The sequence below is a fragment of the Scyliorhinus torazame genome, chromosome 20 (assembly GCF_047496885.1).
Source record: "Scyliorhinus torazame isolate Kashiwa2021f chromosome 20, sScyTor2.1, whole genome shotgun sequence".
In the NCBI taxonomy this organism is placed as follows: Eukaryota; Metazoa; Chordata; class Chondrichthyes; order Carcharhiniformes; family Scyliorhinidae; genus Scyliorhinus; species Scyliorhinus torazame.
The window spans coordinates 35,030,986-35,103,074 of record NC_092726.1 but is presented as its reverse complement, the minus strand read 5'-3'; the positions used below and the strand labels follow the sequence as shown (position 1 = coordinate 35,103,074).

The following is a 72,089-nucleotide window of genomic DNA, read 5'->3' as shown; positions in this document are numbered from 1 at the left end:
TGTGCTCACCCTAACCTGAAGGTATGCCTCAGCAACTGTCCCTCGCTTCTGAAGTGAAAACAGGCAGAAGAGCAGAGATGTTGGTTGGCTGTTGCGAGGGAAATTTGCATATGCCCATGTGCTCAACGTAACCTGAAGATGTACCTGAGCAAGAGACCCTAGCTGTTCGAGTAACGACAAGCATCCAGCACAGGCCAGCCGAGCGGAGCTGCTGATTGGCTGTTGCGGGGGAAATTTGCATACGTCCGTGTGCTCAACCTAACTTGAAGGTGTATCTGAGTAAGAGACCCTAGATGTTCAAGTGAAGACAAGCAACCAGCAGTGGGCAGTAGAGCGGAGCTGTCGATTGGCTGTTGCCGGGGAAATTTCCATGCGTCCGTGTGCTCACCCGAACTTGAAGGTGTATCTGAGCAAGAGTCACTAGCTGTTCAAGTGAAGACAAGCATCCAGCAGAGGCCAGTCGAGCGGAGCTGCTCATTGGCTGTTGCGGGGGAAATTTGTATACGTCCGTGTGCACACCCTAACTCGAAAGTGTACCTGAGCAAGAGACACTAGCTGCTCAAGTGAAGATCAACGGCCAGCAGAGGGTGGAAGAGCGGAGCTGTTGATTTTCTGTTGCGGGAAAAATTTGCATACGTCCTTGTCATCGCCATAATTTGAAGGTGTACCTGAGCAAGAGACCCTCGCTGTTCAAGGGTAGACAAGCATCTCTGCAGAGGGAAGTCGAGCAGCGCTGCTGATTGGCTGTTGCGGTGAAAATTTGCATACGTCCGTGTGCGCACCCTAACTTGAAGGTGTACCTGAGCAAAAGACCCTAGCTGTTCAAGTGTAAAACAGCATCCAGCAGAGAGCAGTAGAGCGGACCTGTTGATTGGCTGTTGCTGGGGAAATTTGCATACGTCCGTGTGCTCACCCTAACCTGAAGGTATACCTGAGCAATAGGCCCTAGCTATTCAAGTGAAGACCAGCAGAGGGCAGAAGAGCGGAGCTGTCATTTGCCTGTTGTGGGCGGAATTTGCAAACGTCCGTGTGCTCAATCTAACTTGAAGGTGTACCTGAGCAAGTCGATTGGCTGTTGCCGGGGAAATTTCCATGCGTCCGTGTGCTCATCCGAACTTGAAGGTGTATCTGAGCAAGAGTCACTAGCTGTTCAAGTGAAGACAAGCAGAGGGCAGAAGAGCGGAGCTGTTATTTGCCTGTTGCGGGCGGAATTTGCAAACGCCCGTGTGCTTGCTGTAACTTGAAGTTGTACCTGAGCAAGAGTCAGTCGCTGTACAAGTGAAGGCAAGCATCCATTAGAGGGCCGTAGAGCGGAGCTGTTGAGTGGCTGTTGCGGGGGAAGTTTGCATACGTCCGTACGCTCACTCTAACTTGAAGGTGTACCTGAGCAAGAAAGCCTAGCTGTACAAGTCAAGCCAACCATCCAGCAGACGGCAGTAGAGGGGAGGTGCTAATTGGCTGTTGAGGGGGAAATTTCCATACGTTCGTGTGCTCACCCCAAATTGATGCTGTACCTGAATAAGAGACACAAGCTGTTCAAGTGAAGACACGCATCCAACAGAGGGCTGTTGAGCGGAGCTTCTGATTGGCTGTTGCGGGGGAAATTTGGATACGTCCCTGTGCTCACCCTAACTCCAATGTGTACCTGAGCAAGAGACCCTAGCTGTTCAAGTGAAGACCAGCATCCAGCAGTCGTCTGAAGAACAGAGCTGTTGATTGGCTGTTGTCGGCGGAATTTGCATACGACCGCTCTTCCTAACGTGAAGGTGTTCCTGAGCAAGGAACCCTAGCTGTACAAGTCAAGACAACCATCCAGCAGAGGGCAGTAGAGGGGATGTGCTAATTGGCTCTTGCGGGGGAAATTTGCATACGTCCGTGTGCTCACCCTAACCTGAAGGTATGCCTCAGCAAGTGTCCCTAGCTTCTGAAGTGAAAACGAGCAGAGGGCAGAATAGCGGAGATGTTGGTTGGCTGTTGCGAGGGAAATTTGCATAGGTCCGTGTGCTCACCCTAACTTGAAGGTGTATCTGAGCAAGAGTCCCTAGATGGTCAAGTGAAGACAAGCATCCAGCAGTGGGCAGTAGACCGGAGCTGTCGATTGACTGTTGCCGGCGAAATCTCCATACGTCCGTGTGCTCACCATAACTTGAAGGTGTATCTGAGTAAGAGACACTAGCTGTTCAAGTGAACGCAAGCATCCAGCAGAGGCCAGTAGAGCGGAGCTGCTGATTGGCTGTTGCGGGGGAAATTTGGATACGTCCGTGTGCTCACCCTAACTCGAAAGTGTACCTGAGCAAGGGACCCTCGCTGCTCAAGTGAAGATCAACGTCCAGCAGAGAGCAGTAGAGCGGAGCTGTTGATTGGCTGTTGCGGGAAAAAATTTCATACATCCGTGTCATCGCCATAATTTGAAGGTGTATCTGAGCACGAGACCCTTGCTGTTCAAGTGAAGACCAGCATCCATCAGAGGGTCGAAGAGCGGAGCTGTTGATTGGCTGTTGCCGGAAAAATTTGCATACGTTCGTGTCATCGCCATATTTTGAAGGAGTACCTGAGCAAGAGATCCTAGCTGTTCAAGTGAAGACCAGCATCCATCAGAGGGTAGAAGAGCGGAGCTGTTGATTGGCTGTTGCGGGGGAAATTTGCAGTCGTCTGTGTGCTCACTCTGACGTAATGGTGTACCTGAGTTACAGACCCTCGCTATTCAAGTGAAGATAAGCATCTCCGCAGAGGGAAGTTGAGCAGCGCTGCTGATTGGGTGTTGCGGTGGAAATTTGCATACGTCCGTGTGCTCACCCTAACTTGAAGGTGTACCTGAGAGAAAAACCCTAGCTGTTCAAGTGTAGAACAGCATCCAGCAGTAGAGCGGACCTGTTGATTGGCTGTTGCGGGGGGTATTTTAATACGCTCCGTGTGCTCACCCTAACTTGAAGGTGTACCTGAGCAAGAGACCTCAACTGTTCAAGTGAAGACAAGCATCCAGCAGAGGGCAGTAGAGCGGAGCAGTTGATTGGCTGTTGCTGGGGAAATTTGCATACGCCCGGATGCTCATCCTAACCGGAAGGTATACCTGAGCAATAGACCCTAGCTATTCAAGTGAAGACCAGCAGAAGGCAGAAGAGCGGGGCTGTTATTTGGCTGTTGCGGGCGGAATCTGCAAACGTCCGTGTGCTCACTGTAACTTGAAGTTGTTCCTGAGCAAGAGTCCCTCGCTGTACAAGTGAAGACAAGCATCCATTAGAGGGCCGTAGAGTGGAGCTGTTGAGTGGCTGTTGCGGGGGAAATTTGCATACGTCCGTACGCTCACTGTAACTTGAAGGTGTACCTGAGCAACGGACTTTAGGGTATCAAATGAAGACCAGCATCCAGCAGAGGGCAGTAGAGCAGAGCTGTTGATTGGCTGTTGCGGGGGAAATTTGCATACGTCCGTGTGCTCTTCCAAACTTGAAGGAGTACATGAGCAAGAGAGCCTAGCTGTTCCAGTGAAGACAACGATCCAGCAGAGGGCAGTCTAGCGGAGGTGCGAATTGGCTGTTGCGGGGAAATTTGCATGCGTTCGTGTGCTCATCCCAAATTGAAGGTGTACCTGAGGAAGAGACACTAGCTGTTCAAGTGAAGACACGCATCCAACTGAGGGCAGAAGAGCTGAGCTGCTGATTGGCTCTTGCGCGGGAAATTTGGATACATCCCTGTTCTCACCCTAACTCGAAAGTGTATCTGAACAAGAGACCCTCGCTGTTCAAGGAAGACCAACATCCAGCAGAGAGCAGTAGCGAGGAGCTGTTGACTGGCTGTTGCGGGGGACATTTGCATACGTCCGTGTGCTCACCTTAACTTGAAGGTCGTTTGTGGAGAAGCTGTTGTCAAATGTCACTTAAACCCGAAACACTTCTTCAGTGTTTCCGTCCCTGCCCCCTCTTCCAACCAAAAAAATAACAACCCCTGTAAAGATCATGAAGAATGCTCGAGGGCAGCTAGAAGTCGAAAGAAGTTGAACTGTAACGTCTGCAGGTGAGGGACTGGCTGGTGACTGGTAAATAGTATTTATTTTATTTTTCCTCAGGTGTATCGTGCAGAGCTTGCAGAGTAAGTGCTTGCTGAGAAGTGGAGTGAATAACAGGTAAGCTCTTTCTTTCGTTTTCTTTTTTTATCTAGAGGGGATGGCAGGGAAGGTAGTGCAATGTTCCTCCTGCAGAATGTTTGAGGTGAGGGATGCCGTCATTGTCCCTTCTGATTTCATCTGTGGGAAGTGCACCCATCTCCAGCTCCTCAGAAGTCGCTTTATGGAACTGGAGCTGGACCTGTATGAACTTCGGATCATTCGGGAGGCAGAGGTGGTCATTGATAGAAGCTTCAGGGATGTAGTTACTCCGAAGAATAAAGATAGATGGGTGACCGTGAAAGGGGCTGGGAGGAAGCAGTAAGTACAGGATACCCTGTGGTCGTTCTCCTTAGTTACAAGTATACCGCTTTGGATACTGTTGGGGGGGGGGGGGGGAGGGGACTTATCAAGGGTAAGCCATGGGGTACAGGTCTCTGGCACAGAGTCTGTCCCTATTGCTCAGAAGGGAAGGGGGAGAGGAGTAGAGAATTAGTCATTCGAGACTCCATAGTTAGGGGGATAGGTAGGAGATTCTCTGGGAACGAGAGAGACTCGCGGTTGGTGTGTTGCCTCCCAGGTGCCAGGGTGCGTGATGTTTGGGATTGTGTTTTCGGGATCCTTAGGGGAGAGGGGGAGCAGCCCAAAGTCGTGGTCCACATAGGTCGGAAAAGGGATAGGGATGCAAGGCAAGAATTCAGGGAGCTTGGGTGGACGCTTAGATCTAGGACAAACAGAGTTATTACCTCCAGGTCGTTACCCGTGCCACGTGCTAGCGAGACGAGGAATAGGGAGAGAGAGGAGTTGAACACGTGGCTACAGGGATGGTGCAGGAGGGAGGGTTTCTGGATAACTGGGGCTCATTCTGGGGTCGTTGGGACCTCTACACCGGGATGGTCTGCACCTGGACCAGAGGGGTATCAATATCCTGGGGGGTGGGGGGGAGGGAATTGGCTAATGCTCTTCGGCTGGGTTTAAACTAGTTCTGCAGGGGCTTGGGAACCTGAATTGTAGCTCCAGTTTACAGGAGATTGAGAGTAGTGAGATCATGAGTAAGGTTTCAAAGTTATAGGAGTGTACCGGTAGGCAGGAAAGTGGTTTAAAGTGTGTCTTCTTCAATGCCAGGAGCATCCGCAATAAGGTGGGTGAACTTGCGGCATGGATTGGCATCTGGTACTTCGATGTTGTGGCCATTTCGGAGACATGGATGGAGCAAGGATAGGAATAGTTGTTGCAGGTACCGGGGTTTAGATATTTCAGTATACTCAGGGAAGGTGGTAAAAGAGCGGGACGGTGGCATTATTAGTCAAGGACAGTATTACGGTGGCAGGAAGGACGTTTGATGAGGACTCGTCTACTGAGGTAGTGTGAGTCGACTTTAGATACAGGAAAGGATAAGTCACCCTGTTAGGGCTTTTCTATAGGCCTCCGAAAAGTTCCAGAGGTGTAGAGGAAAGGATTGCAAAGATCATTCTGGATCGGTGCGAACGCAACAAGGTAGTTTTCATGGGGGACTTTAACTTTCCAAATATTGACTGGAGACGTCATAGTTCGAGTACTTTAGATGGGTCTGTTTTTGTGCAATGTGTGCAGGAGGGTTCCCTGATATAGTATCTCGATAAGCCAACGAGAGGCAAGGCCATATTGGATTTGGTACTGGGTAATAAACCAGGAAAGGTGTTGGTTTCGGAGGTAAGTGAGCACTTCGGTGATAGTAACCATTACGTTAGTAATTCCATTACGGTTACTTTTAGAACATAGAACATAGAACAATACAGCGCAGTACAGGCCCTTCGGCCCATGATGTTGCACCGCAACAAAAGCCATCTAACCTACACTATGCCATTATCATCCATATGTATATCCAATAAACTTTTAAATGCCCTCAATGTTGGCGAGTTCACTACTGTAGCAGGTAGGGCATTCCACGGCCTCACTACTCTTTGCGTAAAGAACTTACCTCTGACCTCTGTCCTATATCTATTACCCCTCAGTTTAAAGTTATGTCCCCTCGTGCCAGCCATTTCCATCCGCGGGAGAAGGCTCTCACCGTCCACCCTATCCAACCCCCTGATCATTTTGTATGCCTCTATTAAGTCTCCTCTTAACCTTCTTCTCTCCAACGAAAACAACCTCAAGTCCATCAGCCTTTCCTCATAAGATTTTCCCTCCATACCAGGCAGCATCCTGGTAAATCTCCTCTGCACCCGCTCCAAAGCTTCCACGTCCTTCCTATAATGCGGTGACCAGAACTGTACGCAATACTCCAATAACTTTTGTCATGGAAAGGGATAGATATATGCCGCAGGGCAAGAGTTATATCTGGGGGAATGGCAATTATGATGCGATGAGGCAATACATAGGATGCACCGGATCGAGAGGAAAATTGCAGGGGATGGACACCATGGAAATGTGGAGCTTATTGGCTTTGATCTTTAAGACATCTTTGTCTACAGGAATAACGCCAGAAGACTGGAGGATAGCAATTGTTGTCCCCTTATTCAAGAAGGGCAGTAGAGACAACCCCGGTAACTATGATCCAGTGAGCCTTTCTTCTATTGTGGGCAAAATCTTGGAAAGGTTTATAAGAGATAGGATGTATAATCACTTGGAAAGTAACAATTTGATTAGAGATAGTCAACACGGCTTTGTGAAGGGTAGGCCGTATATCACGAACCTTATTGAGTCCTTTGAGAAGGTGACCAAACAGGTGGATGAGGGTAAAGCAGTTGATGAGGTGTATATGGATTCAGTAAAGCGTCTGATAAGGTTCCCCACGGTAGGCTACTTCAGAAAATACGGAGGCATGGGATTCAGGGTGAGTTAGCAGTTTGGATCAGAAATTGGCTAGCTGGAAGAAGGTGGTGGTTGATGGGAAATGTTCAGACTGGAGTCCAGTTACTAGCGGTGTACCAAAAGGATCTGTTTTTGGGCCACTGCTGTTTGTCATTTTTATAAATGACCTGGAGGAGGGCGTAGGAGGATGGCTGAGTAAATTTGCAGATGACACTAAAGTCGGTGGAGTTGTGGACAGTGCGGAAGGATGTTACAAGTTACAGAGGGGCATAGGTAAGCTGCACTGCTGGGCTGAGAGGTGGCAAATTGAGAATAATGCAGAAAAATGTGAGGTGATTCATTTTGGAAGGAATAACAGGAAGACAGAGAACTGGACTAATGGCAGTGTGGATGAGAAGAGAGATCTCGGTGTCCAGGTACATAGATCCCTGAAAGTTGCCACCCAGTTTTAGAGGGTTGTTAAGACGGCGTACGGTGTGTTAGCTTGTATTAGCAGAGGGATAGAGTTTCGGAGCCATGAGGTCATGTTGCAGCTGTACAAAACGCTGGTGCATTTGCAGTATTGCGTGCAATTCTGGTCGCCGCATTACAAGAAGGATGTGGAGGCATTGGAAAGGGTGCAGAGGGGATTTACCAGAATGTTGCCTGGTTATGGATGGAAGATCTTGTGAGGAAAGGCTGAGGGACGTGAGGTTGTTTTCGTTTGAGAGAAGAAGTTATGAGGTGTTAATTGAGGCATACAAAATGATCAGAGGATTGGAAAGGGTGGAGAGTGAAGCCTTTTTCCGTGAATGGTGATGTCTAGCACGAGGGGACATAGCTTTAAATTGACGGGACATAGATATAAGTGAGATGTCAGAGGTGGGTTCTTTCCTCAGAGAGCAGTAAGGACGTGGAATGCCCTGCTTGCAACAGTAGTGGACTCGCCAAAACTAAGGGCATTCAAATGGTAATTGGATAGACATATGGACGATAAGGTGTAGATGGGCTTTCGAGTGGTTTCACAGGTCGGCGCAACATCGAGGGCCGAAAGGCGTATACTGCGCTGTAATGTTCTATGATCTATGACAGAAACACACATACACTACCCAATATTCACAGAAAAATTGAAACTCGAACATACAACTCAAGGCACACAGTCGCACACACACATGCAAGCGCACAGATATACAGAAACACACACTCACTGACATTCAGAAACGCAAACACGCAACGATACGCTCAAACACACAGAGACAGACAAAAAATGCACAGACGTGCACAGGCACAGTGAAACAAATGCACACACTCGCTGGCACGCAGTGACACGTGAAAGAGAATACAAGACTCACCGACAACACACAGAGACAAAAATACACCCACCCACATACAACGTCAAATAGAAACAGAAATACACATACTCACAACACACTGAGATATGAATAAACACAATGGCCGACGCACAGAGATATGAAACACACATACACACTCAGACGCTCACAGAAATACAAAAGCATACGCACAGAGACAAAGGTACAAACACTCATCGAGATACATGAACTCAAACACACAGGTTTAAGACAGAAAATACACAAATACACACAGGGACAGGCACAGAGGCACATAAACAAAAATATGCAAATACTTATACACAGAAACCAAAACACCACACTCAAAGGAACACACAGACACAAATGCATATATTCGCAATGAGCCTCAATCACAGAGACACGGAGACACATGCACGCAAACTAGTATGCACGAAACATAATTACGCATATAAATACAAAAACACACTCTTACAGACACGCAGAGACAGGGATACACACAGCCACAGTGGGAGACACAGAAACAGAGACAAAAACGTTCAAAACACAGAAAAACACAAATACACACGCACACAGACAAACAGAAACTAAAGTTCACGCACTCACCGACACAGGGTCATATGAATACAAAGGCATTATCCTAGATACACAGAGTTGGAAGTACATAATTGTTCACAGAAATATAGAGATACAAATGCAAACACTCACAGACACACCTAGATATAGCAGTGCACACACACCTTAGACGCACGCACTGATACTCAGGAACACAAATACACACTCACAGGCACAGAAAAAATGAAACACTCATGGACACACAGAGGTACAGAAGTACAAATACACACACTGTCAGACAAACTCTCATAGCCACAGATCAACATAAATGCACTCACGCAAAGTCACAGAACACAGTACACACACTGATAGGCACACAGTGATACAGAAACACAATTTTACACAATTGGACACTGAGTGCATAATCACACACTCTCAGACTCAGACACAGCTGCACACACTCAGAGACACACAGGATCACAGAAACATGGATAGATACTCATAAAACTGTACGGAAGGGGAAGCTTACCTTCCGGGAGCAGAGAGGAGTGGGCCTGCGCGGTACACTGCTGAAGGTAAGCCAGCTGCTTGTCTATTCGTGTATTTCAAAATTGAAAACAAAAACGGTAAAGTGACGTCACAGGAAACTGTGACGTGATTGGCTGAAAGGCAGACTGGGCTAAGTTTGTATATTTATGGAGTTACTAGTTTAAATTTGATTTAAATTAATATTTTAATGTTGATTTGAATTACAATTTTTAAAATTTGACTTAGATTACTATTTTTAAGTTGATTTCAATTACTATTTTTTTGTTTTTAAATCTCACTTAAATAAATATTTTGGTTTGATTTAAATTACTATCTTTAAATGATTTAAATATCTTTTTTTCATAGATTATCATCGAATTTACAGTGCAGAAGGAGGCCATTCGGCCCACCGAATCTTCACCGGCTCTTGAAACGCGCACCCTACCCAAGGTCAACACCTCCAACCTATCCTCATAACCCAGGAACCCCACCCAACACGAAGGACAAATTTGGACACTAAGGGCAATTTATTAGGGCCAATTCACCTAACCTGCACATCTTTGGAATGTGGGAGGAAACCGAAGCACCCGGAGGAAACCCATGCACACACGGGTAGGATGTGCAGACATCCGCACAGACAGTGATCCAAACCGGAATCGAACCTGGGACCCTGGAGCTGTGAAGCAATTGTGCTATCCACAATGCTACCGTGCTGTTCCTAAATTTTTAATTTTAATTAAATAACCTTTACATTTTCAATTAAATAACTATTTAATTTGTTGGCACCTCAAGCAAGATAAACACTCTGGGACAAAGCTAATTAAATAGTTTACATTACATTTGATATAATACGACACATAAACATATTTCTGAACTTAAACTTCAAAAGTTTAAATTAAAGGAATAAAAAATGGCAGGACAGCTCCAAAGCGTGGTCTGCTCCTCTTGCCCCATGTGGCAGGCTGGGGACAGTCCCAGTCCCCAGGGTCAGCATGTGTGCAGGAAGTGTCTCCAGTTACAGTTCCTGGAAGCTCGAGTTTCCGAGCTGGAGCGGCGGCTGGAGGCACTGTGGAGCATCCGCGAGCCAGAGAGCATCGCGGATAACACGGATAGAAAGGTGGTCACACCGCAGGCTCTGACTCCGCGGGCAGGGAGGGAATGTGTGGCCACCAGACAGAGCAGGAGAGCGAGGCAGGTAGTGCAGGAATCACCTGTGGTCATTCCACTGCAGAACAGATATGCCGCTTTGGGTATTGTTGAAGGGAATGGTCTCTCAGGGGAAAACAGCAACAGCCAAACTTGTGGCACCACGGTTGATCCTTCTGCAGAGGGAGCGGTGATAAGTGTGACATTGTAATAGTTATAAGGGATTCAATTGTAAGGAAAATATACAGGCGTGTCTGTGACCGCAAACGAGACTCCAGAATGATATGTTGCCTCCCTGGTGCTAGGGTCAAGGAGGTCTCGGAGCGGGTACAAGACATTCTGCAGGGGGAGGGTGAACAGCCAGTGGTCGTGGTACACATCATTCCAAACCGATAGGGCGGTTGGGGAGTCTTTACACTCATGTGGTAGGGGGATGGGAACCGCTGCAGGAAGTCGGAAGGTATTAAAACAGGGACAGAAACAAAATGCAGTAAGGGGTAAAGTGTAAGGCAGAGAAGCCATAGTAAAAAATCAAAACAGGCGACAGTACAATGTACAGTGACTGAGGGGAGGTCAGTGAATTGGCCCAGTAATACCAAAAGGAATAAAATGGGAAGTAAAAAGATGAATTAAATGCGACGTCGCAGGTTATTACATGAAGATATGAGTTCAACGACAAGGAAAATTGGGAGAAACGATAAGAGGAAAATTAACTTAGGAGAGGTTACTGATCAAGGTGTTAAGATACAAGACAGAGGTATCAAAGTCAACAAGAGTGTACTTCATCTGAATGTTCGTAGTATTCGGGATAATGTAAATGAGTTGATGGCACTAATCATTGTGAATGACAATGATTTCGCGGCCATTACTGAAACATGGTTAAAGGATGGTCACGGCTGGGAGTTAAATATCCAAGGGTATCAAACTATTCGGAAGGATAGAGGGGTTGGTAAGGGAGGTGGTGTAGCTCTGTGTTTTAAGGATGACATCCGGGCAATAGTGAGGGATGACATCGGTGCTATGGTGGATAAGGTTGAATCCATTTGGGTACAAATCAGGAATAGTTAGGCGAAAAGGTCATTGAAAGGAGTAGTCTATAGGCCACCAAATAGTAACATTATGGTGGGGCAGGCAATAAACAAATAAATAACTGATGCATGTAGAAATGGAACAGCAGATATCATGGGGGGTTTTAATCTACATGTCGATTAGTTTAACCAGGTCGGTCAAGGCGACCTTGAGGAGGTGTTTATAGAATGTATCCGCGATAGTTTCCTAGAACAGTATATAATGGAACCTACGAGGGAACACACGTTCCTAGATCTCGTCCTATGTAATGAAACAGGGTTGATGACTGATCTTTTGTGGACTCAGCTCCACTTTCCGGCACGAACACCATAAACGTTAATCCCTTTATTCTTCAAAAAAACTATCTATCTTTATCTTATAAACATTTCATTAAGGAGCCTCAACTGCTTCACTGGGCAAAGCATTCCATTGATTCACAACCCTTTGGGTGAAGAAATCCCCACTAAACTCAGTCCTAAATCGACTGCCCCTTATTTGGAGGCTATTTCTCCTACTTCTGCTTTCACCCGCCAGCGGAAACACCCTGTCCGCATCTATCCTACCTATTCCCTTCATAATTGTATATGTTTCTGTAAGATCCCCCTCATCCTTCTAAATTCTAACGAGTACAGTCCCAGTCTACTCAACCTTTCCTCGTTATCCAACACCTTCAGCTCTGGGATTAACCTGATGAATCTCCTCTGCTAACCCTCCAGGTTTCCCAGGTAAGGTGACCAAAACTGAACACAATACTCCAGGTGTGGCATCATTATCACCTTATACAATTCCATATAACCTCCCTAGTCTTAAATTCCATGGCTCTAGCAATGGGAGACAAAACTTTCTTTGCCTTCTTAATCACCTGTTGCACCTGTAAACGAACAGTTTGCGACCCATGAACTAGCACACACAGGTCTCTCTGCACAGCAGAATGCTTTAATATTTTATAATTTCAATAATAATTGTTTTTTCTGTTATTCCTACCAAAATGGATAACCTCACATTTGTCACCATTGTATTCCATCTGCCAGACCCTAGCCCATTCACTTAACCTATCCAAATCCCTCTGAAGACGTCCAGTATACTCTGCACTTTTTGCTTTAACTACACATCTTAGTGTCGTCTGTAAACATGACCACGTTGCCTTTGGTCCCCAACGCCAAATCACCTTTGTAAATTGTGAACAATTGTTGGCCCAACACTGATCCCTGAGGGACACCACTAGCTACTGATTGCCAACCAGATAAACACCCATTAATCCCCACTCTTTGCTTTCTATTAATCAACCAATCTTCTATCCATCCTACTACTTTACTCTTAATGCCGTGCATCTTTACCTTATGCAGCATCCTTTTGTGTGGCACCTTGTCAAAGGCTTTCTGGAAATCCAGACATACCACATCCATTGGCTCCCCGTCATCTACCGCACTGATAATGTCCTCAAAATATTCCACTGAATTCGTTAGGCATGGCCTGCCCTTTATGAACCCATGCTGCGTCTGCCCAATGGGACAATTTCCATCCAGATGCCTCGCTATTTCTTCCTTGGTGAATGATTCCAGCATCTTCCCTCCTACCGAAGTAAAGTCCGCGGGCCTCTAATAACCCGCTTTCTGCCTGCCTCCTTTTTTAACCAGTGGTGTCGCGTTTGCTAATTTCCAATCCGCCGGGACCAACCTTGAGTCTTGTGAATTTTGGTAACTTATCAGTATTTCCCTAGCCATCTCGTTGAAAACTCTGGGATGCATTCCATCAGGGCCAGGAGACTGCTCTACCTTTTGCCCCATTAGCTTGCCCATCACTACCTCCTTAGTGATAACAATCATCTCAATGTCCTCACCTGGCCTAGCCTCATTTCCATCATTCACTGGCATGTTATTTGTGTCTTCAATGTGAAGACCGACCCCCAAAGAAACTTTCAGTTCCTCAGCCATTTCCTAATTTCCCATTATTATATCTCCCTTCTCATCCTCTGAAGGACCAATATTTACCTTAGCCACTCTTTTTTGTTTTATATAGTTGCAGACACTTTTACTATCTGTTTTTATATTCTGAGTCAGTTTACTCTCATAATCTATCTTACTCTTCTTTATAGCTTTCATAGTTGGTTTCTGTTGCATCCCAATGATTTCCCAGTCCTCTAGTCTCGCACTAATCTTTGCCACTTTGTATGCTTTTTCCTTCAATTTGATGCGCTCCCTTATTTTGCTAGATATCAACGGACGATTTTCACCTTTGCTGAGCACTGTGAAAAATCGCTTGTCAGATTCTCCACTGTTCATCAACTGATTCACCAGAAAGTCTTTGCTCCCAATCTACCAGAGCTAGTTCTTCTCTCATCCCATTGTAATCTCCTTTGTTTAAGCACAAAACACTAGTGTTTGATTTTACCTTCTCACATTCCATCTGTATTTTAAATTCAACCATATTGTGATCGCTCCTTCTGAGAGGATCCCTAACTATGAGCTTTTTAATCAACCCTGTCTCATTAGACAGGACCTGACATCGGACCGCTTGTTCCCTCGTTAGTTCCATTACATACTGCTCGAGGAAACTATCGCGGATACATTCTATAAACTCCTCCGTCTGTGCTTGCTTGTGGATTTTTGTGCATATCTGATATTTGTGTGTTCTGTCCCTGTGTGTGTGGGAAGTCTGTGCGGTTCATTGTCTGTTTGATAATGTGTATAATTGTGAGAGGGAATAAGTCTATGCAAGATGGTATGCATGTCTCTCTGTGTCTGTGTCCGTGAAATGGGTGTGAGTGGTTGGATGTGTGGAATTACAAGTGTTTATGTCTGTTTGTGAGAGGGAGAGTATGTTAGTTTCTTTGTCTTTGTGTGACTGTATGTTTGTATTTGAATAAGTATGTGTACGCGTATGTGTGAGTATGTGATTGTGCATATATGCGTGTGTGTGGGTGTACATATGTGTCTGTGTGTCTTACGTGTGTGTGTACGTTTGTGCGTGTGTCTCTGTGTGAGTGCTTTTGCAATTCTACGTGAAGGTGTGCATGTATGTGCGTATTCATTGGTGTGTGTATGTCTGCATATGTGTTTGCATTTGGATATGGAGGATTTCTAGTAAAAATAATCTTTATTGTCACAAGGAGCAATATTAATATATTTGCATATGTTTGTGTGTAAATATGTGCAGGTGTGCACCTGTGTGTTAATGTACACGGTTGAGAGAAAGCGAGATTGTTTCAGGAAGATTGTCTCGAGGTGTGCTTACGTGTTTGTTATGGGGGTAGTGGCGTAATGGCATTGTTGCTGGATACACATTATCCTGCTCACTCAACTGAAAACACACGCGTCCATTGCCATGCAAACACACATACACACACACGGCAGACAAACGCAGAGGGATAAAAAACAAAAAATATGATTCCGGATTTTAGTATACTTTCCTTCAAAGCAAGCGTGCAGATTGAGGCTTTGTTCGAAACATGCATTGATCTTGTTCGTTGAATCATTGACTCATTCAGTTTGTCTGTAATTTAACAATGCCGCACTCACATATTTTCTGTACATGCGCTGGCTTTTGTAATTGCTTTTTGTCTGTTCAGAAATATTACATTTTGAGCAGCCCGTATGGATGGAAATAACATGGTCTCCACTAGTACTGCCAGAATCTAAACTGAAATTTCCTGGGACTCAGAAAAACGTTCTAATGGGATAGGGTCCAATCACCGTATGTTACAAGGCAGATTATTGCCTTTTCGGCCAAACAATTGACTACAAGCCAATCAATTAAACCAAGTCCGTCGCAACCCTCTCTCCGGTGAAGAGACGTCTGTAGTTAATGTTTAAGCCAGCGGAGACGAACAAAGTGATCTCTCCTGTAACTTCTGCCTTACTCTGCTTGACGAAAGGATTCTAGCTTCATGCCTTAAAGGCATTCGTCCATTAATTATCGATGGATCCAAAATGTAATGGCAAAATTAAAGATGATAGAAATAAGTCAATGCACATGAACTATACCTAAATATACCTTTTTGTTTGTTCGTTTACTGTGAATGTGTGTGGATGCATGTTGCATGTGCGGATGTGCATTCTGTGTGTGGTTTTGCGTGCAAGTGAATGTGTGCCTGTGAGTTTGTGTGTTCCAGTATGCATTCATGTGTGTGTGCCTGAATTTGTTTATGCATGTGTGTGTTGTGTGTGTGTTCATGCGCTTAAGTGTGTGTGCGGAGGGCAGGAAGTGGTGGTATTTGTGTGTATGTTGGTATATGTGCTTATGTTTGTACCTGTGTGACTTTGTGTGTTTAATTTTCTGTGTGTAGTTATGGCGTCATAGAGCCATAGATGATTGCAGCATGGGAACAGGCCTTTTGGGAGTACACCCTGGACCCCCATGAGAATTCACTTTCTCCATCAGCTAACCATGGGGGTCCTTATCAAATGCCTTACTGAAGTCCATGTATATGACATCGACTGTCCTTCCTTCATCAATGAACATTGTCACTTCCTCAAATAATTCTATTACGTTGGTGAGACATAACCTTCCCTGCACAAAGCCATATTGCCTATCACTGATTAGCCAATTTTCTTCCAAATGGCAATAGATCCTATCACTCAGTATTTCTCCAGCAGCTCCCCCACCACTGACGTAGGCTGGATTATCCCTGCTTCCCTTCTTAAACAAGGCGACAACATTTGCAATTATCCATTCCTCCGGTTCCTCATCCGTGTTCAAGGATGCTGCAATGATATCTGTTAAGGCCCCAGCGATTTCCTCTCTCACTTTCCTTAGTAACCTGGGATTGATCCCATCCGTACCTGGAGACTTGGCCACCTTAATGCCTTTTAGAATACCCAACACATCATCCCTCCTTATGCCACCTTGACCTAGAGTAATCAAACATCAATCCCTAATCTCAACATCCGTGATGTCACTCTCCTCGGTGAATACCGATGCAAAATACTCGTTAAGAATCTCACCCATTTTCTCTGACTCCACGCATAACTTTTCTCCTTTGTCCGTGAGTGGGACAAGCCTTTCTCTAGTTACCCCCTTGCTCCATATCTATGAATAAAAAGCTTTGGGATTTTCCTTTACCCTGTTTGCTAAAGATATTTCATGACTGACTTTTATACATTGAATGGGAGATTCCTCAAGAGTATTGAACGTCAGAGCGAACTAGGTGCACAGGTCCACAGGTCACTGAAAGGGGCAACACGGGTGGAGAAGGTAGTCAAGAAGGCATACGGCTTGATTACCTTCATTGGCCGGTACATTGAGTATAAGAATTGGCAAGTCATGTTGCAGCTGTATAGAACCTTAGTTAGGCCACACTAGGCGTATAGTGTTCAATTCTCTTCGCCACCGTACCAGAAGGAGGTGGAGGCTTTAGAGAGGGCGCAGAAGAGATTACCAGAATGTTCTCTGTTATGGTGGGCATTAGCTATGAGGAGCGGTTGAATAAACTCGGTTTGTCCCCTAAGGTCTAGGGGCAAGGTTCTAGGGGCAAGGTTCAGAGTAGGGGTCTAGGGGCAAGGTTCAGAGTAGATGTACAAGGCAAGTTTGTTACACAGAGGGTAGTGGGTGCCTGGAACTCGCTGCCGGAGGGGGTGGTGGAAGCAGGGACGATAGTGACATTTGAGGGGTATCTTGACAAATACATGAATAGGATTGTAATAGAGGGGTACTTACCCCGGAAGTGTACAATATTTTCGTTTAGTTTCGTGTAGAAGATTCTCGTTTACTCGGGCAGCATGATCGGCAAGGGTTTGGAGGTCCGAAAGGCCTGTTCCCGTGCTGTACTTTTCTTTGTTCTTTCACCCCTTTTAGCACGCTTATCATTGATATCATAGACTTTACTGTGCAGAAGGCGGCCATTCGGCCCATCGAGTCTGCACCGGCTCCTGGAAGGAGATCCCTCCCCAAGGTCAACACCTCCACCCTGTTTCCATAACCCAGTAACCCCACCCAACACTAAGGGCAATTTATCATGGCCAATCCACCTAACCTGCACATCTTTTGACTGTGGGAGGAAACCGGAGCACCCGGAGGAAACCCACGCACACACGGCGAGGATGTGCAGACTCCGCACAGACAGTGACCCAAGCCAGAATTGAACCTGGGACCCTGGAGATGTAAAGCAATTGTGCTATCCACAATGCTAACGTGCTGCCTCTTGATTCCTCGTTTCAGATTGGTCCGACATTCCCTATATTCTTCCAAACCTTCATCTGTCTTCAGTCGTCTAGACGTTATGTATGCTTCCTTTTTCCACTTAGCTAGTCTCACAATTTCACCTGTCATCCCTGGTTCCCTAAACTTGCCATTTCTGTTCCTCATTTTCACAGGGACATGTCTGTCCTGCAGTCCAATGCACGTCTCTTTAAAAGCCTCCCACATATCAAATGTGGATTCACCTTCAAACAGCTGCTCCCAATCCATATTCCCCTGCTCCTGCCGAATTTTGGTATAGATGGCCTTCCCCCAATTTAGCACTCTTCCTTTAGCACCACTCTCGTCTTTGTCCATGGATATTCTAAAACGTACTGAATTATGATCACTATTCCCAACGTAATCCCCGACTGAAACTTCAACCACTTGGCCGGGCTCATTCCACAACACCAGAGCAGTATGGCCCCTTCCCGAGTTGGACTATTTACATACTGCTCTAGACAACCCTCCTGGAAGCTAACTGCAAATTCTGCTCCATCTAGACGTCTGACACTAAGTGTATCCCAGTCAATGTTGGGAACATTAAAGTCACCTATCACCACCATCCTGTTGCTCCTATATCTTTCTATATTCTGTTTACATATTTGTACCTCTATCGCACGCTCGCTGTTGCGAGGTCTGTAGTACAGCCCCAACATTGTTACCGCACCCTTCCTGTTTCTGAGCTCTGCCCATATCGCCTCACTGCTCGAGTCCTCCATGTGCCCTCCTTCAGCACAGCTGTGATATCCGCTCTGACCAGTATTGCAACTACCCACCATTTTTACCTCTCTCTCTATCACGCCTGAAACATCGAAATCCTGGGATATTTAGTTGCCAATCATGCGCTTCTCTCAGCCAAATATCAGTAATTGCAATAACATCATACTCCCAGTTACTAATCCACGCCGTAGGTTCATCTGCCTTACCTACTACACTTCTTGCATTAAAACAAAAGCACGTCAGATCACCAGTCCCTTTGCGTTCATTATCTGCTCCCTGCCTACTCTTCCCCTTAGTCACGCTGATTTCATGATCTTGTTCCTGACAGGCTTTAGTTACTGCCTCCTTACTGTCCACTCAGCTCCTCATTTGGTTACCACCCGCCTCCCACATTAGTTTAAACCCTCCCCAACAGCGTTAGCAAAAGCACCCCAAGGATATTGGTTCCTGTCCGGCCCAGGTGTAGAACGTCCAATTTGTAGTAGTCCCACCTCCCCCAGAACGGGTCCCAATGTCCCAAAAATCTGGAACCCTCCACCCTGCAACATCTCTCAAGCCACGCATTCATCCTGCCCATTTTTTCATTTCTACTCTGACTGCCACGTGGCACTGGTAGCAATCCTAAAATTACTACCTCTGAGATCCGACTTTTTGACTTGGCTCCTAACTCCCTAAATTCTGCTGGTAGGACCTCGTCCCGTTTTTTACCTATATCATTGGTGCTTATATGCAAAACGACAACTGGCTGTTCACCCTCTCCCTTCAGCTGTTGTGCTGCCGATCTGAATCTGAGACATCCCTGACCGTGCACCATGGATGCAACATACCATTCTGAAGTCTCGTTGTCGATCACAGAACCGCCTATCTACTTACTTACCCCCCTTACAATTGAATCCCATATGACTATAGCCCTTCCACTCTTTTTCCCGCCCTTTTGTACAGCAGAGCCAGCCATGGTGCCATGAACCTGGCTACTGCTGCCTTCCCCTGGTGAGCCATCTCCCCCAACTGTATCCAAAACGGTATACATATTTTGGAGGGACTTGGCCGCAGGGAACATCTGCACTGCCTTCCTGCTTATTCTCTGCCTTATGGTCACCCATTCCCTTTCTCCCTGAGCAATCCTAATCTGTGGTGTGTGGGGTATATTATTACAAACGTTATTACTAAAACAGTATTTAAATACCTTTAACATCACGGTCGGAATGAGGACAAAGTGACTGCTGGGTATGTAGTAAAGATTAAAATTGTTTGCACAGGCCCATAATAACTGATTGCTGTTTTCGTGTGGGGCGCAGTGGTTGCTGGTTAAGTGTTTTATTTTTTACCTGTATTTACAGTGAAAGAGCGCGAGGAGAGCGGCGGGAACTCAGTGAAAGAGCGCGAGGAGAGCGGCGGAGACTCAGGGAAAGTGCGCGAGGAGATCGTGGCGGAACAGATTTAAAGAGCGCGAGGAGGGCGGCGGGGACACATTGAAAGATCGCGAGAAGAGAGGCGGGGGCACAGGATAAATGAGCGCGAGGAGAGCGGCGGGGACACAGCTGCCTGAGAAGCGGCCTTCAGATTTACGGCGGGAGCAGTGGCCAGAGGTTTGTCGGGATGGTAAGTTTTCCTCTTAAAAAACTTTAACAACTTATCTTGAAGAGTGACACCGCAGTAAAGCAGTGGCCTGATTGGCTGTTAAGGAATGTGCTCCAAATATCAGTAGCTGGGAGAAATTTAACTCTTCGTGTCTTGGTCAGTATTGTCATTGGTAAGCAAAACCTTTATTACTTTCACTTATTCATTATTTGATATTATATTTGTAATCAGTTAAGGTAAAGTGTAAAAATGGCAGGAGATTCCAGGCCCGTGTTATGCTCCTTGTGCTCAATGTGGGAGTTCAGGGACGCTGCCGATGCCCCTGACTCACTCATCCCAGCTGCAGCTCCTGTTGGAATTCATGACTCACTTTGGAAAATCCGCGATGATGAGGAGGTCCTGGATAGCATGTTCAGTGTGTTGGTCACACCGCAGATTAGGATTAGTGAGGGACTCAAGGAATGGGTGACCAAAAGGCAGAGAAAGAGCAGGAAGGCAGTACAGGTGTCCGCTGCGGACATCTCCCTCCAAAACAGGTATACCATTTTGGATACTGTTGGGGGAAATGACTCACCAGGGGTAGGCTGTAGTAACCAGGCTCATGGCACCGTGGCTGGCTCTGTTGCACAGAAGGGCGGGGAAAGACTGCCAGGGCTATAGTCATAGTGGATTCAATCGTAAGGAGAGTAGACAGGCGTTTCTGTGGTCGAAAACGAGACTCCCGAATGGTATGTTGCCTCCCATGTCCACGGGCCAGGGATGTCTCAGATCGGCTCGCGGACATACTGAAGGGGGAGGGCGAATCGCCAATTGTCATGTGCATATAGGCGCCAATGATATAGGTAAAAAACGGGATGAGGTCCTACAATCAGAAGTTAGGGAGTTAGGAGATACGTTAAAAAGTACGATCTCAAAGGTAGTAATCTCAGGATTGCTACTAGTGCCAGGAGACAGTCAGAGTAGAAATTCAAGAATAGTCAGAATGAATACGTGGCTTGAGAGATGGTGCAGGAGGGAGGGGGGGGGGTTCAGATTTTTGGGACATTGGAACCGGTTCTGGCGGCGGTGGAACCATTACAAATCGTATGATCTATACCTGGGCAGGATTGGAACCAATGTCCTAGGGGGTAATTCTGCTAACACTGTTGGGGACGTTTTAAACTAATGTGGCAGAGGGATGGGAACCAGATTAAAAAGTCAGAGGTCAGTAAAGTGGCAGCAACTAAAGCCCGTAAGGCACTAGATAATAAACTCAATGTGACTAAGAGGAAGAGTAGACAGGGAAGAGATGATGAACGCAAAAGTACAGGTGGTCTGAGGTGACTTTGGTTCAATTCGAGAAGTGCAGCAGGTAAGGCAGATGAACATGGGGCTTGGATTAGTGCCTGGGAATATGATGTTATTGGGATTACTGAGATTTGGTTGCGGGAAGGGCAAGACTGCAAACTAAATATCTCAGGGTATAGATGCTTAAGAGGGATAGAGAGGGAGGTAAAATGGGTGGAGGACTTGGATTACTGGTCAGAGATGACATCACAGCTGTGGTTAAGGAGGACACGAGCACTGAGGCAATATAGGTAGAGTTAAGAAAGAGGAAGGGTGCAGTAACATTGTTGGGACTTTACTACAGGCCTCCCAAAAGCGAGCGTGAAGTGGAGGTACAAGTATGTAGACAGATTACCGAAAAATGTAGGAGCAAAAGGGTGGTCCTGATGGGAGATTTTAACTTCCCCAACATTGAATGGGACTCATGTAGTGTTGGAGGCTTAGATGGAGCAGAATATGTAAGGAGCATCCAGGAGAGTTTTTTTCGAGCAATATGTCAATGGTCCAACTCGGGAAGGGGCCATACTGGACCTGGTATTGGGGAATGATCCCGGCCAGGTGGTTGAAGTTTCAGTCGGTGATCAGTTTGGAAATGGCGATCACAATTCCCTAAGTTTTAGAATACTCATGGACAAAGACGGGAGTGGTCCAAAATGAACAGTGCTAAATTGGGGAAGGCTGTTTAAGGGCAAATCCACATTTGAAATGTGGGAGACTTTTCAGGAAAGGCTGATTAGAGTGCAGGACAGACATGTCCCTGTGAAAATGAGGGATATAAATGGAAAGATTAGGGAACCATGGATGACGGGTGGAATTATTAAACTAGCTGAGATGAAGAAGGAAGCATACATAAGATATGCACAACTTAAAAATTATGAAGCTTTGGTGGAATATCGGAAAAGTAGGACAAATCTCAAACAGGCAACTGAGAGTGCAAAAAGGGGTCATGATATATATTTGGCTAACAGGGTTAAGGAAAATCCCAAAGTATTTTATTCGTATATAAGGAGCAAGAGGGTAACTAGAGAAAGGATGGCCCACTCAAAGACAAAAGAGTGAATTTATGCGTGGAGTCAGAGGAAATGGGTGAGATTCCCAATGAGTACTTTGCAACGGTATTCTCCAAGGAGAGGGACATGACGGATGTTGGGGCGAAGGATGGATGTTTAAATACTCTCGGTCAAGTCAGTCTAAGGAAGGGGGACGTTTTGGGCATTCTAAAAGGCATTAAGGTGGACAAGTCCCCAGGTCCGGATGGGATCAATCCCAAGTTTCTTAGTGAAACGTGGGACGAAATACCTGGGGCCTTAACATATATTGAGCACGTTTGATGTCCCGGAGGACTGGAGAATTGCTTATGTTGTCCCCTTGTTTAAGAAGGGTAGCAGGGATAATCCAGTGAATCATAGACCTGTGAGCTTGACGTCAGTAGTAGGCAAACTGTTGGAGAAGATACTGAGGGATAGGATCTATTCACATTTGGAAGAAAATAGACTTATCAGTGATTGGCAGCATGGTTTTGTGCTGGGAGGTTCATGTCTTACAAAGGTAACATAATTCTTTGAGGAAGTGACAAACTTAATTGATGATGGAAGGGCTGTAGATTTCATACACATGGAGTTCAGTAAGGCGTTTGATAAAGTTTGCCATGGCAGGTTGATGGAAAAAGTGAAGTCGCATGGGGTTTATGGTGTACTAGCTAGATGGATAAAGAACTGGCTGGGCAACAATAGACAGAGAGTAGTGGTGGAAGGGAGTGTCTCAAAATGGAGAAAAGTGACTAGTGGTGTTCCACAGGGATCCGTGCACGAACCACTATTGTTTTTGATCTCCATCAATGATCTGGACGAAGGTATAGGTGGTCTGATTAGCAAGTTGGCAGATGATACTAAGATTGGTAGAGTTGCAGATAGCGTGGAGGACTGTCAGAGAATACAGCAAAATATAGATAGATTGTAGAGTTGGGCAGAGAAATGGCAGACGGAGTTCAATCCAGGTAATTGCGAGGTGATGCGTTTTGGAAGATCTAATTCAAGAGCAGACTATACGGTCAATGGAAGAGTCCTGGGGAAAATTGATGTACAGAGAGATCTGGGAGTACGTGCCCATTGTACCCTGAAGGTGGCAACGCAGGTCGATAGAGTGGTCAAGAAGGCACAGAGCATGCTTGCCTTCATCGGACGAGGTATTGAGTACAAGAGTCGGCAGGTCATGTTACAGCTGTCTAGGACTTTGGTAAGGCCACATTTGGAATACACCGTGCAGTTCTGGTCGCCACATTACCAGAAGGATGTGGAAGCGTTAGAGAGTGTGCAGAGTCTGTTCACCAGAATGTTGCCTGTTATGGAGGGTGCTAGCTATGAAGAAAGTTTGAGTAGATTAGGATAGCTTTCGTTGGAAAGACGGAGGTTGAGGGCTTCCTGATTGAGGTCTCAAAATGAGAGGTATGGACAGGGTGGATAGCAACAAGCTTTTCCCAAGAGTGGGGGTGTCAATTACAAGGGGTCACGAATTCAATTTGAGAGGAAGGAAGGTTTAAGGGAGATGTGCGTGGAAAGTTTTTTACGCAGAGGGTGGTGGGTGCCTGGAACGCTTTGCCAGCGGAGGTGGTAGAGGCGGGCACGATAGCATCATTTAATATGCATCTAGACAGATATATGAACGGGCGGGGAACAGATGGAAGTAGATCCTTGGAAAATAGAAGACAGGTTTAGATGAATGATCTGCATCGGCGCAGGCTGGGAGGGCCGAAGAGCCTGTTCTTCTGCTGTAACTTTCTTTGTTCTTTGCTCTTTGTATCACATCAGTAAGTAGCAATACAGTAATCTTTAACTCCGATAGGCATTCCCCTCAAACGGCAACAGTAAAATGCTCACCGCTCAATGCAATGTTAAAAGCTTTTAGGACTCAGGAATGGCTGCTTGACAAAGATGTCTGGCTGCTCGATAGTACGTGCCCTTCATGTTTATTCCCAGTTTATTCCATTATTTTCCTTGAATGTTATTTTGATGTTACTTTTCTGATTCTTGGAAGAATAATTGACCTGTGAATTTCTGGCACAGCAGCCTGCAAGCAGCATGCACCGTTAATTCAAACGGAATAATTCGGAAGGTTTAAACTTTAGATAGACGAATGACAGAGACAAGTGTGTGCATTCCGTTTTATTGATTGATTGGTTGGTGGCCACTGAATTGGTCCAACAGTCTGTGCTCTACCGTATAACAGGATGTACGACCTCTTACTGTGCCCACCCCAGTCCAACGCCGGCATCTCCACAGCATGGATAAAAGGTTGTGACTGAATCTGATCCCAAATCTTTTTCAATGCTTCACGGGATGAGTTTGGTTTCAGTTTGGATTCTCCAGCAAGGAGGCAGTTAGGTAACCCTGGAGAAAATTCCAGCTAATTCTCTCCAGATCGCTACCTCATTTCTGACTCTCTCTCTCCAGCAAGCAAATGAGTTCCGTTCTCTTGAGAACGCATAGGACTGAGGAAAATCCATGAGCTGAAAGCAAAGTTAGAGTTAATATAAAGTGCCTCCCCAGAAAGCTGCCATGTGCAATCTCACTATCCTTAAAGCTATCTATGAGCACAGCTTTGTTTTCTAAACTACAGAGATCCTCAATGAATGATGCAGCAAAATAGATCATTACAGGCAGGAAACAAAGGCTTCAATCTACAAGCTTGTTGCGAAGAAAATGAACCACCATCTGTAGCAAAGAAACCTAACTTTTGAATTTCATCCTTTAGATCCCCCCCTCTCTATGTTTGTCCGTCGTGTGTGAGGGTAAAGCGTTGGGCAGTTAACGTGCGAGTCAGGGATTAGATAAAAGTTAACAATTTATATTTACTGCATTTTGTCAGGGTAGTATGTGATAAAAATGAGCAACCATTGCGTTAACACTTGCAGACATCCTGACCGTATTTGTTTGGACAGCTGGGGGCCGAAGACTTCTCTAGTACGTGCATCAGGATTATTACACTAAATCGCCTGTGTTGTGACTCTGAGGCATACTCCATCCAAACTCAGCGTGCCCTAACACTACTTCGATAACATTAGAACTCTCAAGGCAGCTTTAAAGAAACGACCTGAATCTTGTTTGAGGCATGCAGAAACACTGGCCGTATTTCGACAGGCGCTGCTCCAGCTTGCTGTGGTTCACCTTATAAACAGAGTCGAACGAACAGCTTGGAAAATAAAAACTGGTCAGCGAGATACAAACACATCTTTCTACTGAATTGCGATACTTGACGTGTTCTTACTTCTCCAAGTAAAACTTAAATGCTATTGGAACTCACTTGCTTTTCTGAAAAGTGCCTAAAAACTTCTTTCCTCCCAGTAATGACATCGCCTTACCGAGTTGAAATCAAATTCATTCCACAGGGAATCGCCTACATCCAACTAACATTCCATTATCCCAAACCATCTTACAATTTCTTTATTTCATCGGAGGCATTTGTCAGGGCTGAAAGGCTGGGAACAGACGAAGCCTACGTGGAATATAAGGAAAGTAGGAAGGAACTTAAGCAAGGAGTCAGGAGGGCTAGAAGGGGTCTCGAAAAGTCATTGGCAAATAGGGTTCAGGAAAATCCCAAGGCTTTTTACACGTACATAAAAAACAAGAGGGTAGCCAGGGAAAGGGTTGGCCCTCTGAAGGATAGGCAAGGGAATCTATGTGTGGAGCCAGAGGAAATGGGCGAGGTACTAAATGAATACTTTGCATCAGTATTCACCAAAGAGAAGAAATTGGTAGATGTTGAGTCTGGAGAAGGGTGTGTAGATAGCCTGGGTCACATTGAGATCCAAAAAGAAGAGGTGTTGGGTGTCTTAAAAAATATTACGGTAGATAAGTCCCCAGGGCCTGATGGGACCTACCCCAGAATACTGAAGGAGGCTGAAGAGGAAATTGCTGAGGCCTTGACAGAAATCTTTGGATCCTCGTTGTCTTCAGGTGATGTCCCGGAGGACTGGAGAATAGCCAATGTTGTTCCTCTGTTTAAGAAGGGTAGCAAGGATAATCCCGGGAACTACAGGCCGGTGAGCCTTACTTCAGTGGTGGGGAAATTACTGGAGAGAATTCTTCGAGACAGGATCTACTCCCATTTGGAAGCAAATGGACGTATTAGTCAGAGGCAACACGGTTTTGTGAAGGGGAGGTCGTGTCTCACTAACTTGATAGAGTTTTTCGAGGAGGTCACGAAGGTGATTGATGCAGGTAGGGCAGTGGATGTTGTCTATATGGACTTCAGTAAGGCCTTTGACAAGGTCCCTCATGGTAGACTAGTACAAAAGGTGAAGTCACACGGGATCAGGGGTGAGCTGGCAAGGTGGATACAGAACTGGCTAGGCCATAGAAGGCAGAGAGTAGCAATTGAAGGATGCTTTTCTCATTGGAGGGCTGTGACCAGTGGTGTTCCACAGGGATCAGTGCTGGGACCTTTGCTCTTTGTAGTATATATAAATGATTTGGAGGAAAATGTCACTGGTCTGATTAGTAAGTTTGCAGACGACACAAAGGTTGGTGGAATTGCGGATAGCGGTGAGGACTGCCGGAGGATACAGCAGGATTTAGATTGTTTGGAGACTTGGGCAGAGAGATGGCAGATGGAGTTTAATCCAGACAAATGTGAGGTAATGCATTTTGGAAGGTCTAATGCAGGTAGGGAATATACAGTGAATGGGAGAATCCTCAAGAGTATTGAAAGTCAAAGGGATCTAGGAGTACAGGTCCACAGGTCATTGAAAGGGGCAACACAGGTGGAGAAGGTAGTCAAGAAGGCATACGGCATGCTTGCCTTCATTGGCCGGGGCATTGAGTCTAAGAATTGGCAAGTCATGTTGCAGCTGTATAGAACCTTAGTTCGGCCACACTTGGAGTATAGTGTTCAATTCTGGTCGCCACACTACCAGAAGGCTTTAGAGAGGGTGCAGAAGAGATTTACCAGAATGTTGCCTGGTATGGAGGGCATTAGCTATGAGGAGCGGTTGAATAAACTCGGTTTGTTCTCACTAGGAACGAAGGAGGTGGAGGGGAGACCTGATAGAGGTATACAAAATTATGAGGGGCATAGACAGCGTGGATAGTCAGAGGCTTTTCCCCAGGGTAGAGGGGTCAATAACTAGGGGGCATAGGTTTAAGGTGAGAGGGGCAAGGTATAGAGTAGATGTACGAGGCAAGTTTTTTACGCAGAGGGTAGTGGGTGCCTGGAACTCGCTACCGGAGGAGGTGGTGGAAGCAGGGACGATAGTGACATTTAAGGGGCATCTTGACAAATACATGAATAGGATGGGAATAGAGGGATACGGACCCAGGAAGTATAGAAGTTTGTAGTTTAGTCGGGCAGCATTTCGGCACGGGCTTGGAGTGCCGAAGGGCCTGTTCCTGTGCTGTACATTTCTTTGTTCTTTGTTGTTCTTTGACTCCCAAGATTTAAAAAATTCTACGACCCCGGTTTCCGAACACATACCGCAGCAAATAATTGTAATATTATATAATCTGACATCCTAAACTCATCACACACACACAGAAACGGACACACATATGCTGGCACAAACAGACATATATATATATATATAAGAGCAGGTCGAGTAACACCCCTACCCTCTCATGAAAGCACAGATGTCTTCAACAACCTCACACATACAGTCAGAAACAAACAGATTTCCACACACAAACATGTGCACACAAACAACCGCAGATGCACAAATAGACACACTCACGGTCAAATACAGTCACACACAAACACATACATACAAACATATACACACATACTCACACATATGTTGTTTTTTCTGATGCAATCTATTTCTCTTTCTCACACATAACAAATACACGCACATACGCACACACATACATTCACTGGCAGGCACACATACACAAACACACATGAAAACACACAGCCATACAAACACAAACACGTACGCACAGACATACATACGCACAGACACACACACGCACACGGACAAACACATCCGCATTACTGGAAGCACCCACACACACAGACACGCACTCATATGCACACAGTTAAACATATCAACAAACGTGCATTCACACACATACATACTGGCAAATACACGCAGACAAATACAGACAGACATTTACACACTCATATATTCATGCACATGCACACAGGCACACATGCACCTACACATAAACACACACGCAAGCACATACCCACATGCATACAGATATTCACACAGGCGTACACATACACAAATATAAAACACAAACATGCACACACAGACACATTTACACATGCATCCACACACATATACACATTTAAACACCTATACATCCACATACACATGGACGCACACATACACAGTCAAACACACACTTATGCACACACATTCACACACATATACATACACACACTCATAAACAGAGAAACACATACACTGACACACACATATGTACACATACACACAAACAATTATACACACAAACGCATACATATAGACAGGCACATGCGTACACACGCAGACACTCACACACAGACATACACATGCACACACACATTCAGTCATACACACATGGACACAAACACACGCGTATACACAATGGGGATGTACACACATCCAAATAGCCACACATATGAACACACATACACTCACATATATATGCACAGAAATACACACATATGTGCATACTCACTGACACAAACAGACAAGGTCCTTCGCTCCCTAAAAATTTAAAGTTACTTTGTCGCGGGTTTTCCAGGGTATTTCCCACCGGCTCAACAGGCGAGATCCCCACCTCGTTTCAATGACACTAAGTCACGTTTTTGAGCCCAGGGGAGTTTCTCACCGGTTGAGCTCACACTTTGAATTTGTTTGCACTGAGGAGCTGACCGCAAAATCGTTCCGCCACTTTCAAAGTGCCCCGATGTATAGATGAGCTTGTGTTCCCTCCACACTCCTACCCATGCGAAATGTCACCCTCCACATATATGGACACTACCTCCACACCCCAAGTGAGGAAACCCCGCTCTGGCGTCCCTGGAGGGCCTCCTCTTCAACCCTGCATGCCCCCTTGCAGGACCCCGCCCATCATCCACCCTACCTCCAAGAGGCCGCTACGTGCCTGCGTTACACTCGTCCTATCTTCAAACACACTCCACACTAATTGTATGGGAATTGCCTGCCCCCACTCCCACGGATTTCCCCATGGCATTGGTGCGGCCGTTCACCGTCACCTTGGCACCCAGTCAGTGCTCCTGCTGGCTTTGCAGTGTCAGCCGGGCACCTTCCCAGTGCCAGGATGGCAGTGTTCAGATGCTTTTGGATATCAAATGTACTGATCTCAGGATTTCTGCCTGTATTACGTGCTAGTCACGGTAGAATAAGCGGGGTATTTCGAATGAATATGTGGCTGAAGTGATGATATGAGAGGGAGGATTTCAGGTTTCTGGGACATTGAGACATGTTCTCGGGGAGTTGGGACGCGTATAAACTGTACAGGTGGCAGCTGGACAGCATCAGGACTGATGGCCTAGCCAGAGTATTTGATGGAGTTGCTGCAGGTAGACTTAACAATGTAGGTTGGCGGATGGGAAACTATGCAAGGAACCAGTAGAAGGTGAAAGAAGGACAATAACAAAAAGTATAAAGGTAAATAATAAAAGTGAGAGACTGAGAAACGAAGGGCCACATTCCAATAGAGAGACAGCGTAACATAAAAACAATCAGCTTAGTGAAAATTCAGTGGTAATAATTGTAGTGAGGATGAAAAGATTGGATGGCCTCTACTTTTATAATAGGAGTATTACATGTAAAACGAATGGGTTAGGGCGAGGATTTACAGGTGGAACTGTGATATATTAGTCAGCATGGAGACTCGGTTGAGGGTACGGCAGGATTTTAGCTCATCATTCCTGAATATGAAATCTTTCGGCGAGACAGAGCAGGCGTTAAAGGCGGAGGAGGAATTGCATTATTAGATTAGGAGAGAGTTACTGCGTTATGAGGGATGAAATATTGCAGGCGCATCACAATAAAGCTTTGTGGCTAGAGCTAATGAAGAAAAAGGGAACACCACCTTGCTAGACGTCTATTATCACACACAGGTTGTCTGCGGAATATTGAGGAGCAAATATGTGTGCAATTGTCAAAGGTGGGTAAAATTTATAACAGTTAAATTATATGATTTCAGCTTTCCCAAAATTTACTGAGATAGTCATTATGTTTAGGGCCTCGATGTTGTGGAGTTCTTAAAATGTGTACAGGAGAACCTTTGAACTTAATTTGTAAAGGGTCCACCAAGGTTCGGTACAGTACTGGATCTAATTCTGGGGAATGAAGCCGGATAGATTAGTCGTTGACATTTTGGTGAGGGAGTGCTTTGGTGATTGTGACTATAACATGGTACAATTTAAAGTTGTGATCGCCAAATAAATGGACACGTTTTAAAAACGATTTTGAATTGAGGAAGAGCGGATTTTAGTAAAATAAAACAACATCTGGACAATGTAGACTGGGAAGAATTACTTGTGGGGATATCTACCGAAGTGCAGCGGGGGCGTTCGAAAAGTAAATAGGTAGTGTAGAGGCCCAACATAGAACACAGAACATAGAACAATACAGAGCAGTACAGGCCCTTCGGCCCACGATGTTGCACCGAAACAAAAGCCATCTAACCTACACTATGCCATTATCGTCCATATGTTTATGCAATAAACTTTTAAATGCCCTCAATGTTGGCGAGTTCACTCCTGTAGCAGGTAGGGCATTCCACGGCCTCACTACTCTTTGTGTAAAGAACCTACCTCTGACCTCTGTCCTATATCTATTACCCATCAGTTTAAAGCTATGTCCCCTCGTGCCAGCCATTTCCATCCGCGGGAGAAGGCTCTCACTGTCCACCCTATCTAACCCCCTGATCATTTTGTATGCCTCTATTAAGTCTCCTCTTAACCTTCTTCTCTCCAACGAAAGCAACCTCAAGTCCATCAGCCTTTCCTCATAAGATTTCCCCTCCATACCAGGCAACATCCTGGTAAATCTCCTCTGCACCCGCTCCAAAGCCTCCACGTCCTTCCTATACTGCGGTGACCAGAACTGTACGCAATTCTCCAAATGCGGCCGTAGCAAAGTTCTGTACAGCTGCAACATGACCTCCTGACTCCGGAACTCAATCGCTCTACCAATAAAGGCCAACACTCCATAGGCCTTCTTCACAACCCTATCAACCTGGGTGGCAACTTTCAGGGATCTATGTACATGGACGCCTAGATCCCTCTGCTCACCCACAGTTCCAAGAACTTTACCATTAGCCAAATATTCCGCATTCCTGTTATTCCTTCCAAAGTGAATCACCTCACACTTCTCTACATTAAACCCCATTTGCCACCTCTCAGCCCAGCTCTGCAGCTTATCTATATCCCTCTGTAACCTGCTACATCCTTCCACACTATCGACAACACCACCGACTTTAGTATCGTCTGCACATTTACCCACCCACCCTTCTGCGCATTCCTCTAGGTCATTGATAAAAATGACAAACAGCAACGGCCCCAGAACAGATCCTTGTGGTACTCCACTTGTAAGTGAACTCCATTCTGAACATTTTCCATCAACCGCCACCCTCTGTCTTCCTTCAGCTAGCCAATTTCTGATCTACATCTCTAAATCACCTTCAATCCCCAGCCTCCGTATTTTCTGCAATAGCCTATCGTGGGGAACCTTATCAAACGCTTTGCTGAAATCCATATACACCACATCAACTGCTCTACCCTCGTCTACCTGTTCAGTCACCTTCTCAAATAACTCGATAAGGGTTGTGAGGCATGACCTCCCCTTCACAAAGCCATGCTGACTATCCCTGATCATATTATTCCTGTCTAGATGATTATGAATCTTGTCTCTTATAATCCCCTCCAAGACTTTACCCACTACAGACGTGAGGCTCACCGGTCTATAGTTGCCGGGGTTGTCTCTGCTCCCCTTTTTGAAGAAAGGGACCACATTTGCTATCCTTCAGTCCTCTGGCACTATTCCTGTAGCCAATGATGACATAAAAATCAAAGCCAAAGGTCCAACAATCTCTTCGCTGGCCTCCCAGAGAATCCTAGGATAAATCCCATCAGGACCCGGGGACTTATCTATTTTCAGCCTGTCCAGAATTTCCAACACCTTTCCCCTACGTACCTCAATGCCATCTATTCTATTAGCCTGGGTCTCAGCATTCTCCTCCACAACATTATCTTTTTCCTGAGTGAAAACTGACGAAAAATATTCATTTACTATCTCGCCTATCTCTTCAGACTCCACACACATCTTCCCATCCCTGTTCTTGACTTGTCCTACTCTTTCCCTAGCCATTCGCTTGTTCCTGACATGTCTATAGAAAGCTTTTGGGTTTTCCTTGATCCTACCTGCCAAATACTTCTCATGTCCCCTCCTTGCTCGTCTTAGCTCTCTCTTTAGATCCTTCCTCGCTACCTTGTAATTAACTGAAACTTCACACCTCATCTTCACATGGGCCTCCTTCTTCCTCTTAACAAGAGATTCCACTTCTTTGGTAAACCACGGTTCCCTAGCTCGACGCCTTCCTCCCTGCCTGACCGGTACATACTTATCAAGAACACGCAGTAGCTGATCCTTGAACAAGCTCCACTTATCCAGTGTGCCCAACACTTGCAGCCTACTTCTCCACCTTACCCCCCCCCCCCAAGTCACGTCTAATGGCATCATAATTGCCCTTCCCCCAGCTATAACTCTTGCCCTGCGGTGTATACTTATCCCTTTCCATCCTTAACGTAAACGTCACCGAATTGTGGTCACTGTCACCAAAGTGCTCTCCTACCTCCAAATCCAACACCTGGCCTGGCTCATTACTCAAAACCAAATCCAGCGTGGCCTCGCCTCTTGTTGGCCTGTCAACATGTTCACTCCAGGGTAAAAAAGCCCAGGGAACTATGGATGAAAAAACATTCAGGATATTCAGAAGGAAAGAGGGTCTTTTTGAAAGTACAAGGTTTGCAAATCAACTGAGACATCTGTAGAGTACAGAGAGTGCAGAATGCAGCTTTAGAAAACAATTAGTAGAACGCGGAGGGATATTGTCCAGCTCTGGCAAGTTAAAATATGGAGAATTCCACGATTTTCTGCAAGTATATCAATTGGAAGAGGATACCCAGGGAAAGAAGGTGATCAATAAAAAAAACATCAACAGGGAAATCTGTAGGTGGATCTAGAGAATATTGATAGGTTCTTGAACAAATACTTTATATATTTCTTCACCCAAGAGAATGAGGAGAATAATATGGAATTCAGGGAGAGAAACTGTTAGGTTCTTCAGCAAATTGCTAGAGGGAGTGGTACTGTGTCGGAGGTGTTGGCTGGCTTGAAAGTGGACACATATCAAGGGCCAGGTGAATTGCGTCCGAGGATGCTGTGGGAAGCGAGAGATGAGGCAGCAGAGGTTCAGAACCCGATTTTTGATTTCCCTTCTGGTCCGGGTGGAGATGTCAGAGGATTGAGGAACAGCTAATGTGGTCCCACTATCTACACAATTTTGTACAGATAAGCAAGGTATCTACAGGCCAGTGAGTCTCATGTCAGTGGAAGGGAAACTAGTGGAGAGAATTCTGAAGGAGAGAATCTGTCTACATTTGGAGAGGCAAGGTTTAATCAGGGATAGTCAGTATGGATTTGTCAGAGGGAGGTCATGCCTGACAAACTTGATTGATTGTTTGGAACACGTGACCTGCTGCGTAGACGAAGGTAGTCCAGCTATAATAACAATCTGTTGATGTAACAAGTAGGTTTACACTAACACTGCAATGCAGTTACTGTGAAAATCCCCTCTTCGCCACATTCCTACGCCTGTTCGTGTAAACTTCGGGACAATTCAGGATGTCCAAATTACCTCTCAGCGTGTCTTTCAGGACTTGTGGGAGGAAACCTGAGCACCCGGAGGAACCCTACGCAGACAAAGGGAGAACGAGTAGACTACACACAGAAAGTGACTCAATTCTGAAATCGAACCCGGGTCCCTGGCGTTGTGAGGTAACAGTGCTAATATTGTGCTACCGTGCCGTCCCGTTATGCAATTTACATACATTTCAGCAACGTCTTTGACAAGGTCCCACATGGGAGAGTTAGAACGAAGGCAAATGCAAATGGGATAAAGAGTCACTTTACAAGTTGGATTCAAAATTGGCTTACCTTCTTAGCTTACGGAGACAGAGGGCGATGGCAGGAGTATGTTTTGATTGGAAGCCAGCATCCACTAGCGTACTATAGACAGTTGTGCTCTGTCCCCTATTGTTTGTAATTTACGTAAACGCCAAAGATAACTATTTGGGAGACAGGATCAGTCAGTTTGAGGATGACACAAAGATTGGTCGGGAGGTAGAGGTAACTGTGAGATTGAATGTCTTCAGTAACAAAAATATTAGGATTAATGGATAAAATGAACAGACAAGTGGCAGTTAGGATTTAACCCAAGACAAAAACACCTGTCTGAGCACTTGGCACGTCAACATTGAAGACTATGGCCGAGTGCTGGTAAATGGAATACGTGAGGAAGGTCTCGTCTTTCTCACGGATTGATGCTGATTCTATGGTCTGAAGGGTTTCTCCTGCACTGTGTGATCCTGTGAGTGTGAGTAGTAAAGGATGCACGTGTGAATTCCTTTTGGTTACAGGTGCGGGGTGTGGGAGTGGAGGTGGGGAGGGGGGTGGAATGCCTTTGCGTTTGACATGAATCTCCTTGAGATTAAAATGAATACAAATCAGGGTTAGTCGGGTTCTCTCACGTAGTGGGCGAGTAGATGATCCTAGAAATATAAAGGGCCAGCAGAATGTGAAAATGTTTGGCCCAGCGGAATTCTGGTTTTTGGCTGTGCAAATATACTCCCAGCATAGCAGGTTCCGCAACAGGCATATCATGGACTGATAATCGCCTGACACAGTCACTCTCTCTTACCCTCTCCCCTTTTCTCTGTTAAACACACAGGCGCACGCACACACGCGCACACATACATTCTGACGCAGACACTCACTCTCAGTCTTCATTTCTCTCGCTCACAATCAAAGGTTAACACACACAAACACAGATGCACAGAGATACACAATTTCTGAGACTACCGCTCTTCTTCTCAAGCTCTCTCTTTCTTTCTCCCTCCCACACACACACATACACAAACACACACATTTTCTAACACAGGCACTGCCTCCCTGTCAATATTTCTGTCTCGCTTACAAACACACACACACACATACTTTCTAACACGGGCACTGCCTGTCTGTCAATGTGTGCCTCTCTCTTTCAAACACACATACATATACGCACAGATATTTTCCAACATAGGCACTGCCTCGCTGTCAATATTTCTCTCGCCCTGGCAAACACACACCGAGCCTTCTTGACAGTCACCCTGTAATCCGCTCACTCTCAATCTTTCCCTCTCACACATGCACAGATACACACACGTTCACACAGAAACGCATGCACACACACGTACACAAAGACAAACAGACAGTTAGGCACACATGCCCAGAGGCACATACAAACACGCACATAGGCAGAATGTTTCTTACACTGACACACGCGCCCCTTCAATCACTCTGTGTCACTCACAACGCGAGCTATTCCACACTCTTCCTCACTTCTGTGAATGTGCCTGCCTGAATGCTGATTTGAGTGTGAGTGAGTGCGCGAATGAGTGTGGATATGTAAATGAGTGAGAGACGGTTGGGTTGTGATTGTCTATGTGAATTCGGCTGTCTCTGTGTGCGTGTGCTTGTGTGTGAGGAAAAAGATTATGTGTGAGAAAACGAGCGGGGTGGGTGGGCGGGGATGGAGGTTGGCATAGAGTGTGTGATTGTATTCAGGGAGAGTGTTTTCTTTTGAGAATCCAATTCTTTTTTTTCCAATTCAGTACAATTTAGCGTGATGGCCAATCCACCTACCTTGTACTTATTTGGATTGGGAGGGTGAGACCTACACAGACACGGGGAGATTCTGTAAACCTCTCATGGAGAGCGGCCCGGGGCCGGAATTGAATCGAAATCCTCGGCGCTGTGTGGAAGCAATGCTAACCACTGCGCTATGTGCGAACTTCAATTTAATGTGCACGTGTATTTGTTTATATGTGTATACCTACTTATGTTTGTACATGTCTGTGTGCGTGTGTGTATCAGAGAGAGAGACTGACAGATTGTAGTCAAAAAGAGTGCATGCCTATATGTCAACGTGAGTGTGTGTATCTGCACCTGTGTGTGTATCGACTTGTGCGAAATCGTATACACATGCAAACATCTACAGGAGATTGTGCCTGTGTGTATCGGTAGTGCCGGGTGGGTGTGTGAAAGTGTTTGCGACGAGTGCTCTTGTGTGTTTGATTGAATGCTTTTAGCAGATAATGCATGTGCACTCGTGTGTCTATCTTTACGTTTGTGACTCTGTGCATGTATATTTCTAGATGCGTGTGTGTATGCGAGGATGTATGTGTTAGTCTCGATGTGCGTGTGTCTGTGGCAGCACATTCCACTCCAGCGGGACATAGGTGGATTTGAGTAGGTCAGGTAGTATTTAAAGAGAGCTAGTAGAGAATGATGATCTTGTTAGCTAGGCTAAAACAATGCAGCGGAAACAAAATGTTTCAAATTTAAACTGGTGTTGCAGGCAACTATAATCCGCATACTGGTATCAATAGAACTAACACTGAATGTTTGTCAAGAAACATAGAATATAAAACAAGATTTCAGAAAAGTCATAAAATCATATATATTGTGGGGTGTGGGGGAACGGTAAATTGATTCAATTGACCTTTCGCCATGAATGCGCAGCGACGTAATATATGGATCATAGAGATACACTAGATTAAAGCGTCTCGGATTGGATCAGAATGTAAAGTTTGGAATATGGTGCACCCAAAGCTGAATTGAGCTATTCCTTCATGTCCGATTACTCTGGAAGGAAGATCCTTTGATTGCACGTAGATTCTGTTTGAGAAACAAACTCTATCAAGCTCTGAAATTTGTATCTGCATAATTGTTCACTTCCTGGCCACTCCAATGCTTCCTTGGCCGAGTGCCTTCCTTCACACTCTCTTGATCATTAACTCAGTAAATAGCTGTGTCTGCCTACATCACTGGAAACAACGGCTGGCAGGTCAATATTCTCATTGACCTGCATTGACGGCCTCCAAGGCCAATAGAAAAAAAGTGCAGTGTAACGATCAAATTTGTGTTTTAAACCACTTTATGGTCTTAGGACGGTACAGTGTCTGAACGGCTAGCACTGGTGTCTCGCAGCACCAAGGACCCGCGTTCAATTGCAAACTTGCGTGGCTGGGCGGAGCCTGCATATTGTCCATGTGTGCGAGGGTTTCTTCCGGGCGCTCTGGTATCCTCCCACAGTCCAAGGATGCACAACTCAGCTGGATTGTCCATTATAAATTTCCCCTTCGTGTCTCAAGGTTCGATGTGACTGCCAGAATGGGGAGGAGTAGGCTTAATTAGAATGCTCGTGTGGAAGGTTGGTGCAGATTTGATGGGCTGAGGGCCTCCTTCTTCACAATAAGGATTCGATGATTCCTAACACTTCGCTTCCTACGATGACAGCAGGAGCCGCCAGAATTCAAGGCATGCGCTGAGTTGTGCAGTCTGTAATTTTAGGAAGATTCCCTATTTTCGACTCCATTCCCTGTGAAATAAAGGCGGACATTGTTTTGCAGTCCCGACTAACTGTTGAATGTGATTTATGCACGAGGACCTCTACAAAATCCCTCTGGGCTGCAGATTTCTCCATTTGAATGATATTCAGCATTTTTGTTCTTCCCATCAAAGTCTACTACTTCATATTTTCCTACGTTATATTGCATGCCAATGTTTTACCCACTCATTAACATGTCTGTATCCCTCTGTAACTCTTCCTACCATTCGCGTCACTTGTCTTTCCAGGTAATTTGGATGGAGTTTGGCAAATCAGATACGGAGTGTGGGGAATCAGAGGTATAGACAAATAGTTATGACTTAAAGAGTGGACGTAAATTCAAGACGGGGAAGATGAAATTGGATTAATATGAAAGGAAGACAGAATAAGAGAGGAAATGGTTTGGGAAACAAGGATGGAGAGGGACGCCAGAAAGAGAATCTGTGGATGTAAAATAAATGCATTTCTGGATCTTAAATAATAATTATGATTGTGGGCGGCAGATTCCGTGTAAAGGCCTGGAAAAGCAGTGTCCATTTTCCAGAAGTAAAATCGATGTTGATAGGCAAAGTTTTGAAATGAGCAACATTGTAGTCAGCATCTCCGGATTTCTGTCCTGATCCCAGAAGGTTGATACAAACCCCAGTGAGCTCGACAGTGAGGGAGCAGCTGGTATTAACACGTTGTTTGTTCAGCAACCGGTAAATAATATCATTAGGGATGTATATTTTTAGCATCACTAACCATCCACTTCAATATATATAAACCGCTGTTTTTTTTCTGTCTCAAAGTCACGATGGATAGATCTTCGCCTTCAACAGCACATCTCCCTGGCACACAGCAAATGAGTTGGTCCGCACTCTTCCAGATAGAAGCTGTATACTATTTTGTACTCGCAGCATTCGGTGTGCCTGGTAATTTACATTTCTATAATGAGCTTTTGAACTTGTTTCTGTGCTAATTTCTGAATTGACTGTATTTATGTCATTGGCCTCCAATTCTGAGTCAAGTAAGGTGTTATTCTTTTAAATGCTTCAATTGACCATTCGAATAACCATATGATCTAAAATAACAGATACTTGCAGATTGTTTCTTCATGCGTTATTATCCTTCTGATGCTGTCTTCACTATTGCGCGAAAGTGTTGATGTTGTTGTCATTCCTTTTGCTTTTACATTTTACAATTAAAGTTTCCTTCCGAATTTTTGTATTTTCCGGTTTTGCTCCAACAAGCTTCCTCCTCCCGGGCCACTTTTTGTCCACCTCCTTCCAGCTTCATTTTAGTGGTGGGCTACTCTCTTTTGATCAGTTACTTCTCATCTTTCCCTCACCGTTTATCCTGTGTTTTTTCTTCTCCCTTGCTCATTTTATAACTTGTTGTCTTGGTCTCTGGTTTTACGCTCATCAATCGTATTACCTGCTCACTCAACCCTTCATTCCTGTACCTTGTCTTCTCTTCTGATCGGTTTTATTCTCAAATTTATCTGAATTTATGCATTCGAAATTCAAACGAAACGCCATCTAGAGGTTGACACACATAGCGTTTCAGCTGCGAGACGTGGCTCCACAATGGAGGCAAACACCATGTATTGTCTATTCAGGAGATAGATACAGCAAGCCAGGGAAGTGCATTTCAGTACTGTAGCATTCAAACAATGCCAGTAGATCCTTTACATTTACTTTTGGCCAGCGATTCTACTGTTCCTTCAAAATTTCCAATAGCATGTTATATAACTGGTTTATCTTTTACTTCTTACAGTGAACCTCATAACAATCGCAATCCTGTCCTTCAAAACATGCGGTCTCTCCAAATGCAGCTCCCGTTATATTGTGGCAATGGCGGCAGCTGATTTCATGGTTATTGTCGTTAATGTAATGTTGAATCGCATTATTACAATGTATTGGCGTTACACTTCCCTGCTATACACTCCCGCCTGCAAATTCATTATGTTCCTGTCTTCCACTACCATGGACACTTCTGTTTGGTTGACGGTTTCTTTTACCTTTGATCGCCTGGTATCCATTTGCTGTCAGAAGCTTAAAATAAAATATTGCACCGAGAAAACCGCTATTGTTGTTATCACCATTGTGACCTCGCTATCCAGTTTGAAGAACATTCCCTGGCCCTTCCTGTATTATAGTCATTATACCAGAGCTAATTTGGGATGCCAGCTGTCAACGCATTTTTTTACGCTGCACATTTGGATAGCATTTTCGTGGATTCAGCAGCTGCTAACGCCAGTTGTTCCATTCTTTCTGATTTTATTCTTTAATATTGTCACCATCAAACGCATTTTAAGAGCCAATCGCGGCCGAATGAGCCTCCGGCAGCACAGCAGAGACAGGGATGAAAAGGATCCTGAGCTGATGAACCGCAGAAGATCGATTGTGTTATTATTTGCAATATCCAGTAGTTTTGTCCTACTCTGGATAACAACAGTGACATATTTCATATATTCTAAAACTGCAGGAACCTTCAAGCGCAGAATCGAATTCACCAGTTTTCCGATTTTTCAAGAGACTGGGATTATGTTGCAGCTTCTGAGCTCCTGCAGCAACACAGCTATTTACACAGTAACGCAGAGAAAGTTCAGAAACCTGCTGCTCAAGGTGATTAAATATCCGTTTTCTCTGATTTGGAAGACATTGACAGATGGTGGGATAATTATTGCGCGTAGATGGAACTCGGATTCCCATTCTCACAATTCAAGCAGAAAAAAAACATCACTTAATTTCTAGGAATCTAGTCAGCAGAAGTTCTAAATATCTAAAATGGATCTTTTTAATCCATTTGTTCTCAACTGTTAATCCAAGAAAAAAGTTACCCACCTCTGAAATTCACTCGATGAAATGAAATAGATGGGACTGGACTATCTGTTTCAGAGACTAAGTGCCTGTGCCGGGATTCAATTGATGGAATTTGGTGCCAACAAAATTGGCGCCGGTCCCGGATCAATTCATCAAGCATTAATGAGCGAGCACGTGCGCCACGTGGAACTCGAGCAATTCGCCGGGTCGGCAATGACACTCGACAGACTGAAAAGCTGCAGCCGCAGATCAGCACTCAATTCTCCCCTCACACGCATCCCAAGTACAAGATGGCTCTTCTTGTGCCGGAGCATACCCTTCTAGTTCTTGGGTCGGCTGGGATCTGAGAGTACTTCGCAGGAGCCTTCGGGGACACCCATATGAACCGTGGCACTATGTTCATAGTGGGCAGTCTGCAGTGTGAACAGCTGCATGGCTGCCTTGCAGGCTGCAGCAACGGTGTCCCATTGCCATCCAGCGCAACCTTACCGCCCGCTTCCTAGCGGCCACCGCTATTGCTCCCGGCACTGGCAGAAGGCCCACACCATCGCAACAACTTCCTGCACTATGCACCGATGTTCGATACCTTTAGAAACATAGAAAATAAATGCAGGAGAAGGCCATTCGGCCCTTCCAGTCTGCACAACCAGTCAGTATGACTATGAGTTATCATGCAATTACGTATCCCACTCCAGCTTTCTCTCTATACCCCTTAATCCATTTAGCCGCAAATATATCCGTCGAACCGGCCCCAACAGCTTTCTGTGGCAGCGAATTGCACAAGTTCACAACTCAACGAGAGACGAAGTGCTGCCTCATCTCAGACCTGAATGGCTTACCCCTTATTCATAGGCTGTGAGCCATGGTTCTGGTTGACCCCGACATCGGGAACATTCTCCCCACATCCATCCTGTCCAGTACCATTAGCATTTTATATGTTTCTATGAAATCCCCTCTCATTCTTCTAAACTCCAGTTAGTACAAGCCCAGTCGATCCAGTCTTTCTTCATATGTCAGTCTTGCCATCCCTGGAATTAGTCTGGTGAACTGTGGCTGGATACCGTCACGAGAAAGAATGTCCTTCCTCAAAGTAGGAGACAGAAACTGCACACAATACTCAAGGTGTGGTCTCAGCAAGGCCCTGCATAACTGCAGCAAGATATTCCTACTCCTATAATCAATTCCTCTCGCTGTGGAGGCCAGCATGCCCTTAGCTTTCCTCGCCGGCTGCTGTACCTGCATGCCAACCTTCGTGACTGTTTCACCATGACATCCAGGTAATAATAATCGCGTATTGTCACAAGTAGACTTCAATGAAGTTACTGTGAAAAGCCACATTCCGGCACCTGTTCGGTGAGGCTGGTACGGGAATTGAACCCGCGCTGTTGGCCTTATTCCGAATTACATGCCAGCTGATTAGCCCACGAAACCAGCCCCTCGGTTCCTTTGCACTACCCGCTTTCCTAAACTGCCACCATTCAGATTTTAAAAAACTGTCTTCATGTTATTGGCACCGACGTGGATAGCCTCACATTTACCTATATTAGATTGTACTCGGTATGTATTTGTCCACTCTGCCAGCCTGTACACGTCGCCCTGCAGCCTTATTACATCCTCCTCGCAACACAAACTGCCACCAGCTTAGTGTCAAATTTGGAGATATTTCATGCAATTCCTTCGTCCAAATCATTTCTATATATTGTGAACCGCCAGTGTTCCAGCACTGAATCCTGCGCTACCCCACTAGTCACTGCCTGACACTCTTAAAAGTAACCGTTTATTCCCACTGACGCCTCCTGCCTGCCAGCCAGTTCTCTAGCTACGCAAATACATTACCCGAAACACCATGAACGTTAATTTTTCTCACTAATATCTTTAGTGGAACTTTGTCAAAAGTCTTTCTTTAAAGTCCAGATACAGACAATCCACTGGTTCACCCTTGTTCACTCTACTGGTCACATCCTCAAAACATACCTGAAGATTTTTCAAGAATGATTTCCATTTATTTGCACCATTCTGACTTCAACCTGTTCCCGCTTTCCAAATGCTCAGATGTTTCACCCTTAATAATTGACTCCAGCATTTTCCCCACCACCCATTTCACGCTCACCGGTCTATAATTCCCCGTGTTGTATCTGCCTCCTTTTCAAAAAACACGTGGGGATATATTAGCTCCCGTCCAATCCATTGGAACGCTTCCAGAGTCTACAGAATGCTGGAAAATGATCACCGATGCGTCCACTCTTTCTCGGGCCACTTCGATAAGTACTCTGGGATGCAGCGCGCAAGTCTCTAGTGACTGGTCGGATTTTAATCCAATCAGTTTCCCCAATCAATTGCCTGACAATTAAGAATTTCCTTCAGTTCTTCCTTCATGCGAAACACTCTGTCGCCTCGTAATTCTGGGAATTACTTGCGACCTGCTTATGGCAGACAGATCTGAACAGTTCTGCCATCTCTTTGTTGTCCAATTTGAATTTAACTCATTCAAACTGTAAGGAACCTACATATGCCTTCACCAGTCATTTTCCTTTCACAGATCTATAAAAGCGTTTGCAGTCAGCTGTATGGTCTCTGCAAGCTTAAACGAGTATTCTAATTTCCTTTCCGGGTAGGGCAGCACGGTAGCACAGTGGGTAGCACTGTTGCTTCACAGGCCAACGATCACCGGTTCGATTCCTGGTTTGGACCATATCTCTTTGGAGTCTGCACGGTCTGCGTGGGTTTTCTCCCAAAAGTCCGTAAAGACGTGCTGTTAGGTAATGTGGGCATTCTGAATTTTCGCTCTGTGTACTCAAACAGGAGCCGTAATTGGCGACGAGGGTCAATTCACAATAACTAAATTGCAGTGCCAATGTCAGCCTATTTGTGACAATAAAGATTATTTATAAAAAAAATAACGGGTTGCCTCCTCTGCTGAATTTGAAATTGATCCCTGTCCTCAGGCTTGCTGCTTTTTCGAGCCAATTCATAAAACTCCACTTTGGCTTTTTCTTGTTAGCAATGCTTGAACCACCTTTACCGTCTTACCTTTTCTCCACACAGCGGTGGACAATTGTTGACGTTCATCCATCTGTTCTTTAAATCTCTGCCTTTGCATATCCATCGTCAACACCATACATATCATTTGCCAGGTTAACCTAACCAATGTACGTCTCATGCCATCAAAGGTAGCGTTCTTTAAGTTCAGGACCATCGTCTCAGACTTAACTGTGTCATTCTGCAACTTAATGAAGAGTTCATAGATCATAGAATTTATAGTGCAGAAGTTTTTCCAATATATAGGTTAAAAAACGGGCTGAGGTCCTACAAGCTGAACTCAGGGTGTTAGGAGTTAAACTAAAAAGTAGCACCTGAAAGGTAATAATCTCAGAATAGCTACCAGTGCCACGAGCTAGTCAGAGTAGGAATGTCAGGATAGATAGGATTAATGCGTGGCTCGAGAGATGGTGCAATGGTGAGGGATTCAAATTTCTGGGGCATTGAAACCGGTTCTGGGGGAGGTGGGGCCAGTACAAATCGGGCGGTCTGCAGCTGGGCAGGACTGGAACCGATGTCCGAGGGGGGTGGAGGTGTTTGCTACAGCTGTTGGGGAGGGTTTAATCTAATGCTGCAGGGGGATGGGATCCAATGTGGGAAGTTGGAGGAAAGTAAAACGGGGCCAAAACAAAAAGCAGGAAGGGGCAAAGTGTACGGCAGAGAAGCAAGAATCAAAAATCAAAAAGGGCCACAGTGCAGGGTCCAGTGACTGAGGAGAGTATGAAAAGGGAGGTTGCCAATGCAGGCTTGAGGATGTTGTACCTAAATAGGTGCAGTATACGGAACAAGGTAAATGAGCTTGTTGCACGCATTGAAATTCGCCGGTACGATGTTGTGGGCATCACAGAAACGGGGCTACAAGGGGACCGGGACTAGGATCTAAATATCCAAGGATATATGTCCTATCGAAAGGGCATATAGATGGGCAAAGGGGGCGGGGTTGCATTGTTAGTAACGAATGTCGTTAAATCGATAGCAAGGAGCGATATAGAACATACAACATAGAACATAGAACTATACAGCGCAGTACAGGCCCTTCGGCCCACAATGTTGCACCGACATATGAAGTCAAAAAACAAAGGCCATCTAATCTACACTATGCCATTATCATCCATATGCTTATCCAATAAACTTTTAAATGCCCTCAATGTTGGCGAGTTCACTACTAGAACAGAGAACATAGAACATAGAACGATACAGCGCAGTACAGCCCTTCGGCCCAAGATGTTGCACCGACATGGGAAGTCAAAAAACAAAAGCCATCTAACCTACACTATGCCATTATCATCCATATGCTTATCCAATAAATTTTTTAATGCCCTCAATGTTGGCGAGTTCACTACTGTTGCAGGTAGGGCATTCCACGGCCTCACCACTCTTTCCGTAAATAACCTACCTCTAATATCTGTCTTATATCTATTACCCCTCAGTTTAAGGCTATGTCCCCTCGTGCTAGCCATTTCCATCCGCGGGAGAAGGCTCTCACTGTCCACCCTATCTAGAATCATAGAATCATAGAAGTTTACAGCATGGAAACAGGCCCTTCGGCCCAACCAGTCCATTAAGCTAGTCCCAATTGCCCGCACTTGGCCCATAACCCTCTATACCCAGCTTACCCATGTAACTATCTAAATGCTTTTTAAAATACACAATTGTACCCGCCTCTACTACTGCCTCTGGCAGCCCATTCCAGACACTCACTACCCTCTGAGTGAAAAAATTGCCCCTCTGGGCCCTTCTGAATTTCTCCCCTCTCACCTTAAACCTATGCCCTCTAGTTTTAGAATCCCCTACCTTTGGGAAAAGATGTTGACGATCTACCTTATCTATGCCCCTCATTATTTTATAGACCTCTATAAGATCACCCCTAAGCCTCCTACGCACCAGGGAAAAAAGTCCCAGTCTATCCAGCCTCTCCTTATAACTCAAACAATCAAGTTCCGGCAACATCCTAGTAAATCTTTTCTGCACTCTTTCTAGTTTAATAATATCCTTTCTATAATAGGGTGACCAGAACTGCACACAGTATTCCAAGCGTTGCCGTACCAATGTCTTGTACAACTTCAACAAGACGTCCCAACTCCTGTATTCAATGTTCTGACCAATGAAACCAAGCATGCCGAATGACTTCTTCACCACCCTGTCCACCTGCGACTCATCCTTCAAGGAGCTATGAACCTGTACTCCTAGATCTCTTTGTTCTATAACTCTCCCCAACGCCATACCATTGACTGAGTAGGTCCTGGCCTGATTCGATCTGCCAAAATGCATCACCTCACATTTATCTAAATTAAACTCCATTTGCCATTCGTCGGCCCACTGGCCTAATTGATCAAGATCCCGTTGCAATCCTAGATAACCTTCTTCACTATCCACTGTGCCACCAATCTTGGTGTCATCTGCAAACTTACTAACCATGCCTCCTAAATTCTCATCCAAATCATTAATATAAATCACAAATAACAGTGGACCCACCACCGATCCCTGAGGCACACCACTGGTCACAGGCCTCCAGTTTGAAAAACAACCCTCTACAACCACCCTTCTGTCGTCCAGCCAATTTTGAATCCAATTGGCAACCTCACCCTGGATCCCGTGAGCTTTAACCTTCTGCAACAACCTACCATGCGGTACCTTGTCAAAGGCTTGGCTAAAGTCCATGTAGACAATCTAACCCCCTGATCATTTTGTATGCCTCTATTAAGTCTCCTTTTAACCTTCTTCTCTCTCACGAAAACAACCTCAAGTCCATCAGCCTTTCCTCATAAGATTTTCCCTCCATACCAGGCAACATCCTGGTAAATCTCCTCTGCACCCGCTCCAAAGCCTCCACGTCCTTCCTATAATGTGGTGACCAGAACTGTACGCAATACTCCAAATGCGGCCGTACCAGAGTTTTGTACAGCTGCAACATGACCTCCTGACTCCGGAACTCAATCGCTCTACCAATAAAGGCCAACACTCCATAGGCCTTCTTCACAACCCTATCAACCTGGGTGGCAACTTTCAGGGATCTATGTACATGGACGCCTAGATCCCTCTGCTCATCCACACTTCCAAGAACTTTACCATTAGCCAAATATTCCGCATTGCTGTTATTCCTTCCAAAGTGAATCACCTCACACTTCTCTACATTAAACTCCATTTGCCACCTCTCAGCCCAGCTCTGCAGCTTATTTATGTCCCTCTGTAACCTGCTACATCCTTCCACACTGTCAACAACACCACAGACTTTACTGTCTTCTGCAAATGTATTCACCCACCATTCTGCGCCTTCCTCTAGGTCATTGTTCAAAATGACAAACAGCAGCGGCCCCAGAACAGATCCTTGTGGTACGCCACTTGTAACTGAACTCCATTCTGAACATTTCCCATCAACCACCACCCTCTGTCTTCTTTCAGCTAGCCAATTTCTGATCCACATCTCTAAATCACCCTGAATCCCCAGCCTCCGTATTTTCTGCAATAGCCTACCGTGGGGAACCTTATCAAAAGCTTTACTGAAATCCATATACACCACATCAACTGCTTTACCCTCGTCTACCTGTTCAGCCACCTTCTCAAATAACTCGATAAGGTGTGTGAGGCATGACCTACCCTTCGCAAAGCCATGCTGACTATCCCTGATCATATTATTCCTATCTAGATTATTATAAATATTGTCTCTTATAATCCCCTCCAAGACTTTACCCACTACAGACGTGAGGCTCACTGGTCTATAGTTGCCGGGGTTGTCTCTGCTCCCCTTTTTGAACAAAGGGACCACATTTGCTATCCTCCAGTCCTCTGGCACTATTCCTGCAGCCAATGATGACATAAAAATCAAAGCCAAAGGTCCAGCAATCTCTTCCCTGGCCTCCCAGAGAATCCTAGGATAAATCCCATCAGGCCCCGGGGACTTATCTATTTTCAGCCTGTCCAGAATTGCCAACAACTCTTCCCTACGTACCTCAATGCCATCTATTCTAATAGTCTGGGTCTCAGCATTCTCCTCCACAACATTCTCTTTTTCGTGATTGAATATTGACGAAAAATATTCATTTAGTATCTCGTCTATCTCTTCAGACTCCACACACAACTTCCCATCCCTGTCATTGACTGGTCCTACTCTTACCCTAGTCATTCGCGTATTCCTGACATACCTAGAGAAAGCTTTTGTGTTTTCCTTGATCCTACCTGCCAAATACTTCTTATGTCCCCTCCTTGCTCGTCGTAGCTCTCTCTTTAGCTCCTTCCTCGCTACCTTGTAACTATCCATCGCCCCAACTGAAACGTCATACCTCATCTTCACATAGGCCTCCTTCTTCCTCTTAACAAGTGATTCCACTTCTTTCGTAAACCACGGTTCCCTCGCTCTACGCCTCCCTCCCTGCCTGACCGGTACGTACTTATCAACAACACGCAGTAACTGTTCCTTGAACAAACTCCACATATCCAGTATGCCCAACACTTGCAGCCTACTTCTCCAACCTATCCTCCCGAAGTCACTTCTAATGGCATCATAGTTGCCCTTCCCCCAGCTATAACTCTTGCCCTGCGTGTATACTTATCCCTTTCCATCATTAACGTAAACGTCACCGAATTGTTGTCACTGTACCCAAAGTGCTCTCCCACCACCAAATCCAACACCTGGCCTGGTTCATTACCCAAAACAAAATCCAACGTGTCCTCGCCTTTTGTTGGCCTGTCAACATATTGTGTCAGGAAACCCTCCTGCACACACTGTACAAAAAACGACCCATCTAATGTACTCGAACTATATATTTTCCAGTCAATATTTGGAAAGTTAAAGTCTCCCATTATAACTACCCTGTTACTTTCGCTCTTATCTAGGATCATCCCCGCCATCCTTTCCTCTACATCCCTAGAAATATTTGGAGGCCTATAGAAAACTCCCAACAGGGTGACCTCTCCTTTCCTGTTTCTAACCTCAGCCCATACTACTTCGAAAGAAATGTCACCATCTAGCATCCTCTCCGCCACCGTAATACTGCTCTTGACTAGCAGCGCCAGACCTCCCCCTCTTTTGCCTCCTTCTCTGAACTTACTAAAACACCTAAACCCCGGAACCTGCAACATCCATTCCTGTCCCTGCTCTATCCATGTCTCCGAAATGGCCACAATATCGAAGTCCCAGGTACCAACCCATGCTGCCAGTTCCCCTACCTTACTTCGTATACTCCTGGCATTGAAGTAGACACACTTCAAACCACCTACCTGAACACTGGCCTCTTCCTGCGACGTCAAATCTGTGCTCCTGACCACGATACTCTCATTCTCCCGTACCCTAAAACTACAATCCAGGTTCCCATGCCCATTTTGCATTAGTTTAGCATCCCCCCCCCCCCAAAGAGCACTAACAAATCCCCCCCCCCCCCCAGTATATTTGTGCCCCTCTGGTTCAGATGTAGACCATCCTGTCTGTAGAGGTCCCACCTGCCCCAGAAAGAGCCCCAGTTATTCAGAAATCTGACTCCCTCCCGCTTGCACTATCTCTGCAGCCACGTGTTTAATTGCTCTCTGTCCCTATTCCTCGTCTCAGTATCACGTGGCACGGGCAACAACCCAGAGATAAAAACTCTGTTTTTTCTAGTTCTGAGCTTCCATCCTAGCTCCCTGAAAGCCTGCCTGACATCCTTGTCCCCTTCCCTACCTTTGTCGTTAGTGCCAATGTGGACCACGACTTGGGGGTGCTCCCCCTCCCCCTTAAGGACCCGGAAAACACGATCCGAGACATCACGTACCTTGCATCTGCGAGGCAACATACCAAACGTGAGTCTCTCACGCTCTCACAAAATCTCCTATCTGTGCCCCTGACTATCGAGTCCCCAATTACTAATGCTCTGCTCCTCTCCCCCCTTCCCTTCTGAGCAACAGGGACAGACTCCGTGCCAGAGGCCCGTACCCCAGGTCTTACCCCTGGTAAGTCGCCGTCCCCACAAGTATCCAAAGCGGTATACTTGTTTCTCAGGGGAACGACCGCAGGGGATCCCTGCACTGACTGCTTCTTCCCAATCCCTCTTACAGTTACCCATCTATCTACAATCTTTGGTGTATCTAATTCCCTGAAGCTGCTATCTATGACCCCCCTCTGCCTCCCGAATGATCCGAAGTTCTTCCAATTCCAGCTCCAGTTCCCTAACTCGATCTTGGAGGAGCTGGAGATGGCAGCACTTCCTGCAGGTAAAATCAGCAGGGACACTAACGGCATCCCTCACCTCAAACATCCTGCAGGAGGAACATTGCACTCCCTTCCCTGCCATCCCTCTAACTTTCTACCAAGATCTGGCTAACAACTACATTTAAAAAAATAAATAATAATATTAATAATAGATTATGGTACTTACCTCACACCAATGGGTTTTATTATTAGGTTAGAGGAGGAGGACGGGTGGGAGACACTACACGTGTAGTGTCACGGGTTTCCTCTCCGCCAGAATTTATTGGTGAGGGACTTCACAGAAGTCCACGGTTCGAACTTCCTATTCCCGCCTTAAAAAAAAAAACAACAGCAAAGAGGGACAGAAACGGGACCAGGTAAGTGTTTACTTAAATACTCACCTACCAGTAGCCCCCGCACTCCGCTCCCACTGAAACGCCAAGCGATGCTCCTGTAAGGTAAGTTAATTTAAACTGCAATACTCACCCACCAGCTGCCTCTGCGCTCCGCTCCCGCTGAAACTCCAAGTGATGCCACTGCATGGTAAGTTAGTTTAAACTACAGTACTCACCCACCAGCAGCCTCTGCACTCCGCTCCCGCTGAAACTCCAACTCCAACTCCCTCCGGCTTCCTGAATCACGTTCCCCTGCCATGTTTGTTTCAACCCACACCAACAGCACTTGCAAACAGTCCTCCGAGAATATTAATTCCGGTCCTGCTCAGGTGCAGACTTTCCCACCTCGCCCAGAACCGGTTACAATATCCCAGGATTTTGAATCCCTCCGTCTGCTCCAATCCTCAAGCCACGAATGTATCTTCGCAATCCAGTCATTCCTCCTCTGACGAGCGCTTGGCATCGACAGCAAACCTGAGGTTACTATATTTGAAGTCCTGCTTTTTAGTTTGGCCGGTAGCTCCCGAAATTCGGCTGGTAGTACCTCATCCAGTTATGCCGATATCGTTTGTGCCCCAGGGCAGCTGGATGTTCACCGCCCCCATCCAGAGTGCCCTGCAGTGGCTCGGAGCAACATTGACCCTTGCACTAATGAGGAAACATCCCATCCTGGAGTCTCATTTGCGGACGCAGAGACGTCTATCTATCCCCTATCACTAAAGCTCTGACACTATATTTCCTGGCCTCCTGTGCAGCAGAACCAACCGCAATTTCATCAAATCGGCTGCTGCCGTCTTCCCCTTGTGAGACATGCCCCAAATGTATCCAAAACTCCAGGAGCATCCATGAGAGTTTGTTTAGAGCAATATGTAAATAGTCCAACTCGGGAAGGGGCCGTACTGGACCTGGTATTGGGGAATGATCCCGGCCAGGTGGATGAGATTTCAGTCGGTGATTACTTTGGGAATAGCGATCATAATTCCGTAAGTTTTAGAATACTCATGGACAAAGAGGAGAGTGGTCCTAAAGGAAGAGTGCTAAATTGGCGAAAGTCTAAGTATAACAACATTCGGCAGGAGCTAGGGAATGTGGATTGGGAGCAGCTGTTTAATGGTAAATCGACATTTGAAATGTGGGAGTCTTTTAAGGAAAGATTGTTTAGAGTGCAGGACAGGCATGTCCCTATAAAAATGAGGGAAAGAAATGGCAATATTAGGGAGCAGGGATGACGGGTGGAATTGTGAGACTAGCTAAGATGAAAAAGGAAACATACAGAAGATCGAGACGACTTAAAACTGATGAAGCTTTGGAGGAATATCGGAAAATTAGGACAAATCTCAAACGCGCAATAAAGAGGGCTAAAATGGGTCACAAAATATCTTTGGCCAACAGGGGTTTGAAAAATCCCAAAGCCTTTTATTCGTATATAAGGAGCAAGAGGGTAACTAGAGAAAGGATTGGCCCACTCAAAGACAAAAGAGGGAATTTATGCGTGGAGTCAGAGGAAATGGGTGAGGTTCTTAATGCGTACTTTGCATCGGTGTTCACCAATGGGAGGGAAATGCCGGAAGTTGTGGCTAGGGATGGATGTTTAAATACTCTAGGTCAAGTCGGCATAAGGAGGGGGGAAGTTTTGGGTATTCTAAAAGGCATTAAGGTGGACAATCCCCAGGACCGGATGGGACCTATCCCAGGTTACTGAGCGAAGCGAGGGACGAAATAGCTGGGGCCTTAACAGATATTTTTGCTGCATCCTTGCGCACGGGTGGGGTCCCGGAGGACTGGAGAATTACTAATGTTGTCCCTTTATTTAAGAAGGGTAGCAGGTATAATCCAGGGAATTATAGACCTGTGAGCTTGACGTCAGTGGTAGGCAAACTGTTGGAGAAAACACTGAGGGATAGGATCGATTCACATTTGAAAGCAAATAGACTTCTCAGTGATAGGTAGCATGGTGTTGTGCAGGGAAGGTCAAGTCTTTAAAACCTAATAGAATTATGTGAGGAAGTGACAAAGTTAATTGATGAGGGAAGGGCTGTAGCTGTCATATACATGGGCTTCAGTAAGGCTTTTGATAAACTTTCCCATGGCAGCTTGATGGAAAAAGTGAAGTCGTATGGTGTTCAGGGTGCACTAGCTAGATGGATAAAGAACTGGCTGCGTAGCAGGAGACAGAAAGTAGTGGTGGAAGGGAGTGTCTCAAAATGGAGAAAGGTGACTAGTGGTGTTGCACAGGAATCCGTGCTCGTACCACTGTTGTTTGTGATATACATAAATGATCTGGACGAAGGTATAGGTGGTCTGATTAACACGTTTGCGGATGATAATAAGATTGGTGGAGTTGCAGATAGCGAGACGGGCTGCCGGAGAATACAGCAAAATATAGATAGATTGGAGAGTTGGGCAGAGAAATGGCAGATGGAGTTCAATCCAGGCAAATGCGAGGTGATGCATTTTGGAAGATCTAATTCAAGAGCGGACTATACGGTCAATGGAAGCATCCTGGAGAAAATTGATGTACAGAGAGATCTGGGAGTTCAGGTCCATTGTTCCCTGAAGGTGGCAACGCAGGTCGATAGAGTGGTCAAGAAGGCATACAGCATGCATGCGTTCATCGGACGGGGCACTGAGTACAAGAGTCGGGAGGTCCTGTTACAGTTGTATAGGACGTGGTTAGGCCACATTTGGAATATTGCGTGCAGTTCTGGTCGCCACATTACCAGAAGGATGTGGATGCTTTAGAGAGGGTGCAGAGGATGTTCACCAGGATGTTGCCTGGTATGGAGGGTGCTAGCTATGAAGAATGGTTGAGTAGATTAGGATTGTTTTAGTTGGGAAGACGGAGGTTCAGGGGGGCCTGATTGAGCTCTACAAAATTATGGGAGTTATGGTCAGGGTGGGTAGCAACAAGCTTTTTCCAAGCATGCAGGTGTCAATTACAAGGGGTCACGATTTCAAGGTGAGAGATGGAAAGTTTACGGGAGATGTGCGTGGAAAGTTTTTTACGCAGAGGATAGTGGGTGCCAGCGGAGGTGGTAGAGTCGGGCACGATAGCATCATTCAAGATGCAACTAGACAGATATATGAACTGGCGGGGAACAGAGGGAAGTGGATCCTTGGAAAATACGCGACAGGTTTAGATAAAGGACCTGGGTCGGCGCAGGCTGGGAGGGTCGAAGGGCCTGTTTCTGTGCTGTAAATTTTCTTTGTTCTGTGTTCTTTGTTCTAAAACAGTCGATGTTTTGGAGGAAGATTACCGCCAAAGCCCCTGCACTTTCTTCCTACTCTTCCTCCGTCTGGTGCTCATCCATTCCCATTCTTCCTGAGTAATTTTTATCTCAGGTGTGACAAATTTACAGAATGTGCAATGCGCGATTTCCTCAGCTTTGCGGATGCTCGGATGGTCATCCTCCTGCAGCTCCAGAACCGTCAGGCGGTCTGACGGGAGCTGCAGTTGGACAGCCTTCTGCACGTGAAGGAGTCAGGGACAGCGGAAAGGTCCTTGAATTCCCATATCGCGCAGGAGGAGCATGCCACCTGTCTGGGTTGTCATTCTATGTCTCAACCCTTCAGTTAACTTTACAACAACGTCAAGAGAAGAGAAAATAACAATAAATAAATAAATAGAAACTACTTAACAGCCACCAGCAAATCACTGCCTGCTGGCTGTGATGTCATGGTTCTGTTTCTGCGTTGCAGGTGTAGTCAGATTCCCAGTACCATCTAGGATGCAACAACTTTTCAATCTCTGATTCCTGTGTTTTTGGTTAGAGGAGGATGAAAATATGGAAACAACACAGTAAAGTAACGTTTGGGGATTAACTTTCTTTAACACTAAGTTTTCCAGGATCCGCTGTTCAGTCGTGGTGACCCCGCCACCTGCTCCCATAGTGACATGACTTTTCTGCCCTCTGCTGGATGCTTGGACATCTCTCTGCCTCCCTCTGGATTCGATTGGATTGGACATGTGTATTGTAAATTGCGCGGAGATACAGTGAACAGTGTTTTTCTGCGAGCAGCTGAAACAGATCACTTAGTACATGAAAGTAAAATAAAAGAGAAAAAAATACATAATCGGGCAACATATGGTCCTCAATGTAAACACATAGACACCGGCATCGTGTGAAGCATGCGGGAGTGAAATATTAATCTGGTTCGTCCATAATAGGGTCGTTTAGGTGTCTGGTGACAACGGGTAAGAAGCTGTGTTTAAATCTGTTCGTGCGTGTTCTCTGACTTTTGTATCTGCTGCTCGATGGAAGAAGTTGGAAGAATTAGTTAGCCTGGGTCTTTGATAGGCTGACCGCTTTCCCCAGACAGCAGGAGGTATACGTAGAGTCAATTGATGGGAGGTGCGTCCGTGTGATAGACTGGGCTGTGTGCACGGCTCTCTGATGTTTCTTACGGTCTTAGGCCGAGCAGCTCCCATACCAGTCTGTGATGCAGCCAGATAGGATGCTTTCTATTGTGCATCTGTAAATGTTAGTAAAAGTGAATATGGATATGCCGAATTTCCTTAGTTTCTTGAGTAAGTGTAGGCGCTGTTTTGCTTTGTTGGTTGTAGCGTCGACGTGGGTGGACAAGGACATATTTCTGGTTATGTGCACCCCTCGAAATTTGAAGGTGTTAACCATCTCGACCTCGGCCCGGTCGATGCAGACAGGCGTATGTACAGTACTTTGCTTCCTGAGGTCAATGACCAGCTCTTTAGTTTTGCTGGAATTGAGAGATAGATCTTTGTCGTTGCACCACTCCACTGGGTCCTTGTTTCTGACACGGCATTGTTCGAGATCCGACCCACTATGGTCGTGTCGTCTGCATTCTTGAAGATGGAGTTGGAACCAAATTTTCCCAATCAATCTTGGGTGTACAGGAATTACAGGAAGGGTCTAAGTACACAGCCTTGCGGGGTCCAAGTATTGAGGACAATCGTAGAGATTGTGTTGTTGTTTATTCTTACCGAGTGTGGTATGTGGGTCAGAAAGTCGAAGATCCAGTTGCAGTGTGAGGAGACAAATCCTAGGTTTTGGATCTTGGACACAAGCTTCGCTATCATTATGTTGTTGATGCGGAGCTGTACTCAATGAATAGGCGTCTGATATAGGAGTCCTTGCTGTAGAGATGCTCTCGGGATGCTTATAGGAATTGCAGTGGATCGAAGAATTCTGGGAGAATGGAGTTGTTGTGCCTCATACAATCCTCTCGAACCTCTTCATGACAATTAATGTCAGGGCCACCTGATGGTAGTCATTGAGGCACAGTGCCTGTCTCTTCTTCAGCACGGTGTGATGGTAGTCTTCATGAAGCAGGTAAGGACCTCAGAGCGGAGTAGGGACAGGGTAAAGATGTCCGCCATCATCTGTCAGCTGGCCCGCGCAGATTCTGATTGCAAGAGAGTGCTGTCTCTGGGTGTGAGAGCGAGGAAATCAGACAAGGTCCTGCTCTGCATGACTGTCCAGTGACTCCTGTGTTCGACGGAGAAAGGAAAAATCAGCCAGGGCTCCAGCTCCAGATCTTATCCTATGTTTCATGGGTTAGAGGGGTAGAGTGGTCTGGTTTAGCTCTGTTCTCTGGACAGCTGTTTTGTGGTGCATAACGAGGCTGAAGTAAAAAACTCAACACTATTTTGAGAATTCTCCCTATGTCAAAAAGGTTCAATGATACATTCTAAATGGTGAACAGGGATTCTCACTACCTAACTGTTATGCAGACATCGTTGGGTGCTATTCGGGTCAATCTATATTTTCACGTTATCCCCGGTGTAACCCATATCTTCATAGAAGATTATATCTACTTACCACTAAGTAGCATCGATCCTGGATCCCGCGTTGCTAAGTAAGTAAATAAAAATAACCACTGTTTCAGGTTAAAGCTTTAAGTTATTTTTTATTATATTTTTTCTTTTAAAAGATGAAGTCACTGTTCTTACAGAAAGGTAAAATATTTTTCCTTTAGATTCTCCTTGTCAGTTGTTCGACCTTCAGGTCTGCCTTGATAATCTTTCTTCTTTAGCGTTTTCTTTTCTCCTGTTCTGCTCGATTTTTGTGTTCTATCCTTCCCATGACCGAGGACAGCTATGAGAGCTGACTCTGCTGGCTGCTATCAATTTAATTTATATTGCCCTTCTCGCAGTTGTTATGTTTACATGACATTATCTAACGTACCGTGGTTTTGCTCTTGACTGGTCAGTGAACCGTTTATCCTAATTACTTCTAATACAACTACCTATTCATGTCGAACATGACATTCGTTCATCTAACTCTGTTTACATTTTTCCCTTGTAATATTCAAAAGTGTTTTGATCCTAGAGGGGTGTTATATCTACTTCCTGTCACTTCTAAAGTTGCCTTATTACCAAGTTGTCCCCTCGGCTTGTCAGAACTCTGACCCCGATTTGGGATTAACTTGTGCTCTCGTGGACACGTCCTCTTCAGCTTCCCATATTCACCTGGTGTCAGCAGAATTTCACACCGAAATATTTGTCACCCAATTCAATTGAAGATCCTGGCAATTCTTTAATAGCTGCTTACTAAAATAATTAACTTCAAAGAAGGTGCGAAATATTGTTTCCCTTCATGTAACTAAAAGCTCCATCTGCTTTAGCTTGAAAAACAGGCATGTTTTACAGCATGAGCAGTTATATCTGTTTTATAACGCCTGTTTGATATCTGCATTTCAAAACTTATATTGCTACTGCTGTTAACCCTTCGTAGGATTTTTCCCTATATTTTCTCATATACCCTCAGGTCAGGTTTTTCCAGAGGCAATTAAACAGGGTTCCTGATACTTGTCACTGACCGGTGATTCCTGGATTTGTGGAAGGGAAGAAAGCAGCCAGTGTTCCTGCTCCTGATCACCCTCGACTGTTCCTTGGGTTAGATGGAGAGAGAGAGGAAATCAGGCAGGATTTCTGCTCCTGATCACAGTTCAGCTATCCCTGGGTTCGTGGGACAGAAGGGAAAACACCCAGGTTCCTGTTCATTATCACTGTCCAATTAATCCTTGGTTGGAAGTAGGGAAACCCCGCGAGGGTCTTGCTTCTGATCAATGTACCATGATCATTGGGTTAAAGTGAGAGAGGGCAAAACAGCCAGGATTTCTGCGAACGGTTCTGATCACGATTTCTGATCACGGTTCAGTAACCCTTGGTTTAGAGGGAGTGGAAATCAGCCAGCGTTCCTGCTCCTGATCACTGTCCAGTGATGCTTGGGTTAGAGGGAAAAAGGAGAAATCATTCAGGGTTCTGCTCCTGATCACTGTCCAGTAATCCCTGGGTTAATGAGGGAGGAGAGGTTCGCCTTAGATAAGTTGGCTGTTCAGCTGCTTTATACTGCACAGCAAGACCAACAGCGTAATTTGAATTCTCTTAACGGCTGTGGTAATTTATAAAGGGCACGCCTTCTCATTCTTGTCCATCGCCTGATGCGTGGTGACTTTCAGGTTGAACCACCAACAGCCCGCTCTCTTCCTCAAAGGGGAAAGCAGCTAATGGGCACCTGGGACTAGGTTGTTTTTATCAAAGAATCCCAACAGTGCAGAAAGAGGTAATTCGTCCCATAGAGTCCCACTGGCCCTTCGAATGATAACTCTTCCATGTCCACTCCCCTGTCCACCTCCTCCTACCCCATAACCCCATAACCTAACCTGCTCATCACTCGCTACTAAGGGGACATTTGCCATGGCCAATTCACCTAATCTTACCCTTAGATAGTGGGAGGAAACAGGATTATCCGGAGAAAACCCAGGCAGACACGGAGAGAAAGTACATACTCCAAGCAGACGGTGAACCAGGCCGGATGAAACCGTGTCCCTGGCGCAGCGGCAGCAGTGCTAAGCACTGTGCCATCATAACGTTTCGAGGGACAGAAGGGAAATCAGCCAGGGTTCCTTCTCTGAATCAATGTCCAGTGACCACTGGATTAGGAACATATAGCAAGAGAGAGAGTAAATAAATGGTTAGGAACACAACTTCAGGAAGTGCAGCTAATGGCGAAAACACAAGAGGTTAATCCAAAAGTGAAAAATAATAATTAAGCAAACAAATCATCAGTGCTGTGGACCGACAGGGAAAATTTACACTTGCTTTTGGCCCGGTATCTAAGTATGGAAGTGCTGGCCTTGGAAAGGTTCCAGAAGAGGTTCACAAGAATGATCCATCATAGAATTTACAATGCAGAAGGAGGCCATTCGGCCAATCGAGTCTGCACCGGCTCTTGGGAAGAGCACACTGCCCAAGGTCAACACCTCCACCCTATCCCCATAACCCAGCAACCCAACCCAACACTAAGGGCAATTTTGAACATTCAGGGCAATTTATCATGGCCAATCCACCTAACCTGCACATCTTTGGACTGTGGGAGGAAACCGGAGCGCCCGGAGGAAACCCACGCACACACGGGGAGGATGTGTAGACTCCGCACAGACAGTGACCCAAGCCGGAATCGAACCTGGGACCGTGGAGCTGTGAAGCAATTGTGCTATCCACAATGCTACTGTGCTGCCCATGGAATTAAGAGCGTGTCACATGAGGAGTGGTTGAGGACTCTGGGTCTGTACTCATTGGAGTTTAGAAGCGTGTGGGTGGGGGGTGGGGGAGAATCTTATTCATTTACAGGATTCTGAGAGTGATCCCTGCAGCAGGATAGATAGTAAATAAATAGTCAGGAACGCATGCCCAGGACAGAATAGTCCTGGAGTCGATGTCCCCATCAGTAGGAACAATCAGAACCCGAGGTCCCAGCGTCATAATGAAGGGAAGTTCGATTAAAACTGAGATGATGAGGACTTTCTTCAACAAGATGGTTGTAGATAAATCGAACAAAATTGAACTAAATAAATAGTGCTGCAGGCAGCTATGGAGGCTAAATCATTGAGTGCATTCAGGACACAAATAGATACGTTTTTGAGTAACAAGAGGATGAGACGTTATGGGGAGAAGGTAGGAGAATGGGGCGGTGAAACAAATCAGCAATGATTGAATGGCCGAGTGGAATCGACCATGCGAATGGCCTAATTTTTCTGCTGTGTATGATGGACCTATGGTCTTAGAAATCTATAAACAAATGTACGGGGTGTAAGAAATAAACTCGAAGAACTGCAGGTGCTAATGCCAGCTATGATGCAGTTTCCATTATAGCGATATGGCTGTTGGATGATCTGGACTGGGACTAAATATACCTCGCGAAAACGTTCATAGGAGAGACAGAGAATATGGCATTGGGGTGGAGTAGTCTTACTGACTACAAATAACATCATCTCAATTGTGAAGGATGATATAATGAGGGGCAAGCTCCCAGTGGAGGTAATGTGGGTGGAATTGAGAAACAGAAACGGATCGAAAGTGGGTGTTCTGTGTCGACCCCCTGGTAGCATTTCTGAGGTGCAAGATTGAATAAGGCACATATGGGACAACTAAGTAGCAAAGACAACGTAATGGGGTATTCAATGTCCACATAGATTGGGAGAGGCAGACGAGCATCTGTCATAACGTTAGATTATTTCTGGAATGTGTGATAGTTTCCTACAACAATAAGTTCCAGATGTCAGAAGGGGGGTCAGGCAATATTAAATAGTGTTATGAGTAAGGAGCCCAATTTAATTAGTAGCTTACCTGTGCACGAACATTTATCAAATCGAGAACGCAACATAATTTAATTCAGTATAGTGTTTGAAATGGCAAAATGTGATTCAGACACAAAAACAAATTTCACTTGGCTTACTTGATCTAAATGAGACAGAGACTGTCCACAGTAAACTGGAAGATCTGTTTGCAGAATGTTCAGAGAAATATGCAATGGAATACAGAATAATATCTAGCCTGACAGCAAAAGGCTCCGCTTCAGAAAAATAAATATCTGTTTTCGCATCCGGATCCATTCAACATGGCCCTAGTTATCTAGCCTGACAGCAAAAGGCTCCGCTTCAGAAAAATAAATATCTGTTTTCGCATCCGGATCCATTCAACATGGCGCGAGTGACATTTATACCATTTCTCAGAATGCTGCGTGGACCTGCATTCACCAAGTAATGAATGCAGAGTAAATAGTGTGGTCAATAGGACTTTAAACTCGAGATTAGGGCGGGGGGGAGGGGGGGGGGCGGGGGAAGGGAACCAAGAGGTGAAGTAATCAGCGGGACGCGTAGCTGCTGAGGAATACAGAAAAGCACGAAAAGACAGAATTCAGGAGAGGTTACTATAGTCCCCATGTCACAAAATATGACACAGTGTATGGAAAGGCTCAGTAAACCAGGATGCACCACACTAAGAAAACAAAATGGGACGGTCAATAGAGAATTAAAGGTGCTATATTTAAATGCGCGCAGTGTACGGTACAAGGTAGATAAGCTTGTGGCCCAGATTGTGACTGGCAGGTATGATGTGGTAGGCATCAGAGAGACGTGGTTACAAGCGGTTCAGGACTGGCATTTAAACATCCAGGGATTCACAACCTATCGAAATGACAGAGAGTTGGGCTGAGGGGGCGGGGTTGCCTTGTTAATTAGGAATGAAATTAAATCAAGAGCACTTAACGACATAGGGTCAGATGATGTGCAGTCTGTATGGGTGGAGTTGAGGAACCACAAAGGCAAAAAAACCACAATGGGAGTAATGTACAGGCCTCCTAACAGTGGTCAGGAGCAGGGGCACAAAATGCACCACGAAATAGAAAGCGCCTGTCAGGAAGGCAAGGTCACAGTGATCATGGGGGACTTCAATATGCAGGTGGACTGGGTAAATAATGCTGCCAGTGGACCCAAGGAAAGGGAATTCATTGAATGTTTACAGGAGGGCTTTTTGGAACAGCTTGTGATGGAGCCCAGGAGGGAACAGGCCATTCTGGACTTAGTGTTATGTAATGATCCAGACTTGATTAAAGATCTTCAAGTAAGGGAACACTTAGGAGGCAGTGATCATAATACCGTAGAATTCAATCTGCAATTTGAAAGAAAGAAGGTAGAATCAGATGTAAAGGTCACGGTTAAAGAAAGGTAACGACAGGGGCATGAAGGAGGAACTGACGAAAATCGACTGGGAGCAGAGCCCAGTGGGAAAGACAGTAGAACAGCAATGGCAGGAGTTTCTGGGAGTAATTGAGGACACAGCACAGAGGTTCATCCCAAAGAAAAGAAAGGTTATCAGAGAGGGGATTAGGCAGCCATGACTGACAAAGGAAGTTAGGGAATGTATTAAAGCAAAAGACAAAGCCGATAATGTGGCAAAGAGTAGTGGGAAGTCAGAAGATTGGGAAGGCTACAAAAACAAACAGAGGATAACACAGAGAGAAATACGGAAAGAGAGGATCAAATATGAAGGTAGGCTAGCCAGTAACATTAGGAATGGTAGTTAAAGTTTCTTCAAATACATTAAAAACAAAAGGGAGGAAAAAGTAGACATTGGGCCGCTCCAAAATGACGCTGGTAATCTAACATTGGAAGACAAATAAATAGCTGAGGAACTAAGTAGGTACTTTGCGTCAGTCTTCACAGGAGAAGACACGAGTAATATCCCAACAATTCAGGAGAGTCAGGGGGCAGAGTTGAATATGGTAGCCATCACAAAGGAGAACGTGCTAGAGAAACTAAGAAGTCTAAAAATTGATAAGTCTCCGGGACCAGATGGGCGACATCCTAGAGTTCTAAAGGAGAAAGCTGAAGACATAGTTGAGGCGTTAATTATGATCTTTCAAAAGTCACTGGAGTCAGGGAAAGTCCCAGAGGATTGGACAATCGCTGTTCTAACCCATCTGTTCAAGAAGGGAACAAGGAAAAAGATGGAAAATTATTGGCCAATTAGCCTAACCTCGGTTGTTGGCAAGATTCTGGAATCCATCGGTAAGGATGAGATTTCTAAATTCTTGGAAGTGCAGGTTTGAATGAGGACAAGTCACAATGGATTTGGTAAGGGGATGGCGTGACTGATAAACCTGTTAGAGTTCTTTGAAGAGATAGCAAATAGGTTAGACCAAGGAGAGCCAATGGATGTTATCTATCTTGACTTCCAAAGGGCCTTTGATAAGGTGCCTCACGGGAGACTGCAGAGTAAAATAAGGGCCCATGGTATTCCAGGCAAGGGACTAACATAGTTTGACGATTGGCTGTCAGGCAGAAGGCAGAGAGTTGGGATAAAAGGTTCTTTTTCGGAATAGCAACAGGTGACGAGTGGTATCCGCAGGGTTCAGTGTGGGGGCCACAGCTGTTCTCTTTATATATTAACGATCTAGATGACGGGACTGGGGGCATTCTGGCTAAGTTTGCCGATGATACAAAGATAGGTGGAGGGGCAGGTAGTACTGCGGAGGTGGGGAGGCTGCAGAAAGATTTAGACAGTTTAGGAGAGTGATCCAAGGAATGGCTGATGAAATTCAACGAGGGCAAGTGCGTGGTCTTGCACTTTGGAAAAAAGAATCGAGGAATAGACTTTTTTCTAAAGGGTGACAAAGTTCATAATGAGTGAAAAGAGACTTGGGAGTCCGAGTCCAGGTTTCTCTAAAGGTGACTTGCAGGTTGAGTCCGTAATTAAGAAAGCAAATGCAATGTTGTCAGTTATCTCAAGAGGCTTGGAATATACAAGCAGGGATGTACTTCTGAAGCTTTATAAATAATTAGTTAGGCCCCATTTAGAATACTGTGAGCAATTCTGGGCCCCACACCTCAGGAATGACATACTGGCACTGGAGCGGATCCAGCGGAGATTCACACGGATGATCCCAGGAATGGTAGGCCTAGCATTCGATTACCGTCTGAGGATCCTGGGATTATATTCATTGCAGTTTAGGAGGTTGAGGGGAGATCGAATAGGATCTTACAAGATAATGAATGGCTTAGATCGGGTGGACGTAGGGAAGTTGTTTCCATTAGCAGGGGAGACGAGGACCGGGGGCACAGCCTTAGAATAGAAGGGAATCACTTTAGAACAGAGATGAGGGGAAATTTCTTCAGCCAGAGAGTGGCGGGTCTGTGGAATTCATTGCCACAGAGGGCGGTGGAGGCCGGGACATTGAGTGTCTTTCAGACAGAAGTTGATAAATTCTTGATTTCTCGATGAATCAAGGGCTATGGAGAGAGAGCGGGTAAATGGAGTTGAAATCAGCCATGATTGAATGGTGGAGTGGACTCGATGGGCCGAATGGCCTTACTTCCGCTCCTATGTCTTATGGTCTGATGGTCTTAAAGCTTATTAAATAGTATACATTAGATGGGATATAATACGACACAAAAACATTTCATTTGAAGGGATAAAAAATGGCAGGACAGCTGCAAAGCGTGGTCTTCTCGTCTTGCTCCATGTGGCAGGCTGGGGACAGTCCCAGTCCCCAGGGTCAGCATGTGTGCAGGAAGTGTCTCCAGTTCCAGTTCATGGAAGCTCGAGTTTCCGAGCAAGAGCGGCGGCTGGAGGCACTGTGGAGCATACGCGAGCCGGTGAGCATTGTGGATATCATGGATAGAGAGGTGGTCACACTGCAGACTCAGACTCCGCAGGCAGGAAGGGAATGGGTGACCACCAGACAGAGCAGGAGAGCGAGGCAGGTAGTGCAGGAATCGCCTGTGGTCATTCCCCTGCAGAACAGATATGCCGCTTTGGACACTGTTGAGGGGAATGGCCTCTCAGGGGAAAACAGCAACAGCCAAACTTGGGGCACCACAGTTGGTTCTTCTGCAGAGGGGAGAGGTAATAAGTGTGACATTGTAATAGTTATAAGGGATGCAATTGCAAGGGAAATATACAGGCGTTTCTGTGGCCGCAAACGAGACTACAGAATGGTATGTTGCCTCCCTGGTGCTAGGGTCAAGAATGTCTCGGAGCGGGGACAAGACATTGTGCAGGGGGTGGGTGAACAGCCAATGGTCGTGGTACACATCGTGACAAACCGATATAGCGGTTGGGGAGTGTTTACACTAATGTGGTAGGGGGATGGGAACCGATGCATGAAGTCGGAAGGTAGTAAAACATGGACGGAAACAAAATGCAGTAAGGGGGAAAGTGTAAGGCAGAGAAGCCATAGTCAAAAATCAAAACGGGCGACAGTACAATGTACAGTGACTGAGGGGAGCTCAGTGAATTGGCCCAGCAATGCTAAAAGGAATAACACGGGAAGTGAAAAGATGAAAGGAATGCGACGCCGCAGGTTATTATATGAAGATATGAGTTCCACGATAAGGAAAATTGGGAGAAAAGTTAAGAGGAAAAATAACTTAGGAGGGGTTACTGATCAAGGTGTTAAGATTCAAGACAGAGGTATAAAAGCCAACATAAGTGTGCTTTACCTGAATGCTGGTGGTATTCGGAATAAGGTAAATGAGTTGATGGCCAAATCATCGTGAATGACAATGATTTAGTGGCCATTACTGAAACATGTTTAAAGCATGATCACTGCTGGGAGTTAAATATCCGAGGGTATCAAACTATTCGGAAGGATAGAGGAGATGGCAAGGGTGTAGAGGTGAGAGGTGTAGCTCTGTTATTTACGGATGATATCCGGGCATTAGTAAGGGATGACATCGGTGCTATGGAAGATAAGATTGAATCCATTTGGGTGCAAATCAGGAATATTAAGGCGAAAAACTCATTGATATGAGTAGTCTATACGCCACCAAATAGTAACATTATGGTGGGGCAGGCAATAAACAAATAAATAATTGATGCATGTAGAAATGGAACAGCAGTTATCATGGGGTATTTTAATCTACAGGTCGATTAGTTTAACCAAGTCGGTCCAGGCAGCCTTGAGGAGGAGTTTATAGAACGTATCCGTGATAGTTTCCGAGAACAGTATGTAATGAAGCCAATCAGAGAACACGCGGTCCTATGTCTGGTCCTCTGTAATGAGACAGGATTGATTAAAAATCTCATAGTTTGGGATCCTCTCTAAAGGAGCTATCACAATATGGTAGAATTTAAAATACAGATGGAGGGTGAGAAGGTAAAATAAAGCACTAGTGTTTTGTGCTTAAACAAAGGGGATTACAATGGGATGAGAGAAGAGCTAGCTCAGAACATAAGAACATACGAAATAGAAGCAGGAGTCGGCCATCTGGCTCCACGAGCCTGCTCCGCCATTCAATGAGATCATGGCTGATCTTTTGTGGACTCAGCTCCACTTTCCGGCCCGAACACCATAAACACCATATTCTTCAAAAAAACTATATATCTTTATCTTATAAACATTTAATGAAGGACCCTCAACTGTTTCAATAGGCAAGGAATTCCATTGATTCACAACCCTTTGGGTGAAGAAGAACCTACTGAACTCAGTCCTAAATCTACTGCCCCTTATTTTGAGGCTATGTCTCCTAGTTCTGCTTTCACCCGCCAGAGGAAACACCCTTCCCGCATCTATCCTACCTATTCCGTTCATAATGTTATATTTTTCTATAAGATCCTCCTCATCCTTCTAAATTCCAACTAGTACAGTCCCAGTCTACTCAACCTCTCCTCGTTATCCAACACCTTCAGCTCTGGGATTAACCTAGTGAATCTCCTCTGCCCACCCTCCAGCGCCAGTACGTCGTTTCTCAGGTAAGTGACCCAAACTGAACACAATACTCCAGGTGTGCCATCATTAACACCTTATACAATTGCAATATAACCTTCCTAGTCTTAAACTTCATGACTCTAGCAATGAAGGACAAAACTCCTTTGCCTTCTTAATCATCTGTTGCACATGTAAACCAACTTTTTTGCGACCCATGCACTAGCACACCCAGGACTCTCTGCACAGCAGAATGTTTTAATATTTTATCATTTAAATAATAATCCCTTTTTCTGTTATTCCTACCAATATGAATAACCTCAGATTTGTCAACATTGTATTCCATCTGCCAGACACCAGACCATTCACTTAACCTATCCAAATCCCTCTGCAGACTTCCGGTATCCTCTGCACTTTTTGCTTTACCACTCATCTTAGTGTCGTCCGCAAACATGGACACATTGCCCTTGGTCTCCAACTCCAAATCATCTATGTAAATTGTGAACAGTTGTGGGCCCAACACTGATCCCTGAGGGACACCACTAGCTTCTGATTGCCAACCAGATAAACACCCATTAATCACCACTCTTTGCTTTCTGTTAATCAACCAATCCTCTATCCATGCTACTACTTAAAAAGCATACAAATTGGCAAAAAATAGTGGGAGACTAGAGGACCTGAAAATCTTTATGGGGCAACAGAAAGCTACTAGAAACGCTATAAAGAAGAGTAAGATAGATTATGAGAGTAAACTTGTTCATAATATAAAAACAGATAGTAAAAGTTTCCAAAAATACATAAATCAAAAAAGAGTGGCGCAGGTACATGTTCGTCCTTTAGAGTAGGAGGAGGAAGATTTAATAATGAGAGATGAGGAAATGGCTGAGGAACTGAACAGGTTTTTGGGGTCGGTCTTCACAGTGGAAGACACAAATAACATGCCAGTGACTGATGGAAATGAGGATATGACAGGTGAGGACACTGAGATGATGGTTATCATTAAGGAGGTAGAGATGGGCAAGCTAATGGGGCTAAAAGTAGACAACTCTCCTGGCCCTGATGGAATGCGTCCCTGAGTGCTAAAAGAGATGGCTAAGGAAACTACAAATGCACTAGTGATCATTTACCAAAATACACAAGACTCTGGGGTGGTCTGGGCGGATTGGAAACTAGCAAACGTGACACCACCGTTTAAAATCGGAGATAGGCAGAAAGCGGGTAATTAGAGTCCTGTGAGCTTTACTTCGGTAGTAGGGAAGATGCTGGATTCTATCATCAAGGAGGAAATAGCGAGGCATTTGGATGGAAATTGTTCCATTGGACAGGCACAGCATCGGTTCATAAAGGGCATGTCGTGCCTAACTAATTAAGTGGAATTTTATGAAGACATTACCTGTGTGGTAGATAACGGGGAGCGAATGGATGTGGTATATCTGGATTTCCAGAAAGCTTTTGACAAGGTGCCACACAAAACGTTGCTGCATAAGATAAAGTTGCATGGCATTAAGGGTAAAGTAGTAGCATGGATTGGTTAATTAATAGAAAACAAAGAGTGAGGATTAATGGGTGTTTCTCTGGTTGGCAATCAGTAGCTAGTGGTGTCTCTCCGGGATCAGTGATGGGCCCTTAATTGATCACAATCTGCATAGATGATTTGGAGTTGTGGGCCAAGTGCAATGTGTCCAGGTTTGCAGACGACACTAACATGAGTGGTAAAGCAAAAAGTGCAGAGGATACCGGAAGTCTGCAGAGGGATTTCGATAGGTTAAGTGAATGGGCTCGGGTCTGGCAGATAGAATACAATGTTGACAGATGTGAGGTTATCTATATTGGTAGCAATATCAGCATAAGGTATTATTATTTAAATGATAAAATATTAAAACATGCTGCTGTGCAGAGAGACCTGGTGCATGAGTCGCAAAAAGTTGCTTTCCAGGTGCAACATGTGATTAAGAAGGCAAATGGAGTTTTATTCTTCAATGCCAGAGGGATGGAGTTTAAGACTAGGGAGCTTATACTGCAATTGTATAAGGTGTTATTGAGGCCACACCTGGAGTATTGTGTTCAGTTTTGTTCTCCTTACCTGAGAAACGACGTACTGCCGCTGGAGGGGTTTGATTACGAGGTGAGGTTGAGCAGATTGGGACTGTACTCGTTTGAATTTAGAAGGATGCGGGGGGGGGGGGGGGGGGGGATGGATCTTAGTGACATATATAAAATGGTGAAGGGAATAGATAGGAAAGATGCGGGCAGGTTGTTTCCACTGGCGGGTGAAAGCAGAACTAGGGGCACAGCCTCAAAATAAGGGGAAGTACATTTAGGACTGAGCTTAGAAGGGACTTCTTCACCCAAAGGGTTGTGACTCTATGAAATTCCCTGCCCAGTGAAGAAGTTGAGTCTCCTTCATTAAATGTTGTTAAGTTAAAGACAGATAGTTTTTTTAAGTATAAAGGAATTAAGGGTTGTGGTGTTCGTGACGGAACGTGGGGCTGAGTCCACAAAAGATCAGCCATGAGCACATTAAACGGCGGAGCAGGCTAGTGGGGTCAGATGGCCTACTCCTGCTCCTAGTTCTTATGTTCTTATGAAACAATGAAATTATACATCAGGCGTTGTAAGACTTTAGCAATTTGAGTGTTGTTGTAAAGGCAAATAAGTAAGCAAAAATGCATTCGTTCAATGAGTCACATTGACACAGAAAAAACAATATATACAATCACAGACAAAGAAGCAAAGAGGCACACGTGTACACATTCACCGACACAGAGTCATAAATACACAAGTAGGCACTCACAAAGACAAAGATTCAAACATGCAGACACTCAATAACACAGAGATAGATAAACACAAGTACACCAGATCGCAGACACTGAGACACGATTACCCGCGAACGCAGGCACGGATACACAAATACACACATTCACAATCATACAGACACATGAATCCACACGTGCAAGGAGGTATATGAAACCAAAGCCACTGACTCACAAAGACAGACAGACACGGGAACACAAACACAGGCAAAGATAAACAAAATAGAATGGGCAGCACGGTAGCATTGTGGATAGCACAATTGCTTCACAGCTCCAGGGTCCCAGGTTCGATTCCGGCTTGGGTCACTGCCTGTGCGGAGTCTGCACATCCTCCCCGTGTGTGCGTGGGTTTCCTCCGGTTCCTCCGGTTTCCTCACAGTCCAAAGATGTGCAGGTTAGGTGGATTGGCCATGATAAATTGCTCTTAGTGTCCAAAATTGCCCTTAGTGTTGGGTGGGGTTACTGGGTTATGGAGATCGGGTGGAGGTGTTGACCTTGGGTAGGGTGCTCTTGCCAAGAGCCGGTGCAGTCTCGATGGGCCAAATGGCCTCCTTCTGCACTGTAAATTCTATGTTAAATTCTATGTATGTTAAAAGACACACGGAAAACAAAAGAAGACACTCAGCCGCACAGAGCTCCCGAGGAAACCCACGCAGACACAGGGAGAACGTGCAGTCTCTGCACAGACAGTGACCCTAGCTGAGAATCGCTCAAGGTTCATGGTTCTGTGAAGCAACAGTGTTAAAAATTGTTCTGCCGTGTCGCCCTCATGCGTAGTATGCGCATCTATGCGGGTGTAGATGTGTGTATGTGCCTTTGTATGCGCGTGCATATGTGGTGAGTGTGTTTGCATGTGGCAGTGTGTGGGTGTCGATGTGTGTGTTTACAGGTGGATGTATGTGAGTGTGTGCATGTATATTTCAATGTGTGTGTGGTGATTCGAGTATTAATGTGTATGATTAAAAGTCAGCATTTTTTCGGGCATTAGTCCTTTTTTCTGTGTGCGCCTTCATGTATGGGTGGGTGTATGTCTGCGTGCATGTGCAAGTGCGTGTATTGCGTGCATGTGTGAATGTTTGTGCTTGTGTGTGCTCGTGTGTGTGCATATGTGTCCATATCTGCATATGTGTAAGTGTTTGTTCCTTTATGTTTCAATGTGCATGTGTGTGCATGTGTATTTGCATGACTGTGTGATTGCCCGTACGTGCTAATGTGTATAATTATAGGACAGGGAGCGTGTGTCAGGATATTCGTTTGTATGTCTGTTTGAGTGTCTGCATGAGCGAACGTGTATGTGTCTGCATGTAGATGAGTGTGCATGTTTGTGTTTGCTTCGATATGTGGACAGGTGCGTGCGCAAATGCCTGTGTGTATTTGTAGCTTTGAGTATGTTTGTGCGTGTCATAGTCCTGTGATTGTCTGTTGGTGTCTCTGAATGTGTGTGCATTCATTTGTGGATTTGTAGTATGTGTGTGTGTTTGCGTCGTGTTGGGTGTGTGTTTCCAGTTGGGTTGTGCATGTGTATGTGCATATGTGTGTTTGCGTATGCGATTGTGTCTGCGTCCGCGTCTGTGCATCTGTGCTTGCTTGTAGATTTTTGTGCACATCTGTGTATTTGTGTATGTCTGTGTCCGTGTGTGTGGGAAGTCTGTGCGGTTCATTGTCTGTTTGATAATGTGTATAATTGTGAGAGGGAATAAGTCTATGCAAGGCGGTACGTATGTTTCTCTGTGTCTGTGTGCGTGAAATGGTTGTGAGTGGTTGGATATGTGGAATTACATGTGTGTATGTCTGCTTGTGAGAGGGAGAGTATGTAAGTTTGTTTGTCTTTGTGTGACTGTATGTGTGTATTTGAATAAGAATGTGTGCACGTATCTGTGAGTGTGTGATTGTGCATTTATGCGCGTGTGTGGGTGTACATATGTGTCTGTGTGTCTTATGTGTGTGTGTACGTTTGTGCGTGTGTCTGTGTGTGAGTGCTTTTGCAGTTCTACGTGAAGATGTGCATGTATGTGCGTATTCATTGGTGTGTGTATGTCTGCATGTGTGTTTGCATTTTGATATGGAGCATTTTTAGTAAAAATAATCTTTATTGTCACAAGCAGCAATATTAATATATTTGCATATGTTTGTGTGTAAATCTGTGCAGGTGTGCACCTGTGTGTTAATGTACACGGTTGAGTGAAAGCGAGATTGTTTCAGGAAGATTGCGCATGTCTCGAGGTGTGCTCACGTGTTTGTTATGGGGGCAGTGACGTAATGGCATTGTTGCTGGATACACATTATCCTGCTCACTCAACTGAAAACACACGCGTCCATTGCCATGCAAACACACACACACGGCAGAGAAACGCAGAGAGGTAAAAAACAAAAAATATGATTCCGGTTTTTGGTATACTTTCCTTCAAAGCAAGCGTGCAGATTGAGGCTCTGTTCGAAACATGCATTGATCTTGTTCGTTGAATCATTGATTCATTCAGGTTGTCTGTAATTTAAGAATGCCGCACTCACATATTTTCTGTACTTGCTTTTTGTCTGTTCAGAAATATAACATTTAGAGCAGCCCTTTTGGATGGAAATAACATGGTCTCTACTCGTGCTGCCAGAATCTAACCTGAAACTTCCAGGGACTTAGAAAAACGTTCTAACGGGATAGGGTCCAATCACCATATGTTACAAGGCAGATTATTGCCTTTTCGGTCAAACAATTGACTACAAGCCAATCAATTAAACCAAGTCCGTCGCAACCCACCTCTCTCCGGTGAAGAGAAGTCTGTAGTTAATGTTTAAGCCAGCGCAGACGAGCAAAGCGATCTCTCCTGAAACCTATCCATTATTCTGCTTGACGAAAGGATTCTAGCTTCATGCCTTAAAGGCACACGTCCATTAATCATCGATGGATCCAAAATTCAATGGCAAAATAAAAGATGATGGAGCGAAGGCAATGCACATGAACTATACTTAAATATACTTTGTTTGTTTGTTAGTGTATTGTGAATGTGTGTGCATGCATGTGCGGATGTGCATTCTGTGTGTGGTTTTGCTTGAAGTGAATGTGTGCCTGTGAGTTTGTGTGTTCCGGCATGCATACATGTGTGTGTGTCTGAATTTCTTTATGCATGTGTGTGTTTTGTGTGTGTTCATGTGCTTACGTGTGTGTGCGGGGGGGGACAGGGGGTGGTGGTGTGTGTGTGTATGTTGGTCTATGTGCTTATGTTTGTACCTGTGTGACTTTGTGTGTTTAATTTTTTGTGTGTTGTTATAGCGTCATAGAGCCATAGATGTTTATAGCATGGGAACAGGCCCTTTGGTCGAGCTTGTGCATGCAACCCAGTGTCTATCACTACGGTAGTCCCACTTGCTCGCATTTGGCCCATATCCCTCTATACCCAGCCTGCTCATGTAACTGTCTAACTGTTTTCTTTAGGAAAAATTGTA

At 45.3% G+C, this 72,089-nt stretch overlaps 1 long non-coding RNA gene across 1 annotated transcript; it reads left to right on the top strand.

The window, feature by feature from the left end:
* Positions 1-34,180: 34,180 nt before the first annotated feature.
* Positions 34,181-39,785, top strand: LOC140396753 (uncharacterized). The gene is made up of 3 exons (XR_011936620.1): positions 34,181-34,312; positions 38,759-38,881; positions 39,726-39,785. It is a non-coding gene; the product is annotated as an uncharacterized lncRNA (long non-coding RNA).
* Positions 39,786-72,089: the final 32,304 nt, after the last annotated feature.